General features: G+C 37.3%; 1 protein-coding gene across 1 annotated transcript; it reads right to left on the bottom strand.

Moving 5' to 3' along the window:
• Window positions 1-21,383: 21,383 nt before the first annotated feature.
• Window positions 21,384-37,007, bottom strand: fam180a (family with sequence similarity 180 member A). Its single transcript, XM_030150037.1, has 3 exons — window positions 36,775-37,007; window positions 22,870-22,967; window positions 21,384-21,763 (listed from the first exon to the last, which is right to left on the bottom strand). Exons 1-3 carry the CDS (start codon window positions 36,845-36,847, stop codon window positions 21,434-21,436), a joined length of 501 nt encoding a protein of 166 aa, XP_030005897.1. The 5' UTR covers window positions 36,848-37,007; the 3' UTR covers window positions 21,384-21,433.
• Window positions 37,008-60,948: the final 23,941 nt, after the last annotated feature.

Genomic DNA, 60,948 nt, shown 5'->3' with positions numbered 1-60,948 from the left:
GAACAGGATTATGTGACACTGACAGTGAAATAGGCCTTGCTTGTTTTTTTTTGTAAGAAAAGTGACATGAATCTCCTTGTGATGGCTCTATTCTATGGTTTATGGAGCATAATGATGACTTCGTAGATATTTCAGTCATTTTATGGACATTTTAATGGCAAATAAAAAGAAAAAAACAGATGACAGAGACTTCTTAAATATGTGAAGTGTTCTAATAATCCTAGCAACCGCTGTATTGTGGAAATATTACATACAGTATTGCACCATTAACCAAGCAAATATAAATATGAAGCAAAACTATAAATATAAAATACAGTATCATGTTGCTAAAAAGCAAATTACAAAACAAAACATTAAACTTTGCAGACTGAGTAAACACTGCTCTTAATAAGGGATGGATAACATTCAAATGAGGGTAGAAGGGATTCTGAGGAACAGTGTACTGAGAAGTGCAGAGATATTTGGCTTGTACTCTGGATGAGACTGATCACTTCGGGATTACACACAATGAAACAACCAGCCCCAGAGATTCAGAGTTTGGAACAAGTGGTTGGATTTGGGCGGGTGACAGCTGCTGGGAGCAGAGTCCTGGAAGCAGACTTTGGAATAATGGGTTTGTTGGAGAGTGGAGAGTTTGTAAGGATGATAGGTTGGGGAGAGCTGGATTGTATGGTTAGAGAAACCCTGCTGGAATACAGTTGTGAGATAAATGGCCAATTTGGAAACTGAAAGTTGGATGACGTTTAGGTGGATGGTTGAGGTTCAGTAGCTTTACTAAGCCAGGCGACAAGTGGGTTTGATGATGAGTGCGTCCATGAAAGCTACACTACAGCTTGAATGGGCTTTAGAGAAGGAGGAAGTGATGCTGAGCAAATAAGAGCCAGGAGGAAAACTACCTACTGTGTTTTGGACATGTTGCCCAGTGAAAGAGGAGCACAAGGCATGTAGGCAAACAGGTGGAAGAACAGTAACAGATGTTTGTTCCTACCAGGTAAACATACACAACAGAGGTATGTTGGAAAAGCTGCCAAACATGTTGAAGGGTACAATAAGGAGCAAGTCTGTGACCAAGAGTAGAGGTTAGATGTTTAATGGAAATCTGTAAGATTTCAAAGCAGCCTGAATGGATGACTGAATAATGCTCCCATCAACTTATCTATGCACATTTTGAAGGGTTGGTTGAGGGTATTTTTTTTAAGAGTTAATGCACTTTAATGGGAAATGGAAGCATTTATCCACATGACAGATGTTAAGAGGGAAAAAAAGAAGCTGTTGCTTCTGGCAGTAAAGGAGATGGGGAGGTGATGCCGTGGGTGGAAAACAGTATCAAAAAAGATCACATTGTATTTTTTTATTTTTATTTTAAAGGGTAATGAAAGTTTGTATTTTTTTTAGGAAAAATTAGCAGGTCCATAAGTTTGGGTCTGATAGGATTTGGCAAACTATTTCTTTCCTATTGTTAATTCTCTCCCTTTTGAAAACAACAAACACATTTAACCAGCTACAAAATACTTTGGGCAACTGAAGAGGCTGAAGATGCTTGTGTGATGATAAATGATTTTAACGTTAGAAAATATGAACTGTCAGTATCAGGCTGAGCTCTATGACAGTGATTTATATCCAAAATCCACAAAGTTCTCAAATGTTCTGTCCTTCCAGTCTCTTCACACCAAGAGACTTCTGTTGACAGTGTAAACACGCTGCAGTTTCACAGATGCTATCAGCTAAATAAGTAATTTAAATGATTCATACCAGAGAGACAAAGACAGGCCTGAGGAATGAGCAGCATAAGATGGTACATTATTCTACACACAAGTTTCCTTCCACCGTGCCTCACACTCATTCAACATCATCATCTGGGAGATGCATCCACTTTAGCTTGTCATCTACAGCTCATTAACTTGTCATGCCATCTTGTTACTGTGCCGTCTGCTGCATTTTATTGAATTTCACCCCTCATTTCCCTCAGCTGAGAGACTGTGTCCATCTTTTTTCTGTTTTGCTACTTAAATACTATCAGACTTGTAACTGCCCAACTATGTTAGGTTACTTACTTACCACAGATTTCCCCTCTTATAGCCTCTAGCATCATTCAGAAATAGTTTTTCATGCAAAGCATACATTCTATCTTAAACTCAAGCCCACTCATTCTACTCAAGACTAGAAACAAAAACAACAACATCTTATCTTAAACCAACGCAAGTAACTGTTTGACTCATAAAAGAAAATGAAGGCTTAACCTTGAGTTAAACTCTCAGATCATCTGTGTCACTGATTTGGCCAGAGAATTAAAACTTCGATAAGATCTACAGTGATTACGCTGACTTTAAACATTCTTAGTGATTGTTACTAATTAGAAACTTCACTCAAATCGGAGAACGTCCTCAAAAGAAAAAGCCTGTTGCAGCAAAAACATTCCACCCGTTGCCATTTATCGTAATTTTCATGACTTGAGCAGATACTTCAGGATGGAGATGGAGATAAAATTCTGCTTGAGGGGAGGACTGATATTTCTTTTATCTTCTCCATCTGAATCTCTGCAATTTGACTGTCACTGTGGATCACCGCTCTGACTCCAGATCTTCAACTAGCTCCTCCACAGGAATTTCAATCAGGTGGGGAGGGGATTCTGGGCTTTTCCTCTCCAACCGCTCAGAGCAACAGGGTCACTCAATAGCTGCCATCGGGTTTAAAGATGCTGATTGCTAGTTGTGAGATAAATTCTGAGTGGTAAGCGGATCGTGTCGTTGTAAATTCTTAACGGTCATGAATGTCCGATTGAGCCTTAATTTAAAGTCAAAGGTCACCTGTCTGTCACTGTCCTGGTGTCAATCAGAGCTTGACCTCTGTGACCGAACTGAGTAATGGAGAGGATGCAGATTTTCTTGCTTTTGCTTTAACTCCCTCCACAAGCCAAAACATTGTAACTCTTAATGGTGTGAATGGTTTTAATCTGAAACACTATGGAGGGCATATGGAAGTCTGGTATTATGTAAAGCCAAACTAAAAGTAACATGTGCATAAAGTGTTTGAGCCAAAGGGAGCTACAATCATCCATCTCAGACAGTGTAAACACCTGAAGTTTATCCCAAAGAGCCCTTTCACAATCATTTTAAACACTAGTGGACAGCTAAATGGGACACTTTGCAACAATCATGGCTTTGTTTGAAGTGTAAAGATGGATGGGTACTTTGTGCATCAACAGGCTAAAATAAACTGCTCACTGAAGTGCCATCTCTAAAGCATTAAGTGTAACTATTTTTCAAGACATCTTATCAAGGTTATTTTGGATTTTTTCAGAGTTCAAATGTGAGTATTGTCTGCGTCAGAGAGGCTAAAACTCAAAGAGTACACAAGCTCATTAGGCTGAGAGTCGAGGTCTCTTCTGAAGCACACGGCTCAACTACCATCAGTTTACGTGCATCAGCAGATTGTTTGGATTCACAGAAGCTGCAGCCCCCACACATTACCTGCATTATGAACAGATGTGCCAGGAGCCGGAGCGCCCCATCCGGCAATGCATGACGAATGGCTGAATTTCACAAAGGTCAGGGGTCAAGTCATATCCCTTACGCGACCCTGGCATTAGACACAGATGCATGATGTCAGGTCCCATGTGTAGGGACTGGAAGGGGACTGCAAAGCCTTTGACACACCTAAGACTTCCCCACGGAGCTGCAATCCCAGCAACCACTCACCGTGAACCGTGAACCTTCAATCCCAGAACACCCACCTCAAATTATCTTATCCCTGAGGAGCCACATGCTTTCTTCCATTCACCTTCACCCACCATTCCTCTCTACCAAACAGGCCCCAGACACCCACCAAAACCACTCACCTGTGGAAGAAGCTCATAATACTGGAAGTTCACATAATGCCTCAGCTTGTAGGTCATGGTTTCAACATGCACTGGGTCTGTAACCTCGGGCAAGCACCAACTGTTTTTTCAAATCTTTATTGAACACAGTCCTGTCATTTAGTGGATGCGCTTCATAAAAAGGCACTGTTGTACTTTTGCTCTCTCACCAAAATGCAGAGATGTTCAAATGTGCCCATTTTCAACAGCAGGATCTAATCTATTCTCTTCTATTGGACCAATTTGTATTTGGCAAATGATAACAACATTGTGCTATCTGTATCATTACTAGATAAAAGCTAATTTCATGCAGCTGCAAGCACAATGAAATTGCACTAAATCAAAAATAAATTGCAGGTACAGCTGATCTCTATTCGAAAAAAATGTTTTTCTCTATTTCTCTTTTTGTGATTCCATCCTATTATTAGTTATGCTAATTATTTATTCCAAAAAGTATTCCAAACTTTACAATGTTTAGTTTTGATGATCACTTTTTAGAAACTCACATGATAAACTTTTTCTCTAATGATTGTACACTGTCTTCTGCCCTTATATCTATTAGTCTCAACATAGATTCCTCTGTGGCGTGCAGACGTACATACACAAGATGTAAAAATCCATGTGAAACAAAAGCCCATTCATCAGATTAGAGTGAATGGATGGCATGAACAGGGAGGGCATAATGGCCCTATGTCACACATCACTTAAAAATTGGGGCTTATGTAAACTTCCTGCTGTTTTATATGCTTCCTGAGGTCAGGGGTTAGCTGACGAGGATGACTAATCACGGGATAAATCAACACGTGAAAGCATTCTGTCATCCGCATACGAGAATTCGATTAGCTGTAATTCATTGTAAAAAGCCTCAATTGACTTTGTTGTTACTCATCTTGATGGATGATGTTTTTAACAGTCATGGTTCATATACATTCTGCGCAGAGTGCATCACCTAAAAGTGCAGAAACATTTGCTTAAAGTTACATTTGGGCTTACTTTGACATATACAGTGCTGCTTCCATATAGTGTCTATTTGAGCAGATATTTACACTTTTTCTATCTGCTCCTTTGCTCTACACTTTTAGAATTGGGCAATTGTCTCTAGCTTTGAAACTTTATTTTTAACCTTTTGAAACCATTAAAAAAACTTGACCCATTTTCTTCCAAATAGACTGGGCCGGTTTTAAGGAAAGCAACCTAGATGCAGATATCCTGTTTGTACTGAAGAGGTTCATGCAGGTGGTTGACTGTCACAGCTCAACAGACTTTTCTATTAGTCATTGTATTTCCATGTGGAGGGCCCTGAAGATGTCAGTCAAACCATGAGCGACAATGCCAGTTCTACTTTGTATTCGAGCTGAATGTCTGTGGGTTGAGATGCAAAAAGGAATCACCATTACATCTCCCCGGACAATTGAGGTCTACAATACGATTTTTCTCATTACAGCCCGGCATGTACTTGTTTCTCTGCCAGAATGGTTCAGTAGAGTGGTGCATTTTTAGCCGCTGGAAATCAGATTTTCCACTTTTCTTATCAGTTACGATTTGAATCACTCACACTGCTGAGGTTAATACCGTCTAAGCTCGAAAGCTGAATCTCACAGGGAGAAGATTATACTGCAGAAAGAGGAGAGTAGAGGCCATGGCTTTGAGCTCATATGTGTATGGGGATCAGCTTTATCCAAGGTCAGGAGTCATTTGTCTTAAAGAATAGGCTCATTACGCTACACAATCATATTTGAATTAGAAATATACATGAACAACAAGGGGAGTCATCCATTCAATCAACCTTTTAGTTTGACTGGGGAATATATTGGACCAACAGCCTCATTTGCGACACAGTAGAATCTAGCAAAAAAGAAAATCTAATAAAAAAAAAATCTAAGCTAGGAAAATATAAAGTAAAATCATTGAAAACAAGAGCAGCTAGAAGTAAAATATAGAGAAATAATATATTAACTCATGAAGACCCAAACATCCACTGCTGACCAGAAGCATCTACAGATGTAAAATATTTAATAACTGTTGAACCACTAATCCTGTTAATCAGTCTAGATAATTGGTGTAAAATGCAGTTTGTCATCTTTTCATGGTCATTAGAAATGACCCATTTGGACGTTCAGAGGCTCTGTAGTGAACAAGGAAACACCGTCATCTTCTACAACATTGATTCACCACAAAATCCCATGGAGTTGGATCAATGACAGTGGATGGACACACTGGGTTAATGTTCTGTTAATAATATACAATATTTTACTGAAAAAGTCACTTTTTCTTCATTTTTCTCTGTTGTGATATAATAAATAATAAACACATGGTGGTGCAGTGGTTAGCACTCGTGCCTCACAGCAAAAAGGTCCTGGGTTCGATTCCAACAGCAGTCGACGGGGGGTGGGACCTTTCTGTGTGGAGTTTGCATGTTCTCCACGTGTCTGCGTGGGTTCTCTCCGGGTACTCCCGCTTCTTCCCACCATCCAAAGACATGCACTGATAGGTTAATTGGTTAATCTAAATTGCCCATAGGTGTGAATGTGAGAGTGATTGTTTGTCTCTATATGTCAGCCCTGCGATGAACTGGCGACTTGTCCAGGGTGTACCCCACCTTCGCCCCTATGTAGCTGGGATAGGCTCCAAGCGACCCCCGTGACCCTAGTGAGGATAAAGCGGGTTCAGAAAATGAATGAATGAATGAATAATATAATAATGGGCAACACGGTGGTGCAGTGGTTAGCACTCGTGCCTCACAGCAAGAAGGTCCTGGGTTCGATTCCAACACCAGTTGACGGAGGGTGGGACCTTTCTGTGTGGAGTTTGCATGTTCTCCCCGTGTCTGCGTGGGTTCTCTTCGGGTACTCCGGCTTCCTCCCACCATCCAAAGACATGCACTGATAGGTTAATTGGTTAATCTAAATTGCCCATAGGTGTGAATGTGAGAGTGATTGTTTGTCTCTATATGTTCAGCCCTGAGATGAACTTGCGAAATGTCCAGGATGTACCTTGCCTTCGCCCCTATGTAGCTGGGATAGGCTCCAAGCGACCCCCGTGACCCTAGTGAGGATAAAGCGGGTTCAGAAAATGAATGAATGAATGAATAATATAATAACCTTGAAGTTTTCATGAACATCCAAATTAAATATAGGAAAATACATGATTCACAGTGAAAAATGAAAAATAATATGGTAATAAATAGTGATAGATGGCTTAAGAAAGGTTCCATCAAGAGAAAAATTCATTTGGGAGCTGCCACAGAGGTAGTACTGGGTCTTTATGGGTTAACATGCTGCAAAGACGAAAACAAAGCAAGTTTAACTGAATATTATTCCAGGTTGCAGGTATAGTAATTTATTTGAGCATATATGATAAGGGCCTACATTAAAAGCCAGTGATAGCGGGAAGTAAAAATCTAATAAGGGTCTTTCAAATCAATAAAACCAAGTGTCTATCATGTCTGAACGAGAGGGAGGCGGAGAATTGTAATTATTACCAGTGATAAATCTCAGCACAGAGTGATATATGTGATCCAATTGCTTACGAGCTGCAAGAGAAGCTAAGTTCACTCTATATATCTTCTCCTATTCTGCAGAGGAAAGCATGTTTTATACATGAAAAAGAAACCCATTTTTTTCTTTATCAGTTTGCTTCTCCAGTTATGTTGACCCAAATCCTAAAATTCCTGTGTTCCATGACTTAAAAAATGTGTATTATCTTAGAATAGATGATAGTTTTGGCTCTAGAGAAAAACATTTCTTGTGCTTTAACCCTTTCATGCACTGTCCACTCCAGTGGACAGTTCTTCTCCAGCTGTTCTCTTGTATATTAATGGGTTTAGTTGTTTTAGTTCCATATCAGCCAACACAGTGGACACTGATGCACCATCCCATACACTGTAATTCAGACCATTACTGTAACTTTGCTGTTCTTGATAAACCTGATCTGCAGTAACATGTTTGAGTGTAAATCAATTGTTATTTGTTAGACAAGAAGGTTTTTTTTTTTGCATATTATCTCCATGAAGTGAGTAATAACTAGCATTAGAATATGTTAAAATGTGAGAAGACTTTTTTTCAAGAGTTTTTTTTTCATTGTTTTCATGTCACTTTCTTATATTGGGTTTTAAATACATGTTTCTTTACTTCAAAAATTAAATGCATGGATATTTTTGTTACTCCATAGAAAAAAAGCACTCGATCGCATTGTTTTTTTCATGCCTAAGGAGGAATAAAAACACTGAAGAAAAAAAATCTTGACTAAGGTTCTCACATTTAAAGCATGAAAGGGTTAAGAAGATTTTGGTTACTGAGAGTGACTTGTAAGTTAGTAAATTAGTTTTGAGTGAAATATACAGTGTCTCCATTACAGCGCTGGTTAGAAACTGAACATCACAAACATACCTGAAGACAAACCTGTAGAAAACGTGCCACTTTTTTAGATTACTTTGTGTTTGCTGTTTGCTGTGTCTTACAACTGTTCAATTACAAGGTTCATGACCTGCTACTCACAATTTTCCTGATTACTTGCCCAGGTTAACCCCCACCCCACAGACCTCTAAACACTGAAGCAGTGATGACTTCAGGTTTAGATCAATATCAAACCCAGGACAGACCTAAATAAATGCCCACACCCCCACAGACTCTAAAGTAAATGAGTAGCAGCAAAGGGCCATATAGAGCCAGGCTGTTTAATTAGTACAACCCTGTGAGTGCCATGGGACTGGCTCCACCTCTGGAGATGAATGTGCCAATTAGCTGAGTGAATGATCCTGAATACTCGCAGGTAATTTCCATTCAAGGCTCTGATTGATTAGTTCACTTTGAATGTGGAGGACTCTTTTTCCCAGGGGACTGTAGGGTGGACATCTTTGTCTCAGTTTTAGATTGGTTTGGACATTTATCTACCACATGTGGGTTCTCCCTTTTCTTTCACAAAGAAAGGGGTCACTTTACTGTGCATTTGGGATTCTACAACAGGATATTTGACAAGATTAAATATATGGTGCTTCCAGTGTTATGTAGACGGGTCTGCACTGGACTTGTCTTTGTTTTGTTCCATAACACAAACAGGAAATATCAGAGCGGACTTATTATGTTTTAGAAAATAAAACTACTTTCCTATCATTTTGCTTGTGTTGACTTAGTATATATCAGCTTGGTTTGAGGTGTGGTGCAGGTGTAACACTCGCTCAGTGTGGCTGGTCCTTACAATGACATTATAAACCAGGGGTGTCAAACTTATTTTAGTTCAGGGGCCAAATTCAGCCCAGTATAATCTCAAGTGGGCCGGACCAGTAAAATAATAGCTGTGAAAAAAGTGAAATTACATTATGATAATGTTTACATCTACAAAGTTTTCCTTAAAAATCTGAATAACAAGAACATCTTTAAATATCTTAAGTTAAACAAGTGCAATTTTAACAATATTCTGCCTCAGTTTATCATTTACTCATGTGCATTACAACTTATATTACAATTACAAATACACAAAACATTTAGTAACAGGTAGAATATTGGTAAAATTGCATGTACTTCTCTTAAGACATTTCAGGTTGTTCATATTTGTTCAGGTTATTCACTTTTTTTTTTTAAAGAGGATAGTTTGTTGATATAAACATTTTCATATAATTGTACTTTTTTACACCAAAACAAAGATTAAAATCTGCAGTTTTCATTATTTATAGGTTATTATGATAATATTTTAGCGGTCTGACCCAAATGAGATGTAATTGATCTGTATGTGGAACCTGAATTAAAATGATTTTTACACTATTGATTGTTAATATCTTCAGTGTAATTTTTGCATTTCACAAATTCATCCTACGGGCCGGATTGGACCCTTTGGTGGGCCAGATTTGGCCCCCGGGCCTTATGTTTGACACCTGTGTTGTAAACTATTATGACGTCTTCATCAGTGTGACCAACTATGAATGAGGCGACAATGGAGGAGGTTTAAAATGAACACTGTGAGTTATAATGTCTAAAAACAAACGATCATATAGGTAAGATGTAAGGTGAAAATTTAGCTGAAAATCAGAAATAAATTCATCATGGTAGAGCCTATGTGAAAACGTGTTCCAATGTTGTCTGACATTTCCTGGTAGTTTGGCCGGTAATGAGGTTTGTGCTCAACCAGTCTATGATCTACATGAGTATACGTCATGATTTCAGTATCGCCTTAGCCTTCTTGCAACCTTATCTGAGGTGATACTAGAAATAGTACCCTGGTGGTCCCTGGGACGACATGGAAATGTCAAAAACAGCTGTGCCGAGTCAAGGAGAGAGTTGAACTGATGAACTTGAACCATAAATTAAACATCATTTATTTACTACATTTGATTGTGATATTTCAACAACTATTTTTTATGTAAACTGTTTTTATGGGACAGGTTCATTTAATCTTCATAAAGTAGTAGACATTTTGACAGATTAATATTGATTGCATATTTCTGCATGAGCTCAAATATTGCTCCAAGCCTGGGCCAACCATGCAGAGCATTGTAGCTCATTAAAAAAGAGCATAGTGTGAAATGAAGAACGCATTCTGAGGTCTTTAGTAAAAACAAACCATCAAAAAACAGTTGCCATTCCATTTTATCCTAGAATATGACAAAAGCAGATTTCTTTCTTGTGCTTGTATCCCAGATAATTTAACAACAGATGAGAAACATATGCCTATATTTCATGTGTTTTAGATTTTGCAGAATTTAGCAAATTTTCTATTTGACTTTATACAGCCTTGGCACCGTAACCAGACAAGGATTTCCTGAGTAAAGTTGATGGGATTTAATAGAAACGCAGACAACAGAAGTGGAGGAATGCAAACATACAGTTTATGCTGCTGGTAGTTTGAGAGAAATACCTATGAGCTATTATGCATCAGTAATTACTCCTTCTGGAAGAAAAGATACCTTCTGCTCATTCATTGACACTAAAGTAAAAGGTTGAAGGAAAAATTCTTTGAAATGTTACTGAGTCTTCACTTCCACTGTCAGTGTCTGTCTGCTGTGTTGTGCTTCGCCGCAGGAAACAGCAGTTGAACTTCTAAACTGAAAGCATCTGCAGAGCCACTTTGTGACTACATCCACATATGTTCCTTCAAATGGTGCTGCTGTAAAATGCAACTGGAGGCCAATCAATCTTGTTGTCTTTGTTTTCCATCATTTGTTCCTCATAAACATGCTTCCTTTCACCACAGAGAAACAAAGCCTTGGGATGTTGCAGGGTGTTGAAGCTCTAAAGCATCTTGATGCTGTAAATGTGTAAAGTGAGGACAAGGACATTTGTTTATGATCCCTCAGGAGAATACACATATGATATACAAATCAGACTTTATACAGAAATGAGAGCAAAAGCAAAGTTTATGGTGTTGTATGACTCCCAGGGGCCCTGTACACTTCTTTGCACTTAGTTTGACACCAAGAACGCAATGGGGCAGGCAGTGTCCTTCCACTGACAAACACACTGGATTTCACATAGTTCTGTGGGCAAAAAAAAACCCTACTGTTATTGATTTTGACTTACAGTTTTCTGAGATGACCACAATAAAACTGCAGTGTTCCCCTCTCTAAATGTATAAATGTGTTGAAGAATTAAGAAATGTTCAGGTGATTTAACTTACAGTCAACTGTTTGAGTCCTGGACCACCTGCTACTGCAGTATCACTTACCACTGATCACAGAGTTCAACGGAAGCAACACTGTATCAACAAACATTCATTTTCTAAAATTGAATGTTTTACTTTGTTTACAAGATGGATTACTACCCACAGGTCCACCTCTCATGGCTTGGCTGATTACTTATTACTCATAAAGACAGGATTTTATTTCATGGAGTACCACAAGGGTTTGTGTTTGGCCCGGAACCACTTAAAATTTGTGTTAGGGTACGTCTTCGAAATTGAAAAAGCTTAACAGGAATACTGGCTAAAGCTTTCTGCAGCTGTTAGTTGTACATCAAACTGTTATGAAAGCATTATGGTATTACATTACTGTGAAGAAAGAAAAAACATCTTTTTGGTTTTGTGATAATGTGTTGAAGATTGTTAAACTTTCAGTTAAATGGTGTATACAGGGGTCATAACAGTTCATCAGCAGGTTATTCATGTATTTTTCATGCATCTTTTAAAACAAAAAATGCTAAACTGTCTTCTCTGAGTTTTTAGTAAAATAATTTTTATTAATGTCATGTTTGAGCAAGATAATTTTTTGTCAATGCAGACATTTTGAGTTAAAACGTTTAATGTCAGTAATTGTTGTGTTTAATTAAAACTGAATCTAGTGTTACGTTTTTTTCTATCCTTTCCTTTTTTGTTTTAGCTTTGTCCCTTCAACTATCTGGTAAAATATCTGATTTTTAAGATGAAAAATGCTGTGGTATACAGTATGTAACACCTAGTCACTAAATGCCACCTTTTTGTTGTCTTTCTTTTGAGAGATTTTCTTATTTGTTTGAATACCTGCTGTAGCTAGAATCAAGAACATAAGTAAAAAAAATAAAAAAATAAAAAAATTATAATGTATTGAGTCCATCCACACTTTAAAAATAACAAAGTTGACACAATTTTCTAAGACACAAGTTCCCCCCAGCTTGACTGGTCATGACGCAACTAGGTCAGAACACCAACTCAAATCAGTGCACATGCAAATCTTCCATACTGAACCTTAAAAACAATTGCATGGACAGTGGATGTAATCTATAATCTCTCTATATAACTATAGTATCTATAGTCCTGGAAACACTGACAGCATCAAAATGGCATTCTCCAGTTAAACAGAGATGAGTACATTTTCCCATTGAGGACATCATGCAGACATAGCAGTATTATTAATCACTCATACCCTGTTATTATCGAGCTTTCATGGGCTGTCCGAGACTCTCCTCTGAGACCCTTCCACCTGTGGCTTGAGCTCACTAAGCGACCCGGGGAGATGTGTTGAAACACAGCATACCAGAACTCCCATGTGAACCCTGCACCACTACATAACAATGTCTGATAAGAACTGGGTTGGATAGAAGAGCATTATCCTCTATCCCACAACTTGCCAACATTTTCCCATTCCCTTATCAAAAACTGCATTTTGCTCTGCTGATCCATTTTGTGGGAATGCAGAGAAATATCCCAGGAAGGGGACTGATGTGAGATGTATACTGGCTTCACTTATTACCCAGACAAGATAAAACAACATAAAGATACAAGGTTTTGACTTGAAAATTAGCATTATTTAAGGGTGTGACTTTAAATCTGTCAGAAAAATAATTATCCATAATACTGTTGCTTTCACTTCATGCATGATTCACAGTTTTTCCTGACACTCTCCCAGCTGTTGATATGATTGTGAAACACCGCAGTGATTTACGAAAGCCAGAGAGAGAGAGCGGTAAGGCTGTTCTGAGCCGGCAGTCTGCCCTCACTCAAGCTGTGTAATTGGCTCTCCAATACTCCAGTATCCCACTCTCTGACTAACACATCCCACTGCTCTCTATCCATCTATCCATCCATTGATCCAACCTCTCTGCAGCTTCATCTCTCTGCAAGGTTCATCTACTAATGTACTCGACATCTGAAACATTAGAACAACAGGGCTGCACCATGACCACAGTGTGTTTGTAATTGCAGCTTCATGAACTGCTGTAAGTTGTAACCTTAGGTATTTACTGAGACTTCGGCTCCCAGTGTCAGTTGAAGGCAAGGCAAATTTATTTGTATAGCACATTTCAGCAACAAGGCAATTCAAGGTGCTTCACACAGAACATTGAAATACAACGACAAGGGAAAAAGAAACACATTTAAAACATTATAAAAGAAACATATAAAAGGTGATTTAAAACAGCAAGTAAGAAAACAGCACATAAACCCAAAAATATAGAAACACACACATATTAAAGTAAGAGTTGCAGTGCAGAGTTTCGAAAGAGAATATAAAATTTAAAAAGTTAAAAGTCTTTTAGTCAAAGGCAGCAGTGAACAGGTGAGTCTTTAACCTTGACTTAAAAGAACTCAGACTCTCAGCAGACCTGATATTTTCTGGTAGTTTGTTCCAGATATATGGAGCATAGAAACTGAACGCTGATTCTCCATGTTTAGTTCTGACTTTGGGAACACAGAGCAGACCTGCACCAGATGACCTGAGTGGTCTGGATGGTTCATACTGGACTACAAGGTCTCTGATGTATTTTGGGCCTAAACCATTTGGTGCTTTATATGCTAGCAAGAGAATTTTAAAGTCTATTCTCTGAGAGCCAGAGAGCCAGTGTAGAGACCTCAGAACTGGACTGATGTGGTCCACTCTCTTGGTCTTAGTGAGGACTCGAGCAGCAGCATTCTGGATCAGCTGCAGTTGTCTGATAGACTTTTTAGGCAGACCAGAGAAGATACTGTTACAGTAGTCAACTCGACTAAAGATAAATGCATAGACAAGTTTTTCAAGGTCCTGCTTAACTGGAATTAGAAACTAGGTACATCTAAGCAATTCATTTAACACGCTACCACTGTCATAATGTTGATTTAAGGTCAGATGTTGATGACCTCAGTCTGTTTATAGCTGCAGCTCATAAATCTAAATCACCTCCTATAATGCAGTGATACATCTGGAGTTTTGAGGCAAAGCCATCATCCTATGGTTTATTCTTATTTGAAGTAAGAGTGATTTGCCTGATTAAAAACAGTTTGCAGTTTATGACAGCTAAAATATTCCATGTGCACATATAATGTAAACAAACATCAAAGAAAACATTATTTTGCCAGAGGAATGGTTTTAATAATATGCCCGTGGTGTTTGATAGATAATGATCCTGCATTATTTTCTCACAATATCTGGGGAAAACAGCAAGTTATACTGATGTCATGTGACAGGCAATCTGGAAAAACTCCAATAAGTTTCCAGAGGTTTTAATATTGCATGTTCATTAAACCACACAAAGATGGTATTGAGCTGTGACACATTGCGGTGTCTTTTTGGTCCCTCTCTGCCAATAGAGTGAGTTTTGAAGCATAAAAATATGTCTGACAGCTGCAGAAGAAACATATGCAGCTGATAAGCTTGAGGGAAAGCAGCAGGATGTTCAGCTGGGGGTGATCACAAAATATTGCTACCAGTTAAGACACATTCCAGTTTTGACAAGATGCAGCTCTAATTAAGCCACCTAAAAGAAAAACACACCCATAGAAGAAAAACCAAATTAGAAATGCCACATTCTCTTCTTTGTGTCACACAGCAGCCCACAGCATACCAACAAATAAGACACTGTAATTAGTTCAAGGGCTCCTCAAGATGCATTTTAAGGTGCATGAATATGTAATTCATACTGGTAACAAAAGAGTAATATTACAAATACTACAAGTTATATTATTATAAATACAGTTAGTCATGAACTGCATGAATCGGTAACAACTGACATAATCTGAAGTGACTCTTGAGTGAAGAGACAAGGAAGAATCAAGTTTGCAAATGCTGCCACCTAGTGATTTCACGTCATTGACCTTATGTATTTTTTTTAGATAAAACAAGTTAAATACATGTTACATTTCAATACACTTGTGTTCAAAAGGTGTTAAAGTTTCATAACCTACATGTAATAATCAGATTCTTCAAAATGTCAAATTTTACATGTATATATGATGTTTACTGCAGATTATATTCCCTATTATTGCATATCATACTCTCATGTTGATTGAATACAAATTGTAAGTGATCTGATACACTGCAAATATGATGACTGAACAGAGATAAGATGTTTCATAACTCAGTGGAATTTAAGCTTTGTGTCAAAAGATGAAGCTTCATATCAAGATACACTGAGCAGCTGTTCTGTTATCAGCCACTTGGTGATGCTCTCTCAACACCACTATGCTCTTGAGAGTTATGCATGGCATTTAGGCAAAAATACACCTTATAAATAAAACAGTACAGACCCATTTCTCATCCAGTAAGTAACCTAGGTAAAAGGCTCATTTTTCTCCTGAAACCTATATGCCAAAATCACAGACGATTAGACGGAGATAAAGAGAATCTAGTAAAACAAAAAAAAAAAAAGAAAAAGAAAAATAAATTTTTAAGAAAAGGAGGGTTTTAAGACAAGACAAGATAATTAAGATGTAGAGTGAGTCAGAATGTCTGGAATTGCATGATATCTTGCATATTTTGCACATTCAGTGTAGATACAGAGAAATTAATAGACTCTGGTTGTAATTGATTGTAACCTTGGTTTGCAAATCTTGCAACTGTTCCCTAAGTTTTGATGTTGGAAACTAGCTGAGGTGTCAAATGTGTAGAAGTGCAGAGCTACTCAGCAGTTATGCAAATGGAGGAAGGGTACAACATCTGCTTTTAGTCCACCATGATAGTCCATCTGCATTAAGCAACAACAACAACAACAACAACAACAACAACAACAACAACTGAGCTTCTTGTAATAAATTAAGTCGGTAGAAGTTTTAGAACTGCTTCTTGTCTTTAACTCTGTTCCAGTGACTTTTGTGCTTCATAACAGCAGTGCATAATGAGAGCACTGAAAACAAGGAGGAATTAAACAAGTGATTGCAATGGAGGAAATGTATTTTGTCATATAATATGTTCAACGCAGAGGTTTTCATTTTGGGAATGTTTTAATGAAATTCAGTGCTGTCAGACTTGATGATATAAAACAACCATAGCTGATCTTCTTCTAACATCATCTTCTTTTTTTTTTTTTTTTAATTTTACTTTATTTATCATTTTGCCATATCAACAACACTGACATCATTAAAGCATTTCTTACAGAAGTTGTGAACTTGCCCCCTACCCCATCCAGGTGGCATCCCCACAAACACATCCATATAAACACTCACGTACCAAACGGGCAAACAGAACGCCAAAAGAAGAAAACAAATATACACAAATACAAACAACAGACAAAAAAAAGACTCAAAACAATCTGTGTTGATCATTATGGTCATAACACCAACATTCTGGACCTCTGGCATAAGAAAAAAAAAGTCCCACCAGTCAGAATATGAGCATTGAGAAGACTAGGACGGCAGTCAAAGAAAAATAAATACATTAATAAGTAAAAACAAGGAGTCAGGCAAAAGGCCGGCTCTTGATATGAGTTATGACCTGTGACCAGGTTCTGTCATATTTATCCTCCAACCTGTGTACTGTATACCTAATTTTTTCCAGAGCCAATCCCAACATCATCTCTCTAATCCAGTGAACATAGGCAGGAGGGTTCTTCCCCTTCCAGTTCAGCAGTATCAGACAGTGGGCATGCAGCGATGCAAACATTATGTTATCTTTTACGCTCTGTCAACAACCGTCCAGAAATCTCCGGAAAGCATCTCCCAAAATCTCATCATTATCATTATTAGAGCACCGCGGGAGTGAAGGATGTGTTGGAGGGAAATTCCTCACAGACTTTCATCTCCTCATCTATAAGTCCTGTGATGGCCACAGCCACACATTGGTAATATCTATACACTCTACCACTATTAGTTTTCTAATAATTATTTCTATAACTTTGGTAAGCAACACATGGTCTTTTTAGCTGCATTCAATCATTCATTCAGCATAGTTTAGTTAATTTTGTATGTGTTTATTTTAATCATCATCATCCTTATATAAGTGCACATATATAAACATTGTAGGGTGACCATTAAATTATTTGTTTGTGTTTTGTTATATTAATCCTTTGTTGTTTTGGGTTACCAGGTGTGGTGGAGTGTCCCGTCTTGTCCTGATGTGGCTAAAGGTGGAACTGGATTAAATCCTGCAGGAACCTCCTCAGACTATACCATGTGCTGTGATGTAATGGGGGGATTCAGTTTTTCCAAAGCTTTAGTTGTATTTAGTTACAGTTAGTGTCCATTTTGTTTTCCCTTTTGTATTTAATGGTTTGGCCAAGCCACTATATATGTTCCCCCTTTTTTATTTGGTTAGGTCAGTTTTGGTTTATTTGTTTGATACATCAGTACATTATCTCAGCCTTAGTTCCTATTATTTTAAGTACTGTTATGTTGACCTCTTTTATATACTTGTTAAAACTATCATTTGTAACTGTTTTTGAATTATTTTTTGGGGTGAATAAAAACCCACATCTGAACTTTAATCCTGTCTCCTGGTTGCCTTACTGCTTGGTCCTCTCAGGTTAGCATCAAAAGTTTTGGCATTGGATAAACCCTAACATGCTGAGGAAAGATTTGAGAAACTTGCAGAAAATCCTGTGATTATATATACATTTTTAGAGACTGAATGTTTTGGGAAAATATGCAGGAAATGACAAACACCGGAAAAATCAACATAAGTAACTGTTAGAATGAAAACTTGAACTGAAACAAGACCCAAATTGTAAGCAAATGTAAAACTAATTCACTCAAGAGGGAAAACAACACAAACCGCATATATACTTTTTATCCACTCCAAAATGACTGAACAGTATGAAAGCCTATTACAGCAAGAGCCTATTTCCTAAACTGAGTAGGGAAATGGGTAGCTTTTAAGCAAACATCTATCAAGCATGTTACAGTTTGCTCAAATGAGCAATCAGGAGTATTGATGTACACAGACTCTTAAGTACAAATCTGTAGTTTTCTTTCAAAGGGCTTTTACAGGCAAATCAAATGAGCGGAGCAGAGCAAAGCATCTAATGCTTTTTAAGGCTATTAGATGACATCAAATGTGCAATACACACAGCCAATGAAGGCTTATCAAACTGAGGTACTGCTGATTTCTGATCAAAGTCAATCGCAGTTTCAATATGTGGTTCGGTTTTCAATATGTCGGGTTTACAGTGTGTTTTACTGTTGGCAAAAAGTTACATGATTAAATGTGAAGCATTTTTGTGCATGGTATTATAGAAAGCTACTTTCACACAAGACTTTTCACAAAAGAAATAAAGGGATCATGAAGAGTAAAGCCTCAAACAGTGGTGATAAAGACGTTTCAGAATCACACAGAACAATCATCTTTCTGTTTCTGAAGTTTAATCAAATATATAGTTCCAAATCACACTTTATGCAAAGTACTGTCTTGTCTACTAACACATTATGAGACATTATCCCAGATTATGTAGTACATAGTATGGGTTCCAGAGTTTAACCCTTTCATGCATGAATTATGAGAACCTTAATCAAGTTTTTTTTCCTGATGTTTTTATTCCTTTTAAGGCATAAAAAAATCAATGCAATTGAAATTTTTTATGAACCTATTTTTCATGGAGTTGCAAAAATGTCCCCTCAGTTGGACACCATGAGTCGAATTTTTGAAGCAAAGAAACATGTATTTACTGATACATTTTTAATGATGCTAATCTGATGTTTTTTCACATTTTATCATATTCTAACCCTGTAAAGCCTGAACCATTAAATCACTGACAGAAAATTCCAGTTCTTTGAAACTGGAGCCTTTATTGGTCCTCCTGAACACTCAAAAAATGTTTTTTTCAAATATCAATTTCCATGTATGAGTTTCAATGTGGTATCATATTTGATACATCAGGTCTCAATGCTCAAATATTATTATTTTTGAACAAACAAAAACATAATATAACACAAACATGTCTAACAAATTGTTAATTCCTTTTCAGACTTGTCACAGTTCTTCCTCCTTCCTCATTAATGACAGTCTTGTAGTGCCACTGGAAAAGCCTCTGGTGAATGGACTCCTCCCTCTGGTGGATTATCTGTGTATTGCATGTATCTAATTGTATACATCAGGTTTTTCAAGAAAAAAAAAAAATCACACTGATCATGTAGAGGGCTTTGAAACTCATGTATCAAATATGATACGTTTAGTGTTATAGGGTTAATACTTGTTACTGCTCACTTCATGAAGATAATATGCACACAAAAAAACAATTATCAATTATAGTCTTATAACAACAACAAGCAATTGATTTACACTTTACATGTTCGCGCAGATCAGGTTTATCAAAAAAAGCAAAGTTCCAGTAATAGTATGATTGTCAGTGTATGGGATGGTGCATAAGTGTCAACTGTGTTGGCTGATATGGAACAAAAACAACAAAACCCTTGAATATACAAGAGAACAGCTGGAGAATAACTGTCCACTGTAGTGACCACTATGCATGAAAAGGTTAAAAAAAACAAAAAAAACATCACTGTTCCCTTTCTTCCACCATCATGGATTGGGTGACACTGCTGTGGTTCATGTATGTCATTTTGAATCTTTCTGAGCATTTTTATCTTGAATAATTTATCTTGGAACTAGGAAAGTTGTTTCCTTTCTGAAACCAAAAATGAGTCGCTTTTCCCTGGACCTGAAGTATGAACCACTGTGTCATATTCAGCATGTTGGAAGGAGAGGATGAAGACGGTGACAACAACAGAGAAGTGTGACAAACTGGTGGACAAAAACAATGTGCAGTGAGAGATAACAACACCATGTCTACACAATAGCACATTTGTGTTTGGTTGTGATTCTGCTCAAGTGATGCTCTGGAACGCCTGTGCAAGTGTGACACAGACAGTCTGACGTCACAACCCTCCCATGAACATGAAAACGTTTTGCTCAGTTCAGGAGGAATAAAGGAGATGACGTTTAAGGCCACTGAGTTGTGTCGTGAGTCCTCAGTTATGAAGTGAAGTGAACTAATCAGGATGAGACAGACTGAAGTTGACAGAAGCCCTGACTTCTATGCCTACATGACCATGAAGCTCAAATTCTTGGTGGTGATTTGGATATCTCTATTTTTAGGAAATCTATAAAGTAGCACAAGAAAGATCAGGCAGACAGGTCACACTTGAATACAACACACAAACATTACTGAGACTCAAAATAAAGAGCTGTCAAAAACTAGAGTCAGGTTATTATAATGCCTTATTACGGTGCGTTCTACATTAAGCAACACTGTCTGTTTATGATGCATCTTTTATTTCAGTGGATCCACTCAAAACTGATGGAAGAAATTATTAAAAAAACAGAAGAAAGAAAGGTTGACACATGATGATTTTATAGTAGTTTTCATGTGCGTGTATATTTTTGTCCATGAGGGTGACCAGAGGGAGTATTGGACACTACAGAAAAAATACTAATGCAATCAAATCAATTTCATTGATAATCTTTGACATATAATAATAATAATAATAATAATAATAATAATAATAATAATAATGATGATGATGATGATGATGATAATAATAATAATAATAATAATAATAATAATAATAATAATAATAATAATAATAATAATGGATTAGATTTCTGTAGCGCTTTTCAAGGCATTATTGATCCATTATTCATTCGCCCTCACATTCACACTCCATTCATATCCAACGCTCTAATCCCCACCAATGTTTCATCCAAATACTATATATTTTATGGAAAATCTTCTATTTTTTTTTGTTTTTTGTAATAAATCACTTAGAATTCAAATGATTAAACCAGCATTTAATGGACTAAAATCTTGAAAACTGTTGAATGTTTGGTAGTTTTGAGCAGGGAAGAAGTTGTTTAAGAGATTTATTTTAAAAAAGCAAGAAAAAATGTTGACGTATTATGATTTTATGGTAGTTTTTGTCTGCGTGTACATTTTTGTCCACGAAGGTCACTAGAGTATTGTAAACTTGAGGAGGGCATGAAGGTTAACATCATTTTCATGAAGGTCTGAGGTCCTTCTGTACAGCTCTGAACAGTTGGATCAGAGTCTGACTCCACGCCTCTCTCTGCTGTTTGTTACTGATTTGAGTCAGTGTCTGAGAAGTGTAAACCAGGGTCAGCACCGTCCTCTCAAAGTCCTGCCAGCTCAAAGGGCGTTGGCGCTGGGTGAGCTCAGATGTTAGACGCCGGATGTCCGATAGCTTCTTAGGCAGAACGTCCTCACAGATGACCTCCAGTTTCTCCACCCTCCTCAATGAGGCGAGCTCCTCATCTGGGATCAGCATACCCTGCTCCTCCCCTCGGATCTGCATCCCAGCCAGCAGCATCTAAGGAATGGACTTCCATTAAGAAAAACACTCAAAAACCTTAAACATTAAAAACACAAACAATTTATTAGTTACAACTTGCAACCTTTACCAGTCACCGAAAAATGTGCACTCATCTAGTTCTGTGCTGAGCAGAGACACCATAAGATAATAATGAATGTTCTCTTCACTGGTGCCAGGAAACATTTGAGTAAACACATACTTCACACTTCTGCTAATGATTAGCAGCGATATAGGGTGTTTTCGTTTTTTGTAATAAAATACTTTCAGTAGCTCAGTGGTTTCCAACCTTTTTTGGCCCATGACCCCATTTTAACATCACAAATTTCTGGCAACCCTAGACGTTCAAACCAGAGACTTTTTTTTTGTTGCTAAAATTCATTTGTTTTTGATCATGTAACAGTTTGCTATAATATGTTGCAAATAAACGTTAATTTTAGACGACACTTAGGTTATATAATGTAAATTTTATCAGTAAGTTTTCATTTTTTAACATTTTTTTATCAATTACTAGAAATTTCAGGTGACGCCATTTGAATTCCAGGCGACCCTACTTGGGTCCCGACCCCAAGGTTGAAAAACACTGCATTAACTGCTCCCAATCCCCTTTTTAAGTTGTTTGGTACAGTCTGTTCTTTCTCAAACTGATCAAATCTTGTGCCACAAACATCTTAAACCAGTGTACACATCTGAATGAAGGGCTTAAACCAGTGGTTCCCAACCCCATTTTAACATCACAAATTTCACAAATTTTCACAAATGACCCAATTTTTTTGCTAAAAGTAATTTGGTTTTGATCATGTAATAGTTTGCTATAATATGTTGCAAATAAATGTTAATTTCAGATTAAATTTAGGCTATATAATGTAAATTTTTATAAAGTTTTAATTTTTTAACATTTTTTATCAATTACTTGAAATTTCAGACAACCCCATTTGAATTCCTGACCCCAAGGTTGAAAAACACCGCAGTAGCTGAAAGTGTGCCACAAATGTGTGATCTGGAAATGTTGAAATTACATTATTAACATATTTGAATTACTTTTGATTAAAGAATAACTGAGCCATGAGTCATTCCAACACAATCTAAATCAATCATGAACTGACCTCAAAAAGCAGGTTGATATCATCTGCTGAGTGCTGGAATGTCGGGTTGATCAGCGAATATGTTCCACGCTTTATTCTATATGCTGATGGATATAGAGCTACAACACACAAGAACAGGAAATTTGATTAGAAGCTCTGTCTCCTTTTTTAAAAACTAGGAGCCATGTTGTCCAATATGCAGTGAATGTGGGCGGGCCAGAGGTCATGTAAACACAGATACATTACTGCTCAAATATTATGCAGGTTGGACAGAAACTGGCTCCAGCTGTGCAGAGGGTAATTGCTATTCGACCTGAGCTGCAGATGCTCCTATATGTACAATAGATAATGCATCCAGAGGAAAGATTTCTGTGTGCTCTCAGAGGGGCAGAGAAGGCTGACTTCAGTTTGTCAGACTTCAGTTGGCAGTCCATATGTGTAGCAGACCAAGACTCAAGTTATCTGAGATATAGCTGGATGAAACCCTTCACTCTTGACTGGTGAAAACCGTTGCTTCTATTTCATCTCTATGATAAAACCCCATAAATCCATATGCTACTAAAGCTGATAAGCAGAAGCAATCGCACAAGGCCACACACATCTCATCCATGGGGCAAGTAACTAAGCACATTTACTCAAACATTTCACAGTTATGTACTCTTCACCAAAGAATCATATTAGATATTTACTTTATTCCACCAAATGTAAGCACAACATAACCTCTTTTACTTCTACCCAAGATGGTTTGCGATGTGTTTGTATTTCAAAAAGCTACTACAACCTTAAGCCTGGTCATTTGTGGCCTGGACCAAGGACAAACCAGTCACATTTTGCAACAGGTTCATAAAAGGGGCAGATTTTTATTTGGTTTAACTGTGTGCCCTTCAAATTTAATAATTACATTAACAGCTGTAATATCTTTTTATTTTGCAAAACAGCAATAAACCCATATTGCACTTCATTACGTTATTAACAAACCTTACCTACATTATCTACTACTGCTGCCTCTCGATGGAGCTTTGTGACAAAAGTCAATAAACAAAATATCTCTAAGTGGTAAGAACTTGTACTAGTTTATGTTTACGCATTTTACGCATTTGGCAGACGCTTTTTTCCAAAGCGACTTACAGGGGAAAACCAATTAAATCACTCAATCAATCAAATTTTATTTATATAGCGCCAGATCACAAGAAAGTTATCTCTTGACATTTTATATATAGAGTTGGTCAAAACCAGACTCTAAGTCAATTTACAGAAACCCAACAGAATCCTCCAGGAGCTTAGGAGTTTAGGATGAAATGATTCAATTTATCATTCATCTTTACACTGTGATGCAGTGTCTTTAAATCATTGAAATACTGCAGTTATTTTGTAAGTTTTCTTTGCAGAAATAAACAGTATTGGCACATGGATGATTTTTGGTTTAATATGAAATGAACAAATAGATCTATGCAATCTACTTTATATTGCTAATAAAACCAAAAGGACATAACAATGATTTATTAAGATCACCGATCTAATAATAACACTTTCATGTTCTCATCTTTGCATAACATCCCAACTTATACTAAGCAGAGTCCGTCTTTTAATGAAAAGTCTTGAAAAGGTTAGAGCTAAACAAGGCTGGAATTAAATGTCAGATAGCAGGCGGAGTGAGAAGAGAACACAAGGAGGTCACACAAGGATGCCAAGTAACTCCATCTGTATTTCCCCCTCCATACTGTTTATTATGTCAACTATTGCTGCCCCAACCCTTTAAGTCTCTTCATATTGCGATGCGCTCTGTTAGATTCAGAGTCTAATTTGGTGACACTGCTTCAGGAGAGAGGTGAAAAAGCAAAGCTGATTAGAGTTGAAAGGGGATTCACAGCATAATGAAGTAAAGTAAAACTTCCGTTGAGCTTCTCCAGACGTCTTACTCTCTTTTTCCAGTGCTTTATGCATACTGTTGCCATCCAGCTCTTGGCTCCCTATGTAAGCCAACACACAGATCACACACACAGATCTTAATGAGGTATACAGTATAAACACTGTGCTTCATCTGAATTCAGATCAAATCCCTCTACCCTACAGTGGCATCTATGGTGCACTGCCTCGCCAATTCTGCAGTAATGATCAGGCCTGCTGCCCGCAGCCAGATACATTTAGCTTTATAACATTTGTCAGGCCAGACAAAGCCACATGCACTGGCTGATCTCCTCATGTACCTGCTTCCTGCTTGGGTGACTGCCAGTCTGATCCCCTGCTTCGCTTTCTCAATCCAATCACCATTTAGAATGTAAAGAATAAAAAAGTGGAATAAAAAAGTCCAGAATTTGTCAGATTTGTGTAATCCTCACCATATTATTCCATACCTTTCACCCCTCCACCCTGCACATATTGAACTAAGACTGTACTAGGGATTTATCTGAGGTTAGAAGTTCATGTTTCTCCAGTACCTCCCAAAAGAATAAAGGCAAAAACAAACCTCAGGATTTTGGCCAGAAACAGCCCCATTTTATACTATACTATCTACAGTTCTTTTCTATTCTATTCTATTCTATATAAGATTGTGTGATTGTTTTAACAGCAATTGCAAAGATAATTATATTTTTGACTCACCAAGTAAATCTTTCATTTAGTGTTTTTTGTATACACGACAAGCTAAATTACTGGATGGATACTTGGATGGATATGTCCCAGTCCAACACTGCTAGAGATGCTTATTGAAGTGTAGCTGAAAATTTACACTCCTCATTTACTCCCAAATGCACCATCAGCAGCGGACAAGGAATGTATATTTGCAGAAGTAGATACCGAAGAGCCACTACGGCTTCAGAGGCATTGTCAGAGTAAACAATACAACACCCAGGAGAAAGAGAGCACATCAGTACGAGGGTTATATTGGGGATGGAGAGGCTGCAAATGGCAGCTCAGATTTACATTTGAAATATTATTTGCTACTCTGTCACTGGATGCTGCAGCTGTCCTTTGGTGCACAGAGAATTTAGTTCTTTGTGTTTCAAGCACTCAAAATAGTGTTTAAGAATCAGCATATTACTGGTGTTTTATTTCTCATGCAGGGTACAGCGGGATAGTGAGAAAAGGCTTACACTGGTGCAGATGATGCTAGAATGCATTGACATAGTCAAAGGGGTCAGTTTGGAGACAGCGCTCAGTAGTGGAACTCAGAGCGAAAAGGACAAGGGCCAGAAGGCAGAACATCCAGACAGCAGACACATAGGTCATGGAAGCACACTAACACAGACAAATCTTACACAGAGAACAGTATATGTAACCTATGGTACATACAGTATATAGCAGCCTGATTTATTGGGTTGCTTGTCAATGGCATCATGTCTACTCTACAATGAAACCCTGTGAAAACAGTGTGATATCATGTTAAAACAAGGTGCTGCATGTAGTATTTCTACTTTAAAATATTCACTTATGACCTTAAAGAGAACAAAGAACTATGAAGCCTTGTCAAAGATGCCAATGTATTGGACTGTAGAGATATGAACTGGATCTATTCATACTCACAGTCTGACAGATTTATATGCCCACTAGAGGGAGTAGTGAGTCACTCTGCTGACCTTTTCTGACCAGCTACTGACAGCACAAAAGCTGAATCCTTATTCACCCCTTGGCCCTCCCCCTTACCCCATCCCTCCATTTTGCGCGTACATGTGAAGGGGTGGTGTTGTCCTGATTCTCAGTTAGATGGAGGGGAAGGGCTAAGGCAGACGGCTGTATAGCCCTCGAAACGGAGATATTTCAGGACCACTCTACGAACGGAGGGTTAGGAGAAATTTCCCATAATTCTGTTCGAATCATTGGCAAGATGGAGGTAAACACAACAAAAAAGTGCAGCAGTGTGATGAAAGAAACACACAAATGTATGAATTTTCAAACCACTTATTTGATCGACCGTTTAATGCTGTTTCAATGTGTTATAGATCGCATTTCTGCCATTTATAGTTGATAGCCATAAGAAGATGACCAAAGCCCATGGAACAGTGATGGTTACAGCTACTGATGGCATGGTGAATACTTTCAGAAACAAAGTTTTTGCACCTACTAATTAAAACCTATTAATTAAAATTGATGAATGCTGATGACGCAACAGGTTGCGAAGGGTTGTCCCATTTCATAGGGGAACGTTTCAACCCCTACCCCTTGCAGCTGCGTTTCAAGGGGTAGTGCCAAGTGCAAGAGCCAAGGGATGGGGGTAAGGGGGAGAGCTAAGGGGTGAATTGGGATTGGTCCAAACTGTACAGAAAACAGTGGTGATTGGAGGTTTTACTGTGGCTGTTCTCTGCATAAAAACGGACCAAAGCTAACAGAGCTATAATGTAAACCTTTAGCTAATGCAGTAACCTATGTCACCATTACTGTGTTATTTTCACTGCCTGACAAAATAACCAGCTGTGAGGTTTTTTTTATTTGTACCAGAATGTATGTAAACAATAAGCTTCACACCTTTTTCTGTGAGTGATACAGTCTTTGGAGATGTACTGTTAATTTGTTGGTGCTTTTGATAGCTGTAGGTGTGTTCTGGTACATAACCTCCTCCTACTGTTGGTCAGAAATGTCACCTCTACATATGATCCCTCTACCTCATCTGTGTCTGAATCTGAATCAGGTCACATACATTTTTTATTGGTTGCAGTAGTGATAACATAACTCCCATAATACCTTTGTCATTATTATGATTGCAAGACTGTCAGAAATCACATACTGTATATTTAAGGTCGATTTCACATTGAAAATATTACTTTTTAATGTGGGCAAACAATCATAAACCCAAGGTGATGCATGGCTCTGCATGTTACAGCCCAGTTCTTTTCCACATGTCCTTCAGAACATCCCCTCTTTGCCTGCCACTGCTTTTACAACCTTTTTTTTTTTTTTTTTTTTTTTTTTTTAATTCTCATGCTTCCCCTCCCACCTCCAATGTTCCCAACAATCATTGTTTGGATGGGCAGGCTTCCCCCATTGTCATTACACACGTGCAGGGACTTGTAATCTCCCGCTAACTGCTTTAAGGAGATGAGGGAACAACAAAGATCCATTAATTAGCAGGGCTTAATGATTCTCCTGGCTGGAGGGAAGTCTTCTTTAGAGGGAAAAAAAGAAAAATTGAATAAAACAGAACCAGACAGACGTGTAGATCCCTTCCTTTTATGACAGAAAAGGGCGAGAAGTACCAGAGGTGTCAAGTAACGAAGTAAAAATACTTAGTTCCCTTACTTAAACTGAAATTTTGGTTATCTATAGTAGTAGTAGGAGTAAAGCTGACTTCTGGCTTGTTATTGTTCAAAAAAACAAAAAAACCCTATCCAGATAAAGGGCACGGTCCGGATAGAGTGAATTAGATTGTGGTTGGATGAGAAGTATAAACATATGCCATTCTGACACCCTATTGGTTTGTACGTGAGCCATCGCATCCAACTTTTTGCACCATTCCAATCAAGGATGCACCGATCCAATACCAGTGTCGGGCATCAGCTCTGATACTCGTATACTCATATTCGTACTCGTAAAAGCAACCCGATACAAATGCATCGATACCACTACGGCCACGTGACATTCACAGTTCAGTGCAGCAGGTACACAGAGGTGAAATAATGTGTGTGGAGTGTGAAGAGTGTGGAGATTTTTCAAAATAAATGACAGTGATAAAAGTAACGCTGACTGCAAGTAACGTTAAAGACACAGACAGATACGGGCGCAGCGTTCTGTCCATCCTCTGTGTACATTCCATCTGTTTTCCAGCTGCTGGCGGATGCATACCCAGATGGAGAATACCACCGGGAACCGTGGAGGACCCAGGGCTGGGCCGGGGGCACTGAGCGGTGCAGACCGCCGCCAGCGGAAGTGAAAACGAAACTTATGACTCATTTCTCTTTTCTCTACCTGCTGAAGCTAAGCTTTTAAACCTTACCAGCGAAAACGCTGCAATATTAGTATCACATTAGTGTTACCTCTGTCGTCTCCATGTTTGTTATTACTGACTTTCTTCTTCTTCTTCTCAAAAAATTTTACTCTTCTTTGTGGTATTTGCCCAGTATGGTTAATTAAGAGCGGTGCCCCCTGGTGGATTAATTGAGAAACGCTTATTCCAAGACATTAAATGTCAGTAGTAGCACTTTGTTCCGGTCAGACTAATGACAACGACAATAAAGCACATTTACAAAAGGAACTAAGAACTGGAATGAGATTAAGTACTCGCATCGGTACTCGGTATCGGCAAGTACTCAAATGTAAGTACTCGTACTTGCACTAGATCTGGAAAAAAATAGTATCGGTACATCCCTAATTCCAATACTTATATTCCACTTGTCATCATATCTTCCGCTCCATGAAACACATGATAATTCTCAGTAAGACACATATATGGTTCTTTAATACATTTGCATTGGGCAAAAATGCCTTCATTTTCAATGGGCATATATGCATCTGAAACAGGTAGACTAGTGCATCCCAAATGTTTCAACATTAACATTTTAATATAACATTATAGTCATTATGGCCTTTAGAAAAATGTTTTTTGGGGAGGTGGGGTAGTGCAATATAGGCCCCTGTGGCACCGCCTAAGCTTTTGTCCTAATGGTATTTTTTCCCCTTACATTTACTTTTATACTTTAAGCAGTTTTGAAACCAGTACTTTTACACTTCTACATGAGTAAAAAGCTTGAGTTGATACTTCAGCTTCTACAGAAGTTACTTTGAACCCTAGTATCTATACTTCTACCTGAGTAAAGAATGTGAATACTTTTGACACCTCTGAGAAGGACACGAGAGGAAAAAACCTGCTTTCAATAGGATTTTATTTCAACTTTTATTAAACTTCCAAATAAATGGCTGTATTTTTGCACAGAATTTAGCATTCACATCATAATCATGGGCTTTTACATCAATCCTCTTGCTGTGAACCCAGTCTTTGGAGAGCGTAAGTGCACTTACGTAATTCACAATCACCAGGTAAGATTATATAGGATTAGGCAGTATGGATGTGGGAATACTTTAAACAGCAGTGCTAAATGGAAAAATATAGTCTGCATGTCTGATGTCCACTCAGCAGGGATGGCATTCATGAAGACCAGAGGAGGGTGATTTCATTTCACATAAGCTTTGCTCTTATTTGTCTTCCTTTGTAAGTAAACAAGCAGACTATCTGTGATGTTCACTCATCTAAAAAAGACTTTTCAAAGATTTATTATATTGGACAAATTAAAGAGAACATATCTTAGTTAATGTAATTATTTTTGACACATAAATTGACAAATCTAATCAACTGGGTCAAAATGTTTATGTTCATACAACCACATATACTGTATAAAACAACTGGAACAGTTTAAAAAATACAAATTAAAAAAGGAAGCAAAACAAAGAATGCTACATGTTGTGGTCAGGTTCCATTACTGCCAGTCAAGGCAAGACATTCAAGAAAAAGTTGGCAATTTAAGGTGTGATAAAGGATTGTAATCATGATTTGGTACAAAAGCAGCAAACAGAAAAGGTTTAGTCATTCAGGAGAAAACATGGACCAAGGATTGCTGGTTTGAAAAAATAAATGTATGAATAAAATGAAAAATTGCTGCTCAAAGAAATAAAGGGATTTGAAAACTTCAGTTGTATTTCAGTGTATAAAAGGTTAAAGGGTAACTCACTATCCCTGTAGGGAAATTCAGTCCCTGCATTCTATCCATCCTGACACACATCACCAGCATTAGCATTAGTGATTAGCATTAGCTCTTTGCAGATTAGGAGCAGTGCGCTGCAACTGAAGGCACTCAGGGACCAACTTCAGATCTTCATCAGTACTGTGGTTAAGGGCACTCACAGGAGAATTACCCCATGTAAATCTGTTTTCAGTGGAAGGGGAAATGGGAAGACCTGGAGGAAGAGAACAGGTAAACTCTACACAGAGAGGCCCTGGCCCGACTGGGAATTCAATATGGAACCTTCTATCTGTGAGATGAAACAGATGCAACTAAAGCCGAACACCTGATGTTCCATCCCTCAGATGACGCTGCTACAAGAAGCTGATATATAACAGAATCCCGTGGGCTCAGGAGTACTATGGAAACCCTTGTCAAACTCTATATTACAGCGGTTCCCAACCTTTTTTGGCTCGTGATCGCATTTTAACATCACAAATTTCTGGTGACCCCAGACATTCAAAACAGATACATTTTTTTGCTAAAATTAATTCGTTTTTGATCATGTAATAGTTTGCTATACTATGTTGCAAATAAACATTAACTTTAGATGACGTTTATGCTATATAATGTATATAATGCACCTTTTTGGTGTCTGCTTCTCAGTTTCTCTTGGAGATGTCTTAGCGGGGCCAGGCAGGCGAAGAAATCTTTCCATTCTCTGTTCAGTTTGGTTTTCTGACTGCGACTGTGTCCGGGTAGGTTGAAGCATAGTAACATACGTGGTCACATGATCAGGTCAATCAAGATATGCCCTCTCACATATTATATCCTGCACGAAATTCATGGATTTGGTTAAATTTAAAACAGCGCAGATAATATACATAGCAAGAAATAATCTGTTGCCAAAAAATATTTGGGGAATGTTCACTGAAAGAGAAGGAGGCTGCAATCTAAGGGGAGAGCTAAATTTGAAAAAAAACATAAAGAACAACAATGAAAAGTATGTGCATAACAAGCTGTGGAGTGACTTTGTGGAACAATCTAGAACAGGAGATAAAGGAAAGTACAAACTAGTGCTGAGCAGCAATTAAAATTTTTAATCACAATTAATCGCGTGGATTTCTGCGATTAGTCGCGATTAGTCAAATAGTTATATTTTTTTTGGGGGGGGTGTTGCCGGCATCAACAACATGTATTACCTTTAAGTGATATTTCAGACTTGAAGTACTCCGGTGATAAAAAATAATTCCACATTGCAGTGCTTATAAACAACTTTGTCCTTCTCAACTCCACCATCTGAAGACATTGAAAATGAATGTCCATGTAAAAGACCGGTACTTTTCTCCGTGTTTATGTCCACACCAGTTTATTTCCACTTGTGAGTGACTGACAGGAGTCCTAAACCCACTAATAAGTACTAATACTACTAAGCCCGATAATATGTGATGTTCAGTTGTTCAAAGCAAGCAAAGGGAGCCCTCTAGTGGTGGGAATAAGTTGCACTAATGTATGTTTTGGCCTTTCGGTGTTACCGTAGCCAGTTCGGACATAAGATGGAACTAACTAATAAAATAAAGACAAAATAAATCAATTAGTTATGTCTATTAATGATATGCATATTCATGGAGAGTGCATACATGTAATTATTATAAACTTAAATTGACTGCTAATATAACAATCACATCGTAAATAAGTAAAGGTTAGTTCAGAGGCTGGCACATTATAGCCAAACACAAGCAATGAATTTACATAAACTTAACATGAGCCTGCATAAAGAATTAGCAACCCATCTGCAACTGCTAGCATAAACAAATTAGCTTAAACATGCTAATAACACATTGTAATAAACACATCCAAAATAACATCATAAACATGTTTCTAACGGCACGTTTGCATGTGACATTATTTAGCAAACAACAGAATGATTGATACATACAGGCGTTGAACTGCAGGAGTTAAACAAAGTTTGATTCTGCATTACTTGGAAGGTTCGCTCACTTTTCTCCCCTCAGCCGGCACGTGCACACAGCACAGGCGCTTGGTGCGTGTGGAGCGCCAAAATAAAAGCATGAGTTTCAAAATAAGAGTCCGTATGTATAAATGAACTAAGACTTGCTTGAAAGGCAGAACAATAATAAAACGGCATGAACGGGAGATGAAAAAAAATGTTGGCGTTATTTAATGAATGTGTTAACGCGGTAATAACGCGTTAACTCACACAGCCCGAGTACAAACATAAATATGTTTAAAAAGAGGTATAAAGAGTTGTTTCTAAATAGGTATATGGAAAATGAAGGATTAAAATGGTATTGTCTCAAATACCAGTCGTGGTTCTTGGAATTAAGAGAGTAATTTGAATTTCAGAGATTTTCATATGTGTGAGTGGATTAAAGAGAGGACAAATGTGAAGTCTAGATGAACTGAGATTGTGGGGGTGAAATTATGGAATGGACCTTATGATGCATTTAAGTTATTCACTCCTTTGGCAATGTTTAAAAAAAAAAAAAAAAGTACCTTTCATTTAAAATTATTCAGAAATATTGAATTGAAATGGTAGATATGTTTTTGTTGTTGATTTTTATTTAATCATTTATTTATTTGTTATTATTAAGATGTGAATGCTCGATGCTGTACACATTTAAGTTGATGTAAGCAGTGTATTAGTTGAAAAGAATAGGCAAAAAAAAGAACCTTTTGCTTCTAGCCTATTCCTTTTTTTGTTTTTTTTATGTTTATTATGACTGATGTACTGAGTAAATGATTGGTGTAAACCCAAAAATAAATTCATTCATTCATTCATTCATTCATTCATTTTATTTGAACTTCATTTTTATTAGGAAAAGTGTGTGGTGTTTTAATTATAATATATTGAATCATTGAAAAATATGTTTTATTAGTGATTTATTTATTTTTTTGATCAATCACTAGAAATTCCAGGTGACCCCAAGGTTGAAAAACACTGCTATGTTATATACTTACAGCCACAAGTGCCAGTTGAAACTTTACTGAGACTGAATGAGGCTTTATGGTAATGTTGTCCAGAAGCACTGTCGACTTGTCTGAGTTCAGAGGCTTCTAGAAAAGAACATCACTCAGTAGAAATGTGTGTTGTTCCTGGATGAATCGATGCTACACATTATTAATGTTTTTTTTCTGGGTGGGAGAAATGGGTATTGTGTCCAAAGATGATAAAGACCATCCAGACTGTAAACAGTTACAAATCCAAAAGCCAGGGTTTGATATGGTCTGGGGATGTGTCAGGGTCCTTGGAAAAGGTCATTTCCACTTAAACCATTAAAGCTGAAATAACATTTCAGAGCAACACATTCTGCCTCAGAAATGGTCTATTTTCAAAAACATCCATACTTATTTTAATAAGACAATGCAAAAATCACATTGTGCACATTACAAAGGCCTGGATGAGCGATAAGAAGGTGTGGACTGGTCTGAGGCAACACCAAAGAGAGGATGTGTGGAGCATCTGGAAACAAAATACAACGTTTGCAAGACGAGAGCTACGCATAACACCTGAAATGGCAACATTACGACATAGGCAATTCTTTTTCTGTGCAAGTTTTTGTGTTTGTAGCCAGAAAACACATAAAATATTGTGTGTCGTGGTCATGCTGTTAGTTACAAATTCTTGAGGTAAATTTTACTATCTTTTTTTCAGTTTTTATTTGCATTTTTCATATTGTTGCATTTTTTAAATTTGAAGTTGTGTGTTTTCATTATATACTACTACTACTACAACTACTACTTCTACAACTGCTTTCTTTTCTCTTTGTTAACAAAAATACACTCTTTTTCTTTTCAAAATGCTGACATGAGTCTTTATAATTAGTCTTTCTAAAGAACAACAATATTATTGGTGTTAACATTCAGAGTCTCCAGCAGCATTACTCAAAATGTGCTTATATCATTACTTTATCAGAAAATATAAAAATTCATCAGTGCAAAAATTCAACAACCTACCAAAATGTGGTCCTTTTTGGCACACAACCTCTGTTTTAGCACATATTTTTACCGTTAAGCCATTGGCCACTGAAGTATTGTCATATCCTGCTGCATCCTTCAGTGTTAATATGATTATTCCTCACCAGATGGTCTAATGTCCTTCATGTTTGGTATTTAGGTGCAACTTGGGAAGCTCTTGGACAGGTTCTTTGAGCGTTTACTTTAACCTTCATTTTCAAGGTTAAATCGAGGTTGATGTGTCAAATTTAGATGGTTGTGCTGACCTAGATTTTTCAGGTGTTCAGGGTCAGTACATGGTCATGGGGGCAGATAGGAGAGGCTAGAACAGATGAGGTGAAGGAAAAGTGTTACCGGTATAGATAACAGGGGTATAGGTGCAGCCCTCATTGTCAAAAGGGGTGGTAGGGGGTCATTACCATATTCAACATTGGTCTTGGTAAGTTTTTCAACTATTTGTAAAAATTATTTTAAAAAAAACAACATAATCTATGCAGAATCAAAAATAAGGTTTGTATTTCAATAATGTAATGAAATAGGGTCAATGTTTTTCCAGCAGCTGTTATTCAATATCATGCGACAGGTCCAAGATATCAAACTATGCAAGTGTTGAGAAAGGAATTTCCTCAGTGACTGGATCCAGTAACAACAAAGTAGTCACTTTTTGCCCAGAAAAGAAGCTGTGTATATCTTGTATGTCATGATTTTCCTGTTAAATACATTCTTTTACAAACACAATGGAAGGTGTAACAAAATTGAATATTTATTTTCATTTGTTATCTTTTGGTATTGAAATGAGACACAAAACATCTCAACTGCATAAAGAATCATTTTCTTTATTGTAACAAGAAAAATGTACCTTTCTAGTGATTATCATTTTATTTAACCTCTCTATATACAAAAAAATATAAACCTATAAAGAAGAAATAACATCTTAGCATCCCAGATTCAGAGCATTCACAGCATAATCACAGGCTTTTCCATCAATACTCCAACTGTGAGCCCTGTCTTTGGGGAGAAAGTAATTCACTATCACTAAGGAAGATTATATAGGATTAGGTACTGTGGATGTGGGAGCGGCGTTGATAAGTGAAAATATTGGAGATTTGCTATATGTCCAATTTCCACCCAGCAGGGATGGCTGTTCATGGAGGCAAGGGGAGGGTGATTCTAGATGAGTCTCACCCTTTGTCACCTTCTTTTGTGGTTGTCAGTCTCCGTTCTTCATTGGACACAATATTTCCAAAGATCAATTATATGAGATGGTTTAAAAGGTAAGAAAGTGAATATTTTAATGCAGTTGGATGCTTTTTTTTTTTTTTTTGGCGTCGTACCTGGATTATGACAATTCTAACCTAAATGAGTTTATAAATTTCTGTTGTGGGCTAGATATTGGTTTGGGAGGGGTAATAATGACCACAAAAAAGAGGCTATTGGTGTTAACATTCATAGTCCTCAGCAGCATTACTCTAAATGTGCATGTGTGTTCACTGAATAGCTAATTAAGAAGATATTTACTCATATGATTGTTTTTTCAACTTTATTATGTCACTGCTGCTCCGATAACAACCATATAAATTTATCTTCGCAACGTTTCTATAAATATTTCTAATAGAATTTGATTCCTGGTTTGCATTAAAATACTGAGGCAGATATATGTGCATATACACTGTTGGCCATAAAGCTGGAACAATGTTTTTTATTATTTTTATTCCTATTTGCCAACATCCCCTTTAACCAGGTACAACATACTGAGTCCCAGTTACACTTTATCTAAGCAAGAATAAATCACATTGTGACAATCATTCATGTGAAGAAGTATAAATATTTTATTCCAACTTTATGGGCAATGGTGTATATTTCAAATACAATGGTAAATTAAGAACAATGAAAATGGATTTGGCATTCTCTCTTCTGCAGCAATTGGTTTTTAATAACATGTAACAGATCCAAGGTGTCAAGCTCTGTGAGTGTTGAGAAAGGAATTTCCTCACTGAGTGAATCCAGTAAGAACAAACCAGTCACTTTTCACAGGAAAATGAGCTGTTGATGTCTTCCATGCCACAATTTCCTGTTTAACACATTCTTTGACACATACACAGAATTGTGGCACCAAGATTGAATAGCTCTGATTATTCATTTGCATTTGTAATTATCTTCAAATATTGGCATGAGCCACAAAAAATTACAAAAAAACAATTTCTACTCTTGTAATGTTTTTCAAAATTCCTATGTGGCTGATGAGAGATGACAGATACATGATGTATGAAGGTGAGTCTGCAGTTTCAACAGGTTCACCTACCTCTGCTGTAGTGCTGAGTGGCTGCCAGATAGACGGGGAGGTAAATAACGAGTAGAGTGAAAAACTGCACCATGTTGATTTTCACACTGCTCACACACAGATCTACTCCCTTGTTGACTCGCCTCGCTGTGTCTCTTTAAGGGGATGCAATCACGGTCATAAATGCAAATTACAAAGGTGACTAAAAACAAAGTGGCTGGTGAGGTTCGACATTTCCCAAGTAGTGGTACCGTGTGTAGGATCAGTACTTCATTCTCTGGGCTCATTTAGCTGCTGCCTCCTCCCTCCATGCTCTGTCCCACTCAGGATTTTTTTTTTTTTTATTTTTGAATGTGTGTTCTCCTCTCAGGCCAAGCTGTTTCAACTCTCATCTGGAAATAATCAGGATTTGGGGAACGCCAGCTCTAGCCTGGACTTCCAGCTACTGACTGCCCTGTCTGCGTGGATCATTTACTGTATAAGAAAATGGGTAACTAGGTGACTGACTGCCTGTCGCCTGATTGAATGAGCATAATAGCATCCCATGAGCCACAACCAAAGCAGTGCTGGCACAAAAGATAAATGCTCCAGCTAGATGGAGCGTCCTTATCAGCTTAAAGGATGATTCTCACAGTCTGTACTGTTTTCTTTTTTTTTTGCAACAATTTCTACAATCTATTGTTCCATTATGTTCAACAAGTACTTCTGCAAAATATCCTGAAAAAAAAGAAAGGCAAGGCAAGTTTATTTGTATAGCACATTTCAGCAACAAGGCAATTCAAGGTGCTTCACACAGGACATTGAAATAAAAGAAACAAAAAGAAACACATTTAAAACATTATAAAAGAAACATGTAAAAGGTGATTAAAAACAGCAAGTAAGAAAACAACACATAAAAATAAAAACACACACATATTAAAGTAAGAGTTGCAGTGCAGAGTTTCAAAGAGAATATAAAATTTAAAAAGTCAAAAGCCTTTTAGTCAAAGGCAGCAGTGAACAGGTGAGTCTTTAACCTTGACTTAAAAGAACTCAGACTCTCAGCAGACCTGATATTTTCTGGTAGTTTGTTCCAGATATATGGAGCATAGAAACTGAACACTGATTCTCCATGTTTAGTTCTGACTTTGGGAACACAGAGCAGACCTGCACCAGATGACCTGAGTGGTCTGGATGAAAGGAAAAACAGTTACCATATCACACAGATAGGTGACTGAAAAAGCTTTAAACTAGTAAATTGCTCATTCATCTGAATCAGTGGTGGATCTAGACAGTTTTACATAGGGTGGCATGGGAGGAGGACCACATGGGAATATATGTGTAAATCAACTCAACAAATGATCTGCAAAAATACTTAATTTATTGTTATATGAATCGAAAACTACCCAAGTGTTCTTAATGCAAAGCAGTGCTTAAACAAAACAAAACTGTGCAGCTCTCAAAAAGCGAAAATATTAGCAGCAAAATAAAAATATTCAATACAAGTACAGTTTCTACTTTGACAAAAATGCAATATATGCCTCTAAGATGTAGGGAGCAAGCGGAATGCTAAATGTTGCAAATGAGAAATCATGTCCCAATACATTTTACCTGAACAATCACAGTCTTGATAATTACCTGTGCCAGGAGGTATTGTGATTGCTTTGCTTTGTGTGTTTGCATGTTTGTTTGCGTGTTTGTTTGCATGTTTGTTTGTTTATTTGTTTGTTAGCAGGATAACTCAAAAGTTATGGACAGATTTTCATGAAATTTTCAGGAAATGTTGATACTGGCACAAGGAAGAAATGATTAAATTTTGGTGTTGATCGGGGGGGAGGACAGATCTGTCGTGGTGGAGGTCTGCGCTCTCCGAGTGCTTTTCTTGTTTATTGATTTGGGTTGACTTTTGTCAAGAGGAGCAAAAAAATGTTACACACATGGGACTAATGAAACAGCTTTATCCCTATAATGCCAAGCGTATCATATTTGATACATGAGTTTTGAAGCCCTCTACATGATCGGTGTGATATTTTGTTTCTTGAAAAATCTGTTGCATACAATTAGATACATGCAATACACAGACAATCCACCAGGGGGGAGGAATTCGTTCACCAGAAGTCTTTCTAGTGACACTACAAGACTGTCATTAATGAGGAAGGAGGCAGAACTTTGCCAATTTTGAAAAGGAATTACCAATTTGTTAGACATGTTTGTGTTATATTATGTTTTGTTTGTTTTAAAATAATAATGTTTGAGCATTGAGATCCGGTGTATCAAATATGATACAAAATTGAAACTCATATATGGAAATTGATATTTGAAAAAAATGTTTTTTGGTTGTTCAGAAGGACCAATAAAGGCTCCAGTTTCAAAGAACTGGAATGTTCTGTCAATGATTTAATGGCTTTACAGGCTTAAAACTGATTTAAAGAATGACTAAAAATGGCCTTCAGTCCTCGAAATACAGCTACCCATGATGCAATATTCTCTTTAAAATACAGTATTCATTTTGGTATTACGGCCATTTAAATGAACATGTGACTGTGTGAGAGAGAATGAAAAAGTGAATAAAGGTGTTAAAAACAACATGACAGTTTGTACTTCATGTCTGTGATGCAGTCATCCTGTTTGCAACAGTGGTGTTCAAACAGGTTGTCCATTACATGTCCACAAGTAATGTCCATTACAGAAAATTCATCAAGAAGGCAAACGTTTGTGTGAAGCCAGTCGTAAATGTCCAACCATAACGCTAAGGAACCAGTGAAGCTGTGTGGTGAGCACGAGTCGACAACTTGAATTGGGCTAACAGTGTTTTGTGCTCTCGTTTCTTGTATTTGCGCTGTCTATATTAAAGAATCCAATATAAGGCCATACACAGCAGCTTTACCTGATGGTGTCGTACAGTAACTGCTATTGTAATAACAGGTGATTGGCACATTGAATTATATGTAAAACTAGCTAACTGGTGGTTTGGTTGACATTAAGGAACTGCTGCTGCTGCTCTGTATGTGTGCGGTGTAGAAGAGAACTGGACTTGACCAGCCATGAGGAGTGAGGGAATTTAAAAACAGGTATCCTAAGAGTGGAGAAACGGAAAGTTAGGTAAATACTAGACAACATTTAAAGCTGGTAGAAACAATTTAAATGTACAAAGTTAATGCTATATTCAAATGCTAATGTTGAGCTTTGCAGATTCACCAGCGCTGAACTTGAGGAATACTTTCACGGAGGCAATGATAATCTTTAGCCTTTATGGCTTCAACCACTTGTAGTCACTGAGACTGAGATGACCTCTGAACTCCACTGACACAACAATCCTGACTTGCGCCACACTGTGGTGGAAACAGAACACTACACCTTATTAAAACTGCATTACAGTCACATATCACATATTATAACAACTGAGTACATTAAATAAAAGGATATATCTTAACAGTTAATATATTTCATTCATAAAATTGTTGATCAAAATTAAATTAATTCATTTTAAAGTCATTTTAAAGATCCATTAATTAAGACACCATATACACCATTAAATGACTAACTGAAATGTCAGATATAATTGTCACATAATTTGGGCTATTGAAAGAGTGGAGTTTTTGCCTCCTTTTGTCTAATCTTCTTAGCCATGGCTGAATATTGTAAAAAGTTCATTAACCCATAAATACCCAAACATCCATCACTGACCAAACCATCTACTGATGTAAACTGTTAAATACCTGTTGATACATTAATCCTTGTAAATAATTGGTGTAAAATGCAGTTTTTCATCTATTCATGCTCATCAGACATGATCCATTTTGATGTTCAGAGATTCTGTAGTTACCGTGGAAACACTGTCATATTCTACAACACTGATTCACAAATAAAACCATGACATTGGATGGACACTCTTATTTTACGTTCAGTTAATGATATATTTTACTGAAAAGGTCACTTTTTCTTCAGTTTTCTCTGTTTTTGATGTAATAACCCTCAACTTTAATCTGAGCTTTTATGAACATCTACAGGATCAGTGAATGAAATATTGGAAAATACCTGATGTATACTGATAAAATACAAAATACAGAAGATAATATTATAAATAAATGCTGATAAATCACTTAAGAAAGGTTAGATACAGAGAAAATGCCATTTGGGAACTGCAATAAAAGTAGCACCGGGTCTTTATGGGTTAATAGGTTTTGGCCCTGTTCAGCAGGTCTTAATACTAATATAGATATAAAAAGGACCACTTGTATTATAATGTTAATTACTGATGTTTTGTTTACCTCCAGGTTGTGCTATCTGTGGTGCAACAAAATCAACTGGTATCCTTACAGAGGAAATGGTTTCTACAACTAAGGAGCATACTTCTTTATTTGAAACTTATTTGTCTTGTCCAGCTGTTAATGACTGGTGTACATCTTATGTTGCTTACAATACATTTACATTCAGATAATACATAACCAGTCTTACATGATCTCAGTTATGTGTGGATGCATACTTTATGCATTAATGAGCGTGGTGGTTCTTATGTGGGGCCATTTTGGAGCAGCTGCTGCTCTGGGAGGGCTCCTGCGGGGTAGATGTTGCTCCAGGACGGAGGTGTACAAGGCTGGGAGGGGAAAAATCAAAGTATACCCAAATCAAGGTATACCCACCAGAATAAACTAGACTACATCATTGAGTTGTGATGTATCAATACATTTTAGAGTGCACCCCGGAACGTTGGTAATGATGTGTTGTTGCAGAGGGAAAAATACGGGAAGTGCGGTTGGTCTAAGAATCAACACTAGCAACAAGGGCAAGGCTTATGCTCTCACTTCACAAATACGAGGCATGACCTTTGAGATGTAAAATGAACAACAACAAAACCCAGACTATGACAGATAAAACAACTGCATGTCGGCTCTCAGCAGTGATGAATGCCACTGAAGAGTGCATTGATTCAAGGCTGTCAGGACTCTTCCCTGTCTTTATTCTCTGTCCTCCAAAGCCACTTGTGTTCTTTGTTTGCTACAGAACACAGTATGTGCAGTAAATACACAATCCCCGACCTGGTGCCAAAGCATATAATAGACTGTGTAGGTGCTCTCTCTCAGATGGTTTCGGTTCTTGGCTCAGTCTCTAAGGCTTCTCCTACTGGGATAATATACAGATTATATTCCAGTGACAGTTTTGAGTAATAGGATTAAAAAAAAAGAAAAGAAATATGGTCATGAACAGTCAGTAGATTAGAAAGTAACTATTAATTATTTAAAAAGAGGCTGCAGATATCAAACTTAAATGTTTATGCTAACAATGTAAAGTTGATAAGAGCCTGTTTGGCCTTATCAATACTCTGCTGTTGGAATAAACAATGAAATTTCATACTGTTGTACAGTTATCTTTGAATTTTTAAATGACAAGCCTCTACAGTTTGTTTCCAAAATATTCCCTCTTGACCAAAGTGTCATCATCAGCACATCAAGTCTCAAAATAGTTTCTCTAGCACTTGCACAGCTCTACGATAAAGCGTAGAGATAGGTCAGGCTGCACAAGACTACAAAATATAATCACAAGAAGTAGCAAAGGGACAAGTGGTGCTCTCTAAAGCAATAAAATAAAATATTGAACGGACATGTGGGAAAAACTATATAAAAAATAGATTTGTTTCGTTACTTTTCAAGTCATTTCATGTCTCTTTGTGTCTCTGCAACATGTCGTTGATCCAAAAATATTGCAGTAAAGTAAAAAGGACAAGCAGAAATTTACAGCTTAAGTCTACCATCAAAAAACAACAAAAACAAAGATGCCTTGGGAAACTCAGTCTTGCTAATCTGGTGACATTCAGAGGTTGATGATTTGACACATCCCCCTAATGTATGTAATTTCCTTTTATACTGCTGCCATATGTCTGACAGAATACCGCTTGCAGCAGATGGGTGTTATGATGCTCATCTTGTTTTATGATCTGCAGAGAAAAAAAACCTACATCTACATGGATGAGGATGCCAGAGAAATGCCTCATTCGAAGCATGTCTGCATGTGATTCATATGACTAACACGTAAGGGAGAGGCAGATGGTGTTCTGAAGGGCGAAGCACAAGGAAAAAACATGCTTTTCTGCAGTTCTTGTCTCTTGTGTTTGCACACAGGTGCAGACATTGAACAACTGTAAGGCCAGACAAAACAGTCCTGACCCCTGAACGCTTCAGGTTATAAACAAACATCCACCATCCTGTTCAAACTTTTTATAGTATGACCATGAGGGGGCAGTGTAACAACATATATCTTGAGCGATCCACAACCACCCAAGTTATCCAAGATCCTGCAGTGATTGCTGCTGCTCCCCAATTCTTGATGCTGCATGGATTCAGAAATAATTGAATTCTATTCAGATAAGGTTTGGCAATATGAATGCAGCCACTTAACGGAGATCAAAGGGTTGTTTGGGTTCAGACCAGGTGGGGACCCTCGAGACATCCTTTACTTTAATTGCTTCTCTGCTGTAAATCACTGGAATGCTTCAAATATGCAAATTGATGTGAGGTCACTGTACAACTGAACTTGCATAAGGCTCGCTTAATAGTCAAATTGCTATCACACAAAATGTCTGCAGCTGCACTTTTATCCTCTAACACTGTGACTCAAAATAATAGGTAAACACCTGACCTGATAGTGCAAATACAGAAAGTGCTGAGATCTGTATTGTTAAGGTTTTGTACTACTGTCTGGCCCAGGGTTTGTGACCCACCAAGGGAGTGTTTTAAGTAATAGCTCAGAGTTGAAGCCATGTTATAATATATTGAATATTGTTCCTGACAGCTTGCAGGAACTAAAACCCAGAGACCACAGTAGGAGACTGCATGTACTAGAAGTAAAACACACTCCCTTCCTGGAGGAAAGCCTGCAGCAATGCACTGAGAATGTACAGTACTATTACGCTTTTATATTTCAGTGGCATCCACAGTATGTGTCTAACCAAGCTGTGGCCTTAAAGAGGTCAGGAGTTTCAGCATTTTAATTATTTTTAATCCCCCGCCAAAGCTCTGCTGTAAAGCCATTTTGCTTTGCAAGAATCTTACTGTATGTGACAATTTGTTCTTGTTGGACCCACAAAGTTGCAAAGAAGTAAAGATAAGACAATGGCAGAAAAGCAGGTCAAAAATGAGTCAGTGGAGGCCCTTATTAAGTTCACTAAATAAATGCGTGAAAGCAACAAAAATGAAAAATGCAAACAGACTGGGAGCAAAACGAAGGTGAATAATTACAATTACTTTGTCAGAAAGTTGGGGGCCCAAGAGAAAACACCAATAAAAGTTTGTGGAGAATACTTGGACGTGAACTCTTTGAAAGTTTTAAACCGAGATTCCACTGATTGACCATAGTTAGTGGCAGCATGGCAGCCATCACAACAAGTCGGCCGTATGAGAATAGGCTGTCTAGCACATCTCTACCTCGCTGGCAGGAGGCCCATCACACTCAAAACAATTCAACAAAATACTGACTATGTGTGTGTTCAACCACAATGCCTAATCATCATACCCCAAGCAGAATAATTACCTCAACTGTCCATCACACCTCTACTAACGATTTCATCAAGGCTCATCTGAATGGAAACACAGTCACAGCTCGGCGTAGGGTCTTTAAACGGAGCTGGCATGTCTCGGACAGCTTGCATTATCATGGTCGGCCCTGGTGGGTGCAGGGTATCTCCAAGCCCACAAAAGTACTTGCCTGCCTGATATATATTCCACAGGGGAGAGGAGACAGCAACAGCACTATTCTGGTTTAAAGATGCCACCTGTCTCATTACAGTGGCATCTAGTGTTTATTACTATATGATATTGTAAGTAGTAATTAGTACAAACAAAGCTTTGATATAGCACAATTAAAATGAATGTCTTTATAAAGCCTAAGGTAATCATTTCTTGCTTTGTTCTCTTGCTTGTACTTCTGTGCAATTCATTTCTAATTACCTGATCACGATTCATGTGTCAGCGACTTACAGAGTCTATGTGTAATTAAAAACAAAGTACATGGCACTTTTGTCTGGACATGGTCAAATCCAGACTAGTTGGAAATGTTTAAAGGCCGATGAAAAAACAGTTCAGATCCTTCCGTTGGATTACTGCAATGACTGATATGATTCAGCTGCAAGATGATATTTAAGTCTGACTGATGTAGTGAGTACCTTCTCATTCCTTAAACAACCATAAGTTTGATAGAGAGCGTAAATACTGGGCTGTGTTTCAATGGGAAAGGTCATGTGGTCTGATGAGTCCAGACTGACCCTGTTCCAGAGAGATGGATGCTTTACAGTGAAGTAAGAGGTGAATGAAGTGATTACCCATCATTCCTAGTGCCTACAGTACAAACCTGATCTGGGATTGATTCAGTTAGTCAGGTCAAAGTTCAGTAATATTATGGGTCCAGAACATTAAGTCTACCGAATACATGAATATATTGAATGACCAGGTATGACCAGAGGATTTTTTTCTGCTCTGATGGCTGAGGCATAGTTTAAGATGACTATACCAGGAAACATCAGGTTCACATTGTGAGTGAGAGTCTGAAAATCTTTGGTATGTGTTGGAAAAGATTTTATGCAGCAGGATGACTCTCAGTATGAATACAAGATCTTTGCAAATAATTAATGCCACCCTGGATAGAAATAAATGTTGTGAAATTAGAACATTACATAAGCACTGTGTGTCAAAAAGGATGACACAGTGAGTGCATCATGCAGTCTTTGGCCGTGGTCAGAGATCTATATTTATATATCTATCTATCTATACCTATCATAAAGTAGCTAGGCATTAGAAATTGCTTTGAGAATTTTTAGCATCACCGAAGTCATGACGAAAACATCTTTTAAACAACACTAATGGGGATTTCTTATTTATTTTTTAAAAATTTCTTATTCACAGATTCAGAGGGAGGCCGTTTGAGGAAAGTGGTTGATGCCACCAGTGCATACATTGAAATATAAAGATTTACTTTCATTTTCCAATGTAATAAAGAGCATCCATCATTTGCTTCAATAAATTTGTAATAGGAATATGAATTTTATTATCAATTTTAAATGACTACTTACTTTTCACCCATCTTGTATATCTCTATCTATCTATCTATCTATCTATCTATCTATCTATCTATCTATCTATCTATCTATCTATCTATCTATCTATCTATCTATCTATCTATCTATCTATCTATCTATCTATCTATCTATCTATCTATCTGTCTATCTATCTGTCTATATCTGAATCTCTATCAGTATCTATATCTATATCTATATCTATATCTATATCTATATCTGAATCTCTATCAGTATCTAAATCTATATCTGTATCTAAATCTACATCTATCTCTGTAACTATATCTATATCTATAGAGCTACAGTTATTATCCCTGTAGGGAAATCAATATTTGTAAAACTAGTCAAAATTATATAAAGTCATTAATAACAGTGATGATGTGGGGAAACTGGGGTTTCTAACCATTTACATTTGACAGAAAATGTAGAGATTACATTAGAGAAGCTGCAACACGAGGCACAGTTTTACTTGAAAAGTTATTGATGAACTAGTTAATCAACTGACTATCATGTAGTGGAATTTGACACAACTGAAGGCCAACTAGGTGCCAGCTGTTATTAAATTAGATTAAAAAAATAACTAAGTAACTAAATAAAAAAAAACACCCTGCCAACTTCTGAGTCCATCCTTTAAGTGTCCTGCTCACTGTCACCCAGCTGCCAGTAACTGCTGCTTAATAACCAGGATAATGATGGATATGGATACTTCATTTCCTGTGTAATCACTGCAATGCTCATGCTTGAGTGTGCGTCGGTGGACTTCTGCATGTGAAAGGTGCTTATGGAGTTGTGGTGAGAGGCAAACACATGGACAGAACGATAACATCTGTCCCTGTGATCATGAGTCATGCACAAACTGGACTCAAGATTTCCAGCTACCATCATCAGCTGCTCATGAGTAATTTGGATGTGTTAGTTGGGTTTGGTCATGAGCATCTCTGTGTATGATCACAGCCCAGACAGGGAGATGTCACACCAGAGGCACCAGCGCAGACCGGGTCAAACACATACAGCAGAAAGGTAACGAAAAGCTCTGACTGTCGGATCTGCAACCGCATGGATTCCCTTTGTTTCTTTAAAAGTTGGCGTGCCATTTTGTTACAAGTTTATAGTTGGTCTAAGAAGATCAGGAGTGTCAAACATATGGCCCACCAATGGGTCAAACCTGGTCCATGAGATGAATTTATGAAATGGAAAAATTACACTGAAGACATTAACAGTCAAGGGTGTCTAATCATTTTAGTTCAGGGGACACATACAGACCACTTCAGTCTGAGGGTCAGATCAGTATTATTACTATCGTAATAACCTGAAAATAATGACAAGTCCAAGTGTATCTATGTTTTTGAGTTACAGTTAAATAACATGAACATGTTTACATTTACAAACTATCCTTTAACCCAGGGGTGTCAAACTCATTTTGGTTCCGGGGCCATATTTAGCCCAATTTGATCTCAAGCGGGCCAGACCAGTTAAATAATGACTTAATAACCTATAAATAATGACAAATCCAAGTTTTTCTTTTTGTTTTAATACAAAAAACCCACAATTAAATTATGAAAACATTTACATTTTACAAAAAAGATGTGAGAAACCTGAAAAAACAGAAATTTCATTTGAAAAATTAGTGCAATTTTAACATTATCCCTTGACTTGTTATTTATACATGTACATTACACGCAGTGTTCCATAAACATTTGGTTATAGGCAGAATATTGTTAAAATTTTGGAGTTTGGAGCTAAAATTTGAACAATTACTACAATATTACATCTCTTATTATTAACACAACTACAGATCACAGTGGATCCATGAATGCACAAAACATTTAGTAACAGGTATAATATTATTAAAATTGCACATTTCTGGTTGTTCACCTCTGTTTTTATATATGTATTTATATGTGTTTTATTGTGAAAGAATAGTTTTGTAAATGTAAATATTTTCACAGTGTAATGTTATTTTTTTCCACTTAAATTTTTTTCCACAATTTTTTACAAAGAAAATTTGTAGTTGTCATTATTTATGGGTTATTGTGTTGTTATTTTTACCTGAGATCACATTGGTCTGTATGTGGAACCTGAACCAAAATGATTGGGACAACCTGGACTGTTCAGGTTTATTTTTGCACTTTCATCCTGCAGGCCGGAATAGAACCTTTGGCGGGCCAGATTTGGTCCCTGGGCTGCATGTTTGACACCTGTACTTCAACCCATAAAGACCCAACCACCATCGACCAAAATCATATACTGATCTAAAATGTTGAATACCTGTTGATCCATTAATCCTATCAACACATTGAAATAATTCAGTTTGTCATCTTTTCACGGTCATCAGATATGACCCATTTAGATGTTCAGAGGGTCTGTAGTGAACATAGAAACAACGCCATCTTCTACAACATTGATTCACCAGTAAAACCCTTGGAGTTGGATCAATGACAGTGGATGGGGTAGTTCATTTTTATATTCAATTAGTGATATGTTTTGCTGCAAGTCACTTTTTCTTCAGTTTTCTCTGATATAATAATCCTCAACTTTATTCTGAGCTTTTATGAGCATGATCAGGAAATTCAATATTGGAAAATACATGGTTCTCACTGAAAAATGGAAAATGAAGAGGATAATATTACGATGAATGGAGATAAATCACAAAAGAAAGGTTAAATATATAGAGAAATTTATTTGGGAACTTCTACAAAAGCATCTCTGGGTCTTTATGGGTTAACAAAATATGTGAATAACCAGAATAATTATGACCATCCTGAAATGTAGATTAAAGTAAATGTAATTTTACCAATATTTTGCCTGCTACTAAATGCTTTGAGCTTTAGTTGATCTACTGTGATCTGTAAAATGTAAAGCGCATGTGCAAATGATAAACTGAGGCATAATATTGTTAAAATTGCACTTATTTATCTTTAAAAATTTCAGGTTGTTCATATTATTCATGTTTTTTAAAGGATAGTTTGTGAATATAAACATTTTCATAATGTAATTTTACTTTATTCACTTTAAAACAGAGAAAGTTTGGAGTTGACATCATTCATAGGTTGTTATATTACAGGGTTATTCAAAAAGAATGAACCGATTTCATGACGCAATATTTTAATAAGGAAAAGCAACGGAAAACTCCAGCCAAGTCACAAATATTTTACTCACAATCAACTTTTATTTCCTGTCTTACAAGTGTTCAACATGACCACCACCTGCAGCACAGGCAACATCAATGTGATAAGAGACTTCCTCCCAGACGTGTATCAGCATATCACAATCCACTGAGCTGATCACTGTTGTTATTTGATGTTTAAGGTCATCGGGGTTAGTGGGTAGCAGTGGAACATAAATGCGATCTTTTACGTATCCCTACAAGAAAAAATCACATATGGTGAGGTCTGGGGATCTCGCAGGCCAAGCACGAAGAGCAAGCTCTACACAGGTTTACAAAACACCCACTGTCTTGAAACTCTTGAACCACCATCGAATGTTCTTAGGAGAAGGAGGATTAATGTCGAATCGCCTTCGAAAAGCACGCTGCACTGTGACAACTGAATTTGTTTTTGTGAACTGGAGAATGCAGAACACCTTTTGATGAGGACTCGCCATTCCGAGGGTGAACAAACAACTGAACGTTGCAGGAGGAACAATGCGGCTACAGCACTCCTGTGTCAGCCAATCAAAACTTAGAAAACCTCTCTTTCAAACGGTCACTGACTCATTCCAGGACGATGCTTGAGAACTGAAGCAATGCATCATGAAATTGGTTCATTCTGTTTGAATAACCCTGTATTATTTCACTGGTCTGGCCCACTTATATGGATATGGCCCCTGAACTAAAATGAGTTTGACACCGCTGATCTAGATCCTCCAGTCCTCTAGTGTCAACGACCACAGATGCTATTCTCATATGGTTTTATTTAGAAGCACCACTACACACAGCAGCAGAAACATCATAAAATACCTCGGTCTGACTTAAGATGATTGTTACGTGGCAAACATATGGAAAAGGTTTCAAGGTCCAGGGTATCAGATTTAGGGGGATCAAACAGCAGATATAGAAGATCATTTACATTATTATGTTTTTATTACAGTGTAAAATCATCTATTTATAGAAGGAGAGTGTCCCTTTGGCCATGTTGACCTGTCGTGTTTTCTACAGGAGCCCAGAAAGAACAAACTTAATCTTTTTTTCCAGTTCTAAGGCAGGTGGCATCAAGTGTTAAGGAAAACTGCTCTAACCTACTGTGTTTTAATGAGCGCCAGAGGTGTCTCATTAGTAAAAACTCCATATCAGACTAAGTCAGCATGTTCCCATCTATAAATTCACCACTAGATAACAAAAAAAAGACATATTTTGACTCTAGACTGATGATGAACAATCAGCTACGATCCTCCATTTGCTTCATCGATAATATTCACTCCTGATTAAAATTATAAAACCAGTTGAAAAACAGCAAGAATTTACATTTTGCACTGTTGGATCTTAACAAGGTTCTAAACAGTTTCAAAATGCAAAAAGAAGAAATGGGAGTGAGACCAAAACAAAAATAGAGTAAGCAATTTATTGAAAACAACAATTAAACTGAAATAGGCTGTTCATCAGCAGATCAAAAGTTTAAGACCACAGCCTTTAAAAGCCAAAATCTGTGCAAAAATGTGGATTCAATGTCATTTTCTGTCAGGTATTCACACTGTCACGACCTCTTGATGGCAAAGGCAAAAAAGCTTTCTCTCTTTGAACATGGTCGCAACACGCCTCTCGCACCACGCTATTGCTGCTAAGGTTGGACGCAGTAATACAGTCATTTTAAATGTGCAACAGTGCAAAATGTAAATTCTTGCTATTTTTCAACTGGTCTTAAAATTTTGATCAGGAGTATAAAACTGTTCACTTGTTGTCTCCTAAGTGTGTGTTGACACAAGTATTGAGAATCTTGTGTGGATGAATGGATATTGATTAAAAAGGTCTAAATAAAATAAAACTCACATTTTACAGATAACTAACATTATTTAACTATGATTACCACTTGTTTTATTTTACCACTTGGTTTATCTTTTGAGATCCTGCAAAAGGTTTGTTTCAGAGACAAAGACATGCCTAAAAAAATGTCAATTTTCTCCTGTTCTATATGTCTCAGCAATATCATCACAATGTCAGATGGTTCAAAAGATATGCAGTTTCTGAAAAATGGGTTTAATTTTACTTGGAAGCCTTTGCGGAGATAGAATGGGTTGAAATCTGTAAATCATGTTGACTTGTCCTATTGGTATGATTGGAACACACTCTTCTTTGAGTGTCCTAAAGAGGCGGGGCAGCGGGGGAACAGGTAACAACAGATAAAGCCAAATACATTTTTCTCTCCGTCTAAACTTTCCTGAGTGATTTATCTCTATGTCTTTAGCATTTTTTGTGTGAAGAGAAAGTATTTTCCAATATTTAATTTAATGGCCATGTAGATGTTCATTAAAGCTCAGTGTACATTCAAAGGTTATTATATCAGAGTTTGACTTTTCAGCAAAAATATATAATTAACTGAATATAAAAACAAGTGTTTCACCACTGCCATTTATCAAGCTGTATGAGAGTCAATGGTGAATCAATGGTGCAGAAGGTGACTGTTTCCACATGCACTACAGAGCCTCTGAACATCATAATGGGTCTGAAAAGCTGAGAACCTGCATTTCCACTACATAGTTTCAATACATTGATAGATTTAGTGGTTTAAAAGTTATTAAACATTTTAGATCAGAAGATAGTTTTAGTCAGTGGCAGCTATTCACATCTACAGGGGTTCATGTCACAACTTGGGTTTTCCACTAAATTTTATTAAACAAAAGAACATAAGCAGAAGAACATGTTCTCAACAGGAGGACATTCTTAATCAGACTCACACTTTTCAGTTGCGTGAATGTGAGGAGTCTGATGTCAATAGATGCCAGTTTGTTACTCTACTACTTTTCAATTGCCTTCACTTCTGCAAAACATAAAAAAACACTGATAGGTTGGAAGTAAATACAGCATGAAAAATGTCAGATTGAAGTGTCTCCTTGAATTGCCAGAAAGCAAAGTTTGTAAAAGAGACCTGTGCTAATATTTATGTTTATATTAGGCTATACCCCTCACTGTGTTAAAAAAAAAAATAAAAAAAAAATTATATATATATATATATATATATATATATATATATATATATATATATATTTGTTTATTTATTTAAATTTACATACATACATATATACATTCTGCTACCTTAGTTTTAGTGCCATTAAAAATTTGGAACCATAAGTTTATTGCACAGTGAAAAAAACCCAATGTATTAAATATAAATATAATAAATAATATTATTCAGTCACAAGTATGGCTAATTAACCCATAAAGACCCAAACATCCACTGGTGACCAAAACTATCTAGACATGTACAATAGGTAATATGTGTTAATCAATTAATCTTATCAATACATGTAAATAATTGGTGTAAAATACAGTTTGTCATCTTTTCATGGTTGTCAGATATGACCCATTTGGACATTCTGAGGCTCTGTAGTGTACGTGGAAACACCGTCATCTTCTACAACATTGATTCACCAGTAAAACCCATGGAGTTGGATCAATGACAATGGATGGACAAACTTGTTTTATATTCAGTTAATGATATATTTTACAGAAAAAATAACTTTTTCTTCAGTTTTGTCTGTTTCTGATGTAACAACTAATAACAATTTTAATCTGAGCTTTTATGAAGATTTATATGGTCAGTGAATTAAATATAGGGAAAAAAAAAGATTTTTACTGGAAAAAAAACAAAATACAGAGGAAAATATTGTAGTAAATTGTGATAAATCACTTTAAAAAGGTTCAATACAGAGAAAAATTAATTTGGGAATGGCCACAAAAGTAGCACTGAGTCTTTATGGGTTAAAAGGACTGATTAAAAGGATGTGTATCTAAAAACCAACCAAACAAAAAAAAAAACATTGCAGCTGATTACAGCTGTGATGCATGTTTTTACAGACACGTCAGGTTATTATTAGGGCAGAGATCTTGCTCATGTTGCAGTTGGAACAGGAGAATGAAGACAAAATTAGCTTTCCATGTCTCCCAGCTATAACACTTATCTGTGTGTAGTTCAAGGGGCTTTCTAGTTCACAATACAGGACACTAAAAATAAAAACCCCTGCACTCTATTTCAGTCATGGTTAAAGTATAAGACTTAAGAACTCTGTGTTGTTGTAGATGTGACACCTGTGTCTGTTGTGGTGGTTTCCTCGCCCTCAGCAGACAAAAACCTTGCACCTGGTTCAAAGAACAAAGCTGCTGCTCCTGTGAGACGCCATGAGGATGAATGAAAGACAGTGCTGTGGACCAGGCTGAACCCGCCAAATGAGGTCGGCTGCAGGTCTGGAGGGCTGCGAGGGCTGTCTGTGTTTGTGAGGTCCTGGTTGAATGTAGGAGTTGAGTAGAGATGTTCACTCTTGGGCCCTGAAATGGAGACCTGTGAAACATCAAAGCAGCTGCAGTATGGACCTCAGACTGTGGAAACAGGAAGACTCTGTTTTATGTTCAATTAAACAGGCAAAAGAGAAGATTCTACAGAAGGAAATGTGTCATTCATGGTGGTTTGTTAGTGAAAAAACATGTGTGACTTTACAAAATAAAAACAGCTTTCTTTTTATACTAAACCATGAGTCACATGTGGATCTTTATCTTCTCTCCAGTAGCTCCCTGCATCTTTATACAACAACACAAGCAACATGGATCATGAACAACAAATATTTTGAACATATGAATGTTATGCTGTCATTGTTGTAGACCTAGCCGTGTAAAATGTGCTGCCTCTACACATTTTTCAGCCAAAATGTGTGTCATATACTACATTAAGGCCAAACAGGACATATGTTCATAGTCAGTCTGGTTTTTGACTAATGCCTACATATGCCAGTGGTCTCTATCACACAATGAATAAAAATAAAAATAAAAATTGATTAAAAAACAAAACAAAAACAAGTTTTTGTTACTGTGAGTGGTTGCCTGTTCCAGTATATATTTGTCCAAAAGTGGTTCTTCTCTGTGGGACCTGCTAGTAGGTTTTGCATTATTTGGAAATTAATAGTAAAAGTATCAAATAATCAAATGACATCTTACTACAGAGTTACGAACTTGTGGATAAAGGTAAAGGGAATTATTGTAATCCATCAATGCATGAATTATGAGAACCTTAGTCAAGATTTTTTTCCTGAGTGTTCTATTAGGTACTAAAAAAAAACAAACAATGTGGTTGAAATTTTTTTAATGAACCTATTTTTTATGGAGATTCAAAAATGTCCACTCAGCTGAAAACCATGTGTTTAATTTTTGAAGCAAAGAAACGTGTCTTTATAACGCAATATCAGAAAGTGATCAACTGTATAAAAACTATGAAATAAAAACATTTTGAAAGCAGCTAATCTGATGTTTTCTCACATTTTTAGCATACTCTGATACTAGTTGTTACTAACTTTGTGGAGATAATATGCAAAAAAAAAAAAAAAAAATTTGTTTAAGAAAACTGTTAATTACAGTCTAATAACAACTAGCAATTGATTTACACTCAAACATGTTACTGCAGATCAGGTTTATCAAGAACAGTAAAGTTACAGTAACTGTATGAATGTCAGTGTATGGGATGGTGCATAAGCATCCACTGTGATGACGTAGGCAAGGTAGGCAGCTGCCTAGGGCCCCCAGTGGCCTCATGGTCATTTATCTGTACAACTTACTAAAAACCATCCATTGTAAACAAACCACCACAGTGAGGCAGCGCTAACCCTCTCCTGTACTGTTTTGTGACTGGGGCCGCCCAGACTAGAGGGATTCCCCCTATGCAATGACAAACGCTATGAGGGTCATGTAGAAGTGACCTCCGCCCTCGCGTACCCCCCATCACACCCCCCACTTGCTGTCAGTGGAACAAACGGTCTGTCCACACTGAGCACGGTGGCAGCCATTTTAAAAGAACAGCAATGATGAAGCGCTCCTACCCTTCAGGGTTTGCAAAAAGAAAAAACGAAAGAAGAGGAAAAACGCCAACGACACAGCGGTAAGTATTAAGTAAACCACTGTTTTCTCCAAATAGGCTACAACTGTGTGATATGTTTGAAAGTGTGCGAACAAAAGCCCTCACATCAGTGACCAAACACAGACAGATGTTAGCATGAGAGGGAGAGGATTCAGTTCAAGAACTAATCATATACACACAACACAACTGTGTTCTGTTAGAAGAATTTAAGGAGAGAAGAAACACAACTTCTCCATCGCCCTTTTCTACTGTTGTACAGGGTTCCAAAACTTCTTAGGAGCTGAATAATTTGGATGTGGAGGACCGAAGTACGACAGCATTAACAGTATTTAGTCCTGAAAAGCCAAAGCTAAGCCTACTGAAGTGTTTTCACTTACTCTGGACGGTTGTCTGCTCCTGCTGCGGTCACCCACACAACTTTATTCCAAACAAAATCGTCTGCTCCTATGAATCCCATCCAGTTTGGCCAAATAATCCATCCAGTTCAATGGACATTTTCGGTTAGCTAGCAATTTCCGTTGGTGATCTGTCCATCCCATTAGGAGAAAAATGTCCCTTTTCCATTGCATTTGTCCGTCTCATCCATACGTCTGTTCCTTGTGTGTCAGCTGGTTTAGACACAGAAGAGGACTAGAGTAGGACTGCAGCAAAAGTTTGTATTTTCAAGCCAACATATGTTCAAGTCCCTCACATCAGCTCTGTCCTCTCACTACGGAACCGAGTTCTGTTCATGTTCCAGGAGGCACATGTAAACTATACATGAGGCGTTCAGGAACAATTAGAATAATTAGGAAATTACAACACTTTTCAAAATCCTCAAATATTCAGAATATTCAAATACAACATCCAAAAAATGAATGGCGGTGTCTGTGAACCATGTCTGTGAACCATGTAATCACAATCCTACATTTTAAACTCTGTAATTATCTATATTTCCCACACTTGCCCATCAACACATCACAACACTTGCACCATGTGCTCAGGTAGTTTTGCCGATGAGGTCTGACGTTACATTTTGGTGCATTATGGGAAGTGAAGTTCTTCTCCTGCAAAGTTACTATCAAATCCTCCGCACTTTAATCATATACTTCTAGAATAAGGACAAAAGTAAGCCTACTCACCAAATGCCTTTTTTTTTTTTTTCTTTATTAGGTGCTTTGCTTAAATTTCTGTCAGCGCCAACTGATAGTGACAATTTGTGTCATTCCCCTCAACAATGCCTAATTGAAGACACTGTGTCCTTTACTACACTCTAGTGGATACTCTGTGTAGCGTAATACAGAGTAATTCATGACTCATTAAATGCTCCAGAAAACAGGAAATTGCATCTGGATTTTATTTTTCTCCTTCGGTGATTCGACCACCACATCTTCGCGTATTAGGGGCCTCGCTTTACTTTCTTGCCTAGGGCCCCCAGATATCTTGAAACAGCCCTGACTGTGTTGGCTGATATGGAACTAAAACAACAGAACCCATGAATATACAAGAGAACAGCTGGAGAGTAACTGTACACTGTAACCACTATCAATGAAAGGATTAATATTAATTTTAATGTAGAATTTTTTTTACCTTTTAAATTTTATTATAATATTTTATTTATTCTTTTTTTAAAATTGTATTTCATTTCATTTTATGTTACTTTTTCTATTTCAGGTCAAGAATTGCTCTTTAGGTTGTAGAGGCTGAAAAAACAATCTTGCATTAAAAATACATAAGCATGAAGTGGCAATCCTTTTGAGAGTTGTACAAAGCGTTGGAGAAATTTCTGGAGTACTGTCAATAAAGCGTGTACAAGTTGATCTCAGCCACCATGTTTCACAGCTCAATACAAATATAATCCATTATCAACACTTCATAATATTTACACACTTTGCAAGTATATCTGACACACTGCATATATTTTTTGATGATATAAATTCAGCAGTGAAATGTGTTAATGCTCCTGCATTCTCCATTGTCTGTGCATAACAGTTACTGTTTGTAACACGTATGGTACAGTCTGTTTCAGCAGGTGGTTTACTAAACTGCTGCAGTCGGCATGATGTTGTTTTGGTATTAAGTAATAATCACAGTAATGATAAACAGTCTCTTATGATAAACATAGAAATACAACCTTTAGACATTCTTCTGTTTAAAGATTAAGGATTGTCAACATATTTTCCAGTAATAACAAATGTCACATGTGCAGGATATATTACATACAATTTCATTAAATCAACTATGATATTTCCAATATTACTTAAATATTGAATAAAAGTGGATGTGACAGCGCATATTAGAATAATATAAATAGGCCGGATGCATAATGCTCTGAATGGCTGAGAGAAAGAAAACTATCTTTCCAAAACATTTCATTTCTCAGCTTGTGACTGGATTTGGGCATTGTCTTTTCAGCCACTGACAACGTTCAAGCTTTGACTTTCTGTATCCGATTTCAAAACAACATCTGGAGGGAAGGAGGGAGGGAGCTCGGCTTGAACCTGCCTTTCTTTCTTCATTGTGCGTGCGTCTTTGTGACTGTCAAGCAGTCACAAAGCCAACCAAATCCAAATCTCTCCCTTGTTAAAATCTCATACTTCTTTTTCCCCTCAATCCTCTCAAAGCTGTCTACCGCAGAGCAAAGTGCCTTGTTAGATCAGATGTGTCGCTGCTCTCCTGCAAAATCCTTGGCTCACAAAGTCTGGATTGTACAATTAAACTATATTTTTGCATTTCAAAGCTTAAGCCTCTCATCAAAGCAAAAACAACATACAACATACGCACAAAGATTTATGAAAATGAGCAAACGAACCTTAATATACGCCCACACATTTCTCTGACGTGCACATATGGAGGAACACTCATCCTAATCAAAAATGCAAAAAGCTGATTATTAGTTTGTCACAGTTTTGTGTCCATAAGCTATTTCTCTGTTCTGTTTTCTTTTTTCAGGTTATTTACTGTGAATGCAATCCCTCCGTCTCTTCTGTCGTCTCATTCATTCGTCTCATTAGCTACATCCCTGTAAAGTCAGCTCTCAAAGCTTCCTCCATCAAGGCTTTTCCTCAGGAGCAGAATCACTCTGGTTGTTTTGCTCGTTCCCTCACATCCTCAGGACCAGTCAGTGACAGCAAATAGCCCGGGATCTGCCTCGACACTCAGTTACAGCTTTGCCATAAACAGCAGTAGCTCGGTTGTTAAGTCCAAAAGTTAAGCCCTGATTTCCTTCTCTTTTTGTGGTCTTGTTAAGGGAAATCCGGGACCACCCAGTGGAGCGGTAAAGTGTCAAAATGTCATGAGCCAACAGTTAAACTTTCAGGAACAGAGGTGTTTTTTCCTGATTTGTCAATTAATCATCACCTCAGAAAGCTGCACCAACAGCTTTGTGCACAATGCATGTGTTGTTCTGAGTGTTAATTAATGGGTCTGAGGGATGCAGACACTTTTTTTTTTTCTGTTTTTTTTTTTTTTTTTTTACATGTGAACAGAGCCAGGTTCTCCTTTTCCCCATGTTTCCAGTCCAAACATTAAATACAAGTTGGAGCAGGTTTAACAGCTGTGGTGCCGCTGCTGTTTTTTTCTTTGCTTTGGGTGAAACTGCCACTCCACATCTCTCCTTCCTATCTCCTCAGAGCGCTGCCTCTTTGATTTCTTTTACTGATGATCCAAATTGATTTTAAGGGCAACTGTGAAGTATAAGCTTCCTTCTGACTTTAGCCTCCAGCCTTTCATTTAGCTTACAGTACTACAGCTTGAGATAGAAATGGCAACACACCAAAGGACAGGACTTCACACCAAAATTTGGAATTTATTCAGTCGGTGTCTTCAAACCATTGCACCTGCTTTTTTTTTTTTCCCTCATAATTTATCTTTTGGATTTATTTGAATCTTTCTGTGCTGAAACATACAAGTCTACAAACCCAGACTCTCAAAAGGCACTGCCCTGGATGTGTCCCTCATCCACAGTCATTTCTGTTATTTATCTCTCTCTGCCCCTGTCCTGCTTGCTGATTCATAACTTATTCTATTGTCTTTCAGAATCATAATTCCTCAAGCTCTTCTTCCCTTTGTGTTTTCTGTCATTTTCCCACAGTTTCCCTCACTATAAAGGGCGATATGTAATGTTTCTACTTTCATACATTGAAGAGTGACCTAAAAAGCTTTGTATGCCAGAGACAACCATGCATTGGATTGTAGAGCTATGAACTGAATATACAGTATATCTGCTTTATATTTATTTAAGGAGGATTCATGTGACCACTAGAGGGAGTAGAGAGTCATTCAGCTGGTTTCTCATGGCGAGGAAAACTAACTCGTCGGGGCCTTTGACCAAAGTCTCAGAAAGTGATGAGATGAGAACCACTAAGTATCAACTTTTAGAGTCAGTGAAAGTAACAAATTGATAAAAGCTGGAAGCAATATTGTTTTTGCTCTAAATGGAAAAAAAGGAATTTTGATCACAGTGTTTCTCCTACATGGGTGAGTGTCATTATAAAGGTTGTGAAGGTATGAAGTTATTATGTGATGTTATTATGTTTGCTAAGTCGACTATATTTTGATCCAAGGTTCAGGACTGGTTGTATTTTGAGTGTATTTTATCTAAAAACAGAGCTAAACTACCAGAGCAGTTATCTAAAAAAAAGCACATGAATATTGTAAGATGCAGTGTTACTTTGACTGACTGTTGAGATAATTGGCTACAGATGCATAGCGTTGATTCATTGGTGGTTTTGGTGGTAGAGCTAAGTACGTTCTGGTGCATGACTTCACCCTGCTGTTGAAAGTTTGGAGCATCAGTACTACATATGCCCCCTTTAGTTCTTACCATGCTTTTAACCTGTTGTTTCCAGGTCAGTTTCATTACCACAGCCACACATAGCCTACACATAATGTGGCAGTGACCCATCCATGATCAGTGTGGCATAGTTAGTGTCAGTAAAGATGGGGTTACAGATGGCTGCCTCGGTGTGATGCTAGGTTATAATAGTTTTGGATTTTTCATTATAGTTTAGTTTTATTTAGTTTTGACTTTTTTTACTCTCTAATTCAGTTAGTTTTAATTAGTTTTTAGAGCAGGTTTGCTAGTTTTTATTAGTTTTCATTTTTTTCTAAATGCTTAGTTTTAGTTTAGTTTTAGTATTAATTTCAGTTTTGTCATATCTTTCATCTTCTTCACCGTCGTATTCAAATAAATCCCAGACAGGACTCTGCTTTCTCCCAACTTTAGTCTCCATGTTTCCAGGTAGAGTGGGGACGAGAAGATGATTGTGAACGACAAGTGATGGACCGTGAAGTGCCGTATGGTGCCGCTAGCTAAAATTGCTAGAGTGACATAAATCGCTTTCGTACCAATCTGACATTGACAAAGACAAAAAGGAAGGGAATTTTATCCATAGGTTTTATACATTTTAGTTAGTTTTGTAAACACACAATACAGTTTCAGTTAGTTATCATTTTTTTCTTTTAATTATAGTTTTTATTTATTTCAGTTAACGAAAATGTTTTTTCAATTCTAGTTTTCGTCATTTCATTAGTTTTTGTTACCAACAATAACCTTGGTGTGATGGTGTGCTGTACTATCATCCTGTCCTTACACTATAGCCCCTTTGACACAGCACTTCTGTTTCGGGAATATTTCACCTTTATTCCAGAATGATGTCTGTAGAAACAAAATGGAGGGAACATTTGGTCCCACCTCTGTAACACCTCTGGAGGTAATAACAGAGCTGTGATAAAGGTGGAATCATGATTCCGGAACACTACGTAAAGAGAACACCTCTTATTCCACAACTAAGGTGTCACATTTTGATGATAGTGACCCCTGGGGGACATAAAAATGAGTGTGGGCCGTGTACAGTAAACAGATATATCAACGTGACCAGAAACATGTCGAACTGGGGAGACACCAAGATCCAAGAGCTGCTGTCACTTCGGGCAGAGGACTCTATCTATGCTAATATTTGTGGAACGGTGAAAGACGGGCCGACTCCTGAGAGGTTAGCAACACCGCTATGCTCAGGGTATTTCTGACGTGGAAGTGATGCATCACACTATATACTGTGCTGCATCACTGCCCCTTTGATTCCAGAACATATGGCCGCTGTGCAAAAGTCCAGCCTG

Source organism: Sphaeramia orbicularis, chromosome 12 (genome assembly GCF_902148855.1).
Source record: "Sphaeramia orbicularis chromosome 12, fSphaOr1.1, whole genome shotgun sequence".
Classification (NCBI taxonomy): Eukaryota; Metazoa; Chordata; class Actinopteri; order Kurtiformes; family Apogonidae; genus Sphaeramia; species Sphaeramia orbicularis.
The sequence above is the reverse complement of the archived record's forward strand: the minus strand, read 5'-3'. Positions and strand labels throughout refer to the sequence as shown.

What these genes read in the sequence shown, in the direction of transcription:
- fam180a (XM_030150037.1), bottom strand. Translation starts at nt 36,847, where the DNA reads ATGGTGCAGTTTTTCACTCTACTCGTTATTTACCTCCCCGTCTATCTG. An exon ending in CACTCAGCACTACAGCAGAG is followed by an intron (nt 22,968 to 36,774) that starts GTAGGTGAACCT and finishes TGTGTGTTGTAG; the next exon opens with CTCTATATCCATCAGCATAT. An exon ending in ATATCAACCTGCTTTTTGAG is followed by an intron (nt 21,764 to 22,869) that starts GTCAGTTCATGA and finishes TCCATTCCTTAG; the next exon opens with ATGCTGCTGGCTGGGATGCA.